Here is a 69,982-nt window from a genome sequence, read left to right on the forward strand (position 1 = left end):
GGCTTAGCTGCAGTCCAAGCACTCGCCTAAGTTATCAAAATCCTACCGAGTGTAGAGCAACCCTCTCACTCGGGGGCTTAGCTGCAGTCCAAGCACTCGCCTAAGTTATCAAAATCCTACCGAGTGTAGAGCAACCCTCTCACTCGGAGGCTTAGCTGCAGTCCAAGCACTCGCCTAAGTTATCGAAATCCTGCCGAGTGAAGAGTAAAACTCTCACTCGGGGGCTTAGCTGCAGCCCAGTGCTCGCCTAAGTGGACTGAAGAATAAGTCGATTGCAGTAAAGACGCCTTGCTTTGAACCTGCAAAAGACATTTCGAGCCAAAGGCAATCATATTCAAGCACCAAATTCAAGTTTTGAATCGATATCTATAGGAACCGAGAGTGCTCAGGCGTTAAGCCTGTTAAGGTTTATCGGTTACAATTCCACTCGGCATACCGAGGCAAATTTAAAAGCGTCGAGCCAGAAGAAGTTTTTTACCCCTCCTGTGGAGGGCTGGAAGGAGCAACGAATTCATCAAGGTCAATTCCGTCGGCGATCCGAGTGGCAGCTACAAGGAAAGTTTCCATAAAGGACCTGAATTCGTGCTTCTTGGTATTGGCCACCCGAAGGGCCGCCAGCTTCTCTTCTCGTGCATCCTTACAGTGGACTCGGGCAAGACACAGAGCAACATCTGCACCACACCGAGCCGAGGACTTCTTCCATTCCTGCACTCGACCAGGAATCGTGTTCAATCGGGCCATCAGCGATTCAAGGTCATTCTGAAGTGTCTCCTCAGGCCAAAGCGTCGAGTCGATGCGAGATGTGGCAGCCTTCAGCCTTGCGAGATAGTCCACGACAGCTGCAACACGGGACTCCAGTCGGAGAACATCCATGGCAACTTCATCGTTCATCGGAGAATTGACGGGGTCGAGGTTTGGCTCCAGCCGGCTAGTTTCTTCTTCGAAGTTTTGACAAAATTCTGCAAGGGTGATCACTAAGTCAAGGAGATGGTCGAATGGAAAATCACAATCGGAAATGTCTGCCAAGCATAGAGGTTTACCTTCAAGCATGAGAAACAGCTTCTTGGCAAGTCCACTCAGGAAGGCCTCCAGATCAGTTTTCTTCCCAGTCAATTTGGCGACTTGGTCGGTCAGGGCAGCTTTATCGGTTCTCAGTCGACTGACCTCCTTGTTGGCAATCCCAAGAGCAGCTTTCAGATTGGTATTGTCTTGTTCGAGCTTGGTGACTGAAGCTAACTTCTCGTCAGCAAGCTTGATCTTCTCAGCTAGCTCAAGGTCTTTCTTCTGTTGGGCCTCCCTTACCTTACCTGCAAGTTACAGCAAGATCAGATTTTGAAACAAGCAAGGGGAAAAGCAGTCGTCAGGGTCTCACCAAACATACCTTCGGTCTCCTCCTTTGCCTTTGTCAGCTTCTCCTGAACCAGCTTCAAGCTCAGCTCGACTTGAGTATGCTTGTGCTCCAGCTCTGAGTAGCGAGCCACAAGATCACAAGAGTTCTGCGAAGAACCAATCGACTAAATGTCAAATCTAATTCACTTCCGAGTGAAAAAGGGAAAAACTCACGTTTCTAAGACTACAGCCGAATACAAGCATTCGACCGTAGTCTCGGGGACTACACCCAGTGGGTGCACTCAGCGTGCCCCCACTAATCCTATTGAAGACAAAGTCGACCAGTCGACCTAAAAAAAAAGATGTATTCTCTAAGACTGTGATCAACTGCAAGCAGTCGACCACAGTCTCGGGGACTACACCCAGTGGGTGCACTCAGCGTGCCCCCACCGGTTTGTGAAATCCAGTCGACATAGTCGACTGACAGAAAAATTGACATCATAAAGCCTAAGGCCGACTGCCAGCAGTCGACCTTAGCCTTGGGGACTACACCCAGCGGGTGCACTCAGCGTGCCCCCGCTAATACGGAGCTCAATCGACAACACCCACTGGGTGACTACTATAAATTCTGGAAAGGAAAAGTTTTTGGGCAGCATATCCAATAGAACAAACGGTGGTCGACTGACCTGAACATTGCTTTGGAGGGCAGAACTGGCGTCATAAGCTGCCTGGCTCGCGTCCCGGATTGTCTTCAGATGCTCCATCATGAGTCCCGCCTGGCGTATCGCCTCCTTCGCTGCGCCAGCTTGGTCCTCTGGGACGTGGTGCGTCGTGAAGAGGGAGGGCTGCTGAGCACTCGTCAGTGGATTCGCGAAGGACACCGTGTGTCGAGTGGTGTTCTCTTCCTCCACAGTCAGAATCTCAGGCGCCGTCACATCCTGAGGCACCTTACTGGCGGATGCTTTCCGACTCCTCCTGTGCTTCAGCGGCTCTTCATCCTCATCATCATCAGGAAGATTGATAACAGTATCGGGTGGAGCTGCGGAGAAGAATCAGGATCAGAGATCGCGAGTCAGTCGACTAAGAACGGCGTTAAGAATACAGTACCTGGGTTCGAAGTTGCTGCGTCCTCCATCTCGTGGTCATCAGCCCGGGCCGAGGTTTCAGAAGTAGCAGCACTGCAACTCCAAAGGATCAGTCGACTAACTTCAGCATCGACCAGAGACAAAGTTCACACAGAATGAGAAGATTCAAACAACACGATTACCCTGATATGGTAGGGATGGACACCTTCATCTTCGGTAGGAGCTTGATCGGCTTCGACGAGGCCGCCCTGGGCTGCTTCGGCGCCTTTTCAGTCGGCACCGGAGAGGTGGTCCGAGGGCGCTTGGTCGACTGAGTGGCGGTCGCAACCCCCTTACCACGTTCAGTCGAAGGGTCGTGGACAAGATTCGACCGCCTTTCTGAGCGCGGTGGTACGACCTCCTCCTCCTCTTCTTCCTCGTCCTCGGCGTCATCTTCATCACCGTCATCATCATCGTCGTCGTCATCATCCTCTGCAACATCCGAGTCCCATTCCTCCTCTTCTTGGCTCTCGCCCCCGCTCGCCTCGCCCTCCTCAGTCGAAGCCTGTGCCCCATTGGGCATCGAGTACAGCTCGGTGAGGGCCTAGCAGATGTCCAGACAAGGATCAGTCGACCAGTCGGCAGGGTAAACAGAAATGAATGCGACAAGAGCGCAGTGGAGAGCAGGGCAAGTGTACCTTGTTTGGGTCGCTGTTGTGGTCGAGTGGAGGAATCCTTCTGGCTCCGCGTGGGTTATCCTTATTTCCGGTAACGGCTACCATCCATCTTTCCAGAGTGACGTCGTCGACTGCTTCTGGATGGACTCTAGTCTCGTCTTCGGTCCCACAGTACAACCACATGCAGTGGCTCCGGAACTGAAGGGGCTGGATGCGACGCCTAAGGAAGACCTCCAGGAGGTCCATGCCCGTCACTCCCTCCCGAACCAGCTGCACCACGCGCTCCATCAACATCTTCACGTCGGCTTTCTCCTCCGGAATCAGCTTCAGAGGGGAGGGCTTGTTCATTCGGTCCATGGTAAACGGAGGGAGTCCACTCGACTGCCCTGGCGTCGACTGGACCTGGCAGTAGAACCAAGTCGACGGCCAGCCTCTGACGGACTCGGGAAAGGTCATGGGCGGGAAGGTGCTCTTATTCCTCACCTGGATCCCCAGGCCCCCACACATTTGGACGACTCGGGTTCTCTCATCACCTGGGCTCGCCTTCTTCACGGTCTGAGAGCGACACGTGAATATATGTTTGAACAAACCCCAGTGCGGTCGACAGCCCAAGAAGCCCTCACACATGGACACGAATGCAGCAAGATAGGCAATGGAGTTTGGGGTAAAGTGGTGAAGCTGCGCTCCGAAGAAATTCAAGAAGCCACGGAAGAAAATACTCGGCGGCAAGGAAAACCCACGATCAACATGAGTGGCCAAAATCACACACTCACCCTCTTCTGGCTGTGGCTGCCACTCCTTCCCCGGAAGCCTCGCAGCTCCGTGAGGGATCAAGCCCTCGTTGGCCATGTCGAGGAGGTCCTTCTCTGTGATGGTCGACTGGATCCAGTCTCCTTGGACCCAGCCCTTCGGCAGACGGGATCTGGACGAGGACCCTCCACGGCTGGTGGATCTCCCCTTCGCCTTCTCCGACGCCGATGCCTTCTTTGCGCGCTCCAGCGTCGCCGTCTTCTCCTTGGCCATGGTCGCCGGCGAGATGCACGAAGGGAAGTGGTGCGGGGGCGAGAGCGAGCACGCTGGGCGGAGAAGAAGGAAGCAGAGAGAGGGAGAGAATGCTGAGGCGCAGCACAGAAATCCTCGCCGGGCACATTTATAAGGTCTCTTCCGAGTGGATGACAGGTGGGCCCGTCGATCTAATCATATCTGGGAGCAGTTACGCAGACTGGATACGTGGCGAAAAAGGCGGCGCGGAGATCGAGGCGTCTATGCCCCGTCCCATCCAAACGCCGCGGTCCGCCCCGCTTCGCGCGCGTCCCCAAATTTCGCATCCCGCGGAATCCGCGAACAACAAATCAGTCTGTCAGACGCGGTGTTTCCGGCGATCCGTCGCTCGGAGATCGTCGAAGCCCGAAAGATCACTCGACGCAAAAATAGAATGGATCGAGTCGACTGAAGGCAAATTGCTCCCTGTCGACGAAGAGATTCTTTGGTCCAGGACAACGCACGACCAGGGCACAAAGGTTAATCGGAAACGACATCAACTCCTTCCTCACTCGAAGCCTCAATCCATTCGGGGGCTAATGATGGGGTTATGTACCTAGGGTAGGGTCATGGACCTGATCTAAGTACCTTACCCAAGGACACCCTTAGAAGAAGTCGCCTTCCAGTCGACCAACGAGGGACACACTCGACTGACTTGAAGGACTCGACCACGAAGACTCACTCGACCACCAGAAGGTCAAGAGGCACTCTGCACTGCAACGGCCTGTAATCAAGTAGACTTTATGATAGTAAAGGCACTTTATGTGGGGCATTACCAGTAACGCCCCAGACTTAACTCACCTTAAACCCTCTCCTACGTGGGCTGGCTGGGGTCCTGGCACACTCTATATAAGCCACCCCCTCCATAGGCAGAGGGGTTCGGCACCTTGTAACTCATATACCATAATCCACTCGACCGCCTCCGGGCTCCGAGACGTAGGGCTGTTACTTCCTCCGAGAAGGGCCTGAACTCGTACATCCTTTGTGCTTACAACCTCTCCATAGCTAGGACCTTGCCTCTCAATACCTACCCCCACTCTACTGTCAGGCTTAGAACCACGACAGGTAGTACAAGAGTAGATCTACCACGAGATCAGAGAGGCTAAACCCTAGAAGCTAGCCTATGGTATGATTGTTCTTCGTCCTACGGACTAAAACCCTCCGGTTTATATAGGCACCGAAGAGGGTTAGGGTTACACAGAGTCGGTTACAATGGTAGGAGATCTTCATATCCGTATCGCCAAGCTTGCCTTCCACACCAAGGAAAGTCCCATCCGGACATGGGACGAAGTCTTCAATCTTGTATCTTCATAGTCCAGGTGTCCGGCCAAAGGCTATTGTCCGGCCATCCGGACACCCCCTAATCCAGGACTCCCTCAGTAGCCCCTGAACTAGGCTTCAATGATGACAAGTCCGACGCGCAGATTGTCTTCGGCATTGCAAGGCGGGTTCCTCCTCCGAATATTTCATAGAAGATTTTGAACACAAGGATAGTGTTCGGCTCTGCAAAATAAGTTCCACATACCACCGTAGAGAGAATAATATTTACACAAATTCAATTTGCTGACGTATTTCGTGGCGTGACATCACACCACGGCCAAGCCTTTATTCGAATCGTTTTTACTGTCCCACCTCAGCGCGTTTAGCGAGGCAGTTTCCTTGGCACGTCTTGTCAAAGCAGAGATCGTGTCCCCTTATTCCGGGATTCTCATCAATACGGGTGAGGGAGTCCTGGACTAGGGGGTGTCCGGATAGCCGAACTATCATCATCGGCCGGACTCCAAGACTATGAAGATACAAGATTGAAGACTTCGTCCCGTGTCCGGATGGGACTTTCCTTGGCGTGGAAGGCAAGCTTGGCAATACAGATATGTAGATCTCCTACCATTGTAACCGACTCTGTGTAACCCTATCCCTCTCCGATGTCTATATAAACCGGAGGGTTTTAGTCCGTAGGACACAACAATCACAACAGCAATCATACCATAGGCTAGCTTCTAGGGTTTAGCCTCCTTGATCTCGTGGTAGATCCACTCTTGTACTACCCATATCATCAATATCAATCAAGCAGGAGTAGGGTTTTACCTCCATCGAGAGGGCCCGAACCTAGGTAAAAACATCGTGTCCCTTGTCTCCCGTTACCATCCGCCTAGACGCACAGTTCGGGACCCCCTACCCGAGGTCCGCCAGTTTTGACACCGACATTGGTGCTTTCATTGAGAGTTCCTCTGTGTCATCACCGATAGGCTTGATGGCTCCTTCGATCATCAACAACGACGCAGTCCAGGGTGAGACTTTTCTCCCCGGACAGATCTTTGTATTCGGCGGCTTTGCACTGCGGGCCAATTCACTTGGCCATCTGGAGCAGATCGAAAGCTACGCCCTGGCCATCAGGTCAGATTTGGAAGTCTGAACTTCACGGCTGACATCCGCGGAGATTTGATCTTCGACGGATTCGAGCCACAGCCGAGCGCGCCGCACTGTCACGATGGGCATGATTTAGCTCTGCTACCGGACAGTGCCCTGGAGGCCGCACATGAGTCCGCTCCGACCCTTAATTCGGAGCCGACCACGCAGATCGAGGACGGGTGGCTAGACACCGTCTCAGGGGCTGCAACCTCTACGGCGATGGAGCCGAATACTGACTTTGTCCCTTGTGACGCTGGTGACTCCGAGGTGCCGGACTCCTCGCCGGACTCTGAACCTCCTGCGCCCCCTCCAATCGAATCCGATTGGGAGCCAATCATGGAGTTCACCGCCGCGGACATCTTTCAACACTCACCTTTTGGCAATATCCTGAATTCGCTAAAGTATGGCCGAATTGCGGTCAGGACGGTTGGGATGCGGACGACGAAAAAATTCAAAGCCCACCCACCACCCACTTTGTAGCTACTGTCGACGATCTAACCGACATGCTAGACTACAACTCCGAAGACATCGACGGTATGAACGACGATGCCGGAGACGACCAAGAACCAGCGCCTACAGGGCACTGGAAGAGCACCTCGTCATATGACATATATATGGTGGACATCCCAAAGGATGGGAATGGCGAGGAAAAAGCGGAGGCAGACTCCTCCAAGAAACAGCCCAAGCGCCGGCGTCAGCGGCGCCGCTCTAAATCCCGCCACAGCAAGAATGGAGATTCCGGCACCGGAGATAGTAACACCCCAGAGAGGGCCGAAGAGAACCCCCTCCAGCAAGATTCAGCACAGGAGGACGGAGAAGCCAGCCCTCATGAGAGAGCGGCAGACGAAGAGGTAGAGGTTGATAATTACATGCCTCCCTCCGGAGACGAGGCAAGCCTCAACAACGACGAATTCGTCGTGCCCGAGGATCCTGTCGAACAAGAGCGTTTCAAACGCAGGCTAATGGCCACGACGAACAGCTTAAAGAAAAAGCAGCAATAGCTTAGAGCTGATCAAGACCTGCTAGCCGACAGATGGACTAAAGTCCTTGCGGCCGAAGAGTATGAACTCGAACGCCCCTCCAAAAGCTACCCTAAACGCAAGTTGCTCCCCCGATTAGAGGAGGAGGCATATAAACCTACATCACCAACGCACAATACGGCTGACCGACCACCTCATGGCCGCGACAGAGAGGCCTCTAGGCCCTCCACCAGAACCGTACCCCGGCACCGCTAAAAAAGTACAAAGCCATGGGGGAATGCGCCGGACTTGCGAGACATATTGGAGGATAAGGCAAGACAATCAAGATCGATCTACGGATCGTGCGGGCGCCCCACGATGTGCGACGACGACCGTCGCGCCGGATACGGCAACTCCGGCCGGGCCGAACACAGTAGACAAAGCTCGTTGGAGCTACGTCGTGATATAGCCCAATATACAGGCGCCGCACACCCACTATGCTTCATAGATGAAGTAATGGATCATCAAATCCCCGAAGGGTTTAAACCCGTGAACATTGAATCCTACGATGGCACAACAGACCCCGCGGTTTGGATCGAAGACTATCTCCTTCATATCCACATGGCCCGCAGTGACGATGTTCACACCATCAAATATCTCCCACTCAAGCTTAAAGGACCAGCTCGGCATTGGCTTAATAGCTTGCCAGCAGAATCAATTGGGTGTTGGGAAGACCTGGAAGCCGCATTCCTTGACAACTTCCAGGGCACATATGTGCGACCACCAAAAGCCGATGACCTAAGCCACATAATTCAGCAGCCAGACGAATCGGCCAGACAGTTCTGGACACGGTTCTTAACAAAGAAAAATCAAATCCTCGACTGTCCGGATGCAGAGGCCCTCGCAGCCTTCAAACATAACATCCGCGATGAGTGGCTTGCCCGGCACCTAGGACAGGAAAAGCCGAAATCCATGGCAGCCCTCACATCACTTATGACCCGCTTCTGCGCGGGAGAGGACAGCTGGCTAGCCCACAGTAACAACCTCAGCAAAAATTCTGGCAGTCCGAATACCAAGGACCGCAATGGCAGGTCGCGTCGCAACAAAAACAAACGCCGCGTTAACGGTGATAACACTGAGGATACGGCAGTCAACGCCGGATTCAGAGGCTCTAAACCCGGTCAGCGGAAAAAGCCATTCAAAAGAACTACTCCGGGTCCGTCCAATTTGGACCGAATACTCGACCGCTCTTGCCAGATACATGGCAACCCCAAAAAACCAGCTAATCACACCAACATGGATTGTTGGGTATTCAAGCAGGCAGGCAAGTTAATTGCCGAAAACAATGACAAGGGGCTGCATAGCGATGACGAGGAAGAGACCGGGCCGCCGAACAATAGAGGACAGAAGGGTTTCCCCCCACAAGTACGGACGGTAAACATGATATACGCAACCCACATACCCAAGAGGGAGCGGAAGCGTGCACTCAGGGACGTATACGCGATGGAGCCAGTCGCCCCGAAGTTCAACCCATGGTCCTCCTGCCCGATCACTTTTGATCGAAGGGACCACCCCACCAGTATCCGCCACGGGGGATTCACCGCATTGGTTTTAGACCCAATCGTAGATGGATTTCACCTCACTAGAGTCCTGATGGACGGCGGCAGCAGCCTGAACCTGCTTTATCAGGATACAGTGCGCAAGATGGGCATAGACCCCTCAAGGATTAAACCCACAAAGACGACATTCAAAAGCGTCATTCCAGGTGTAGAGGCCAATTGCATAGGCTCAGTCACACTTGAAGTGGTCCTCGGATCCCCGGATAACTTCCGAAGCGAGGAGTTAATCTTCGATATAGTTCCGTTCCGCAGCGGCTATCATGCTCTGCTCAGACGGACCGCGTTTGCAAAGTTCAACGCGGTGCCGCACTATGCATACCTCAAGCTCAAGATGCCAGGCCCTCGAGGAGTCATTACGGTCAACGGAAACACTGAACACTCCCTCCGAACAGAGGAACACACAGCGGCTCTCGTGGCAGAAGTACAGAGCAGCCTCTTAAGGCAATTTTTGAGTCCGGCCGCTAAGCGACCGGACACGGCCAAACGCGCCAGGAGTAACCTACAACAAGACCACCTGGCATGTTACGAGCACGCGTAGCAATGCGGCCCCAACCCCAGCCCTTGCAAAATTGCAAGACTGGTCCTTCGCGTACATCATTACGCTTTGGAGATACCATAGGCATAGGGGGAGGGGCACGACCACCACAGGCCCAGAATGCGGCTTAACCGCACCAGGGGCTCCCAAGTGTGTCACTCTTTTTCCTTTTTCTTTTTTTCTTATCCACAGGACTCCATTTACTAGAGGCCCTTTCCGGCAGTAGACTTGCTGAACTCACGATGCAACAGCCAGGGAAGGAGAAAGGCTACGACGAACACTCAGGTGGTCTCCATTACGAGCATTAAATCTGTTTTATACACCACTCCGCAGCCTACCCCTGGAGGGGGACATGTTTAATAGTCCCATCCCTTGCTTACCGCACTATTTGTATCATTCTGCATTCATGGCAGTATTTCTGGAATAAACAATGCATCGCTTTTTGCTTATAATTGCATTTCTTTCTTATACATATGTTCATTTATGACATGTTGCATCCATACACTCTGGTACGGCTAAGTACACCACGGGCTTAGGTTCCCCACATTATGGTGTGATAAGTCCGAAAACTTTCACAAGTGCGGCACCCCGAACTTATAGCATTATATGCATCGGCTCCGAATCATGTCTTGGGTCAGTAGTTGGGTTTGCCCGGATCCCATGTTTTGGTACCTTACGTTCCGTTGTATCGGCTAAGGTAGCACTGGGAGAACCACTGCGATTGCGCCCCGGTTGAGCTGGGCGAGCGCCTCAGTGGAGAAAGCTAAAACTGATCGTCATGATAAGGCGAGAGCTGGTCGCTGTTCGAGAGGTTTTTTCGAGTCCCTAAAGACTTATGCCGCTTAGAGCGAGGAACCGGCCTTGTCCGGCCCAGGAGTGGATAGCGCCCCGAACTCGGTCTTCCGAACACTAGGGGCTTCGCCGAAATTTAAAATTATAGAATTCTATGGCTAAGTGAGAGTGTTCAAGCATTATAAGTCCGGTTGCCTCGTTCGTCGTGTTGAGCGCCTCCCTAGATGGACCCAAACATGGGAACAAGAGCGCTCAAGTTTATCCCGAACACCCCAGCACTCGTGGCATGGGGGCTGAAGCCGACGACTTGCCATCTCTCAGATTTGATAAACGGCCGCACATAAGGTAATATTTTAAATTAACAAGCGTTGCTTAGCGCATATGAACAAAGTCTTCAGCGCACAGGATAACAAAATGCGAGTCTACTCAAATATTACATCTTTAGAGCACTCACCCGCAATCATGCGGGCACCCTTCAGGACACTCTTATAATACATTTCGGGCGTACGATACTCGTTGCCAGCCGGCGGCGCGTCCGTCAGAAGCTTCTCAGCGTCCATCCTACCCCAGTGCACTTTTGCACGGGCAAGGGCCCGACGGGCACCTTCAATGCAGGCGGAGTGCTTGACGACCTCAACCCAGGGACACGTGTCCACCAGCCGCCGCACCAGGCCGAAGTAGCTCCTAGGCATGGCCTCCTTGGGCCACAGCCAAACTATGAGGCCCTTCATGGCCTGTTCGGCTACCTTGTGGAGCTCGACCAGCTGCTTCAGCTGGTCGCTAAGGGGCACCGGATGTCCGGCCTCAGCATACTGAGACCAGAAGACCTTCTCCGTCGAGCTCCCCTCCTCGGCCCGGTAGAAAGCGGCAGCATCGGACACGCTGTGGGGCAGATCTGCGAACGCTCCTGGAGAGCTCCGAATTCGGGTAAGTAATAGGTAATTCACATTCACATGCTTGCTTTGCATGAAAAATGCCTTACCCGCCGCTATTTTCTTCAAATCCTCGACTTCCCGGAGGGCCTTGTGGGCTTCGGCCTTAGCGGCTTTGGCACTCTCAAGAGCCGACGCAAGCTCGGACTCTCGAGTCTTCGAGTCACGCTCCAAACTCTCGTGCTTTTCCACGAGAGCCTGGAGCTCTTGCTGTACCGCCGCCACCCGCGCCTCCTGCTTCTCTCGCTCGGCTCGTTCCACGGCCGCATTGCGTTCGGCCGCGGACACCGCCTCCTTCAGGGTCGCCACCTCATTTGTGGCCCCTGTAGTACCCACGTTATCCTTGTTATTTCTCTTGCAACCAAATCCTTTTCTGTAGGGTACAACTTTAATACGGTGTTACTCACCTTCCTTGTCCTCGAGCTGCTTCTTGGCATGGCCGAGCTCGCTCTCGGACCGCTCGAGGCTCTGCTTCAAAGCATTGACCTCCGCAGTCAATGCGGTAGAGGTCAGCAGCGCGACCTGCAATCCCATATTGACACATTTTTTTAGCAATCCTACGTATATCTTTTTAGATCCTCAGTCCGGCTTTTCTTTCTGAACACTGAACCGAGCATCAGGGGCTACTGTCTATGCGGTATTATATTACATATCTTAAAAATCTTATCTCAAAGCTTGTTAGAAGGCTGCTGCAGGCTTCGGTCAGCCCGCTCTTGGCGAGCTGAACCTTCTGAATCACCGCACTCATAACAGTGCGGTGTTCTTCTTCGATGGAAGCGCCGTTGAGCGCCTCCAGCAAGTTATCCGGCGCCTCCAGTTGGACAGAGGCCGCCGGTGTCACAGTCTTGCCCTTCTTACGAAGGGGCCGTTTGCCGGACTCCGGAACCACTACAGGTTCCGGTGCGGAGTCCGGTGCAGAGTACGGGAGGTTGCCTTGCGGCACCTCCGGGGCCTCCTCCTCCTGGCGGGTCCCTTCCCGGGATCCCACCTCAGCATCGTCAGCGTCACGGGGGGTGGAGGCGGTCGGAAGAGAATCCATATCCGACGTGTCCAAGGACCCGCTCGACGAAGCGGGAAGATCGTCCTTGGCCGGACTACAGGTTGTATGCGATATTAGAAAGACACCGTGTGGCAAAAAGAAAAATTATAAATTATCTAGGAGTCCGGATACTTACTATCTCGCCAGGGGCTTGGCCCTTGAGGGCCACTCCTCGTTGCCATCGCCAGCGTTGGCGGAGCAGTCCGGGGGAAGGGTCCTTCCCTTCTTGGACCCTTCGGCCTCCCTCGTTGGGGAGGCCTTCCTCTTCTTCTCTCCCCCCGCTGGGGGAGAGGCCTCTTTCTTCTCCTCCTCGTCTTCGTGGGAGGAGTCCGCCTCGGAGTCATCGGACGATGAGTCTGATATCACCTGGCACCGGGAACTCCTCCGGGTTCCCATGGCCTTCTTCTTGGCCTTCTTCTCCGGCACCACGTAAAGTGCCGGGACCAGCAGCCTTGTCAAACGAGCGTCCGCTGGGTCTTCCGGAAGGGGAGCCGGAGAGTTAACCTGTCCGGACGTCTTCTGCCAGTCCTGTTAAAGGTATTGGGAGTTTAGATCCCACATAGAGTCAAACTATGGAAAAAAATGAGTGTCCCATAAAGGATAACATAGCTTACCTCGGCGGCCGGGCGCTGCGTGCTGAATCCGCGATCTTCGGTTGCGGATGCGGGAGCTTTGGCGCCCTTGAACAGCACCCTCCAGGCAGCTTCGTACGTCGTGTCAAAGAGCCTGCTCAAGGTCTGGTGCTGCGCCGGATCAAACTCCCACAAATTGAAGGCCCGTTGCTGGCAGGGGAGAATCCGGCGGACGAGCATGACCTGGATCACATTAACAAGCTTAAGCTTCTTGTTCACCAGGGTCTGGAGACAGGGCTGGAGTCCGGTCAGCTCCTCCGAACTACCCCATAGCAAGCCCTTCTCTTTCTAGGAGATGAGCTGCATGGGGATGCCAGATCTGAACTCGGGGGCCGCTGCCCATTTAGGGTCACACGGCTCGGTGATGTAGAACCACCCCGATTGCCACCCTTTGATGGATTCCACGAAGGCACCCTCAAGCCAAGTAACGTTGGGCATTTTGCCCACCATGGCGCCTCCGCACTCCTCTTGGCTGCCCTTCACAACCTTCGGCTTGACATTGAAGGTCTTTAGCCACAAGCCGAAGTGGGGCTGGATGCAGAGGAAGGCCTCGCACACGACGATAAACGCCGAGATGTTGAGGATGAAGTTTGGGGCCAGATCGTGGAAGTCCAGGCCGTAGTAGTAAATGAGCCCCCGGACAAAGGGGTGAAGTGGGAAGCCCAGTCCGCGGAGGAAGTGGGGAAGAAATACGACCCTCTCATGGGGCCTGGGGGTGGGGATGAGCTGCCCCTCATCGGGCAGCCGGTGCGCGATGTCGCTGGATAGGTATTCGGCGCTGCGCAGCTTCTCGGTGTGCCCCTCCGTAACGGAGGAGGCCATCCACTTGCCTCCCGCTCCGGACATGGCTGGAAAGGGTCGAGGTGAGATGTGCGGACTTGGGCGCTGGAGCTCGAGTGCGCGGAGATGGATGAGCAAAGGAGGAAGAAGGCGTAGGTAAAGGAGGTGGATCCTTATCCCCTTATATATGGGCGGATGAAACTATGTGTCCCTACTAGCCTGGTAAAACTCGCTTATCTCCCAAGCGCCACAATCAATGGCGCGGTTGGGTTACCCACGTCCGTATTGATAGGAATCCCGGAATAAGGGGAACACGATCTTTGCTTTGACAAGACGTGCCAAGGAAACCGCTTCGCTAAACACGCTGAGGTGGTATAATAAAAACGATTCAAGTAAAGGCTTGGTAGTGGTATGACGTCATGCCACAAAATACGTCAGCAGATTGAACTTGTGTGAATATTATTCTCTCTACGGTGGTACGTGGAATTTGTTTTGCAGAGCCGGACACTATCCTGGGGTTCACAATCTTCTATGAAGTATTCGGAGGAGGAACCCACCTTGCAATGCCGAAGACAATATGCACGCCGGACTCGTCGTCATTGAAGCCTGGTTCAGGGGCTACTGAGGGAGTCCTGGACTAGGGGGTGTCCGGATAACCGAACTATCATCGTCGGCCGGACTCCAAGACTATGAAGATACAAGATTGAAGACTTCGTCCCGTGTCCGGATGGGACTTTCCTTGGTGTGGAAGGCAAGCTTGGCAATACGGATATGTAGATCTCCTACCATTGTAACCGACTCTGTGTAACCCTAGCCCTCTCCGGTGTCTATATAAACCGGAGGGTTTTAGTCCGTAGGACACAACAATCACAACAACAATCATACCATAGGCTAGCTTCTAGGGTTTAGCCTCCTTGATCTCGTGGTAGATCCACTCTTGTACTACCCATATCATCAATATCAATCAAGCAGGAGTAGGGTTTTACCTCCATCGAGAGGGCCCGAACCTGGGTAAAAACATTGTGTCCCTTGTCTCCTATTACCATCCGCCTAGACGCACAGTTCGGGACCCCCTACTCGAGATCCGCCGGTTTTGACACCGACAACGGGCGTGGGTAACCCAACCACGCCATTGATTACGGCGCTTGGGAGATAAGCGAGTTTTACCAGGCTGGTGGGGACGCATAGCTTCGTCCGTTCATATAAGGGGATAAGGATCCAGCTTTTTACCTACGCCTTCTTCCTCCTTTGCTCATCCATTTCCGTGCACTCGAGCTCCAGCGCCCAAGTCCGCACATCTCGCCTCAACCTTCCCCAGCCATGTCCGGAGCAAGAGGAATGTGGATGGTCTCCTCCGTCACGGAGGGGCACATCAAAAAGCTGCGGAAGGCCGGATACTTGTCCAGCGACATTGCGCATCGGCTCCCCGACAAGGGGCAGCTTATCCCCACCCCCAGGCCCCATGAGAGGGTGGTATTCCTCACCCACTTCCTCCGCAGACTAGGTTTTCCACTTCACCCATTTTTCTGGGGGCTCATGTTCAACTACGGCATGGATTTCCACGATCTGGCCCCGAATTTCATCCTCAACATCTCGGCATTCATCGTCGTGTGCGAGGCCTTCCTCCGCATCCAGCCCCACTTCGGCTTATGGCTGAAGACCTTCAATGTCAAGCTGAAGGTAGTGGGCGGCCGCCAAGCGGAGTGCGGAGGTGCCATGGTGGGCAAGATGGCCAACGTCCTATGGCTTGAGGGCTGCTTCGTGGAGACCATAAAGGGGTGGCAATCGGGGTGGTTCTACATCACCGAGCCGCGTGACCCTAAATGGGCAGCGGCCCCCGAATTCCGATCTGGCTTCCCTACATGGCTCACCTCTTGGAAAGAGACAGGCCTGACATGGGGTAATTCGGAAGAGCTGACCGGACTCCAAACCTGCGTCAAAAACCTGGTGAACAAGAAGCTTAAGCTTGTCAACGTAGTCCAGGTCATGCTCATCCGCCGGATCCTCCTGTGCCAACAACGGGCCTTCAACTTGTGGGAGTTTGATCCGGCACAGCACCAAACCTTGAGCAGGCTCTTCGACACTACGTACGAAGATGCCTGGAAGGTGCTGTTCAAGGGCGTCGAGGCTCCTGCATCCGCTACCGAAGATTGCGGATTCAGCTCGCAGCGCCAAGCCAGTGAGGTAAGCTATTTTACCCTTTACAGGACACTTGTTTTTCATAGTTTGACTCTATGCGGGATCTAAACTCCCTTACCTTTGAAAGGACTGGCAAAAGACGTCCGGGCAGGTTAACTGTCCGGCTCCCTTGCCAGAAGACCCAGTGGACGCCCGATTAACGGGGCTGCTGGTTCTGGCACCTCACGTGGTGCCGGAGAAGAAGGCCAAGAAGAAGGCCACGGGAACTCGAAGGAGTTCCCGGCGCCAAGTGTTGTCGGACTCATCGTCCGATGACTCTAAGGCGGACTCCTCCCGCGAAGACGAGGAGGAGGAAAAAGAGGCCTCTCCCCCAGCGGGGGGAGAGAAGAAAAGGAAGGCCGCCCCAACTGGGGAGGCCAGAGGGTCCAAGAAGGGAAGGACCCTTCCTCCGGACTACTCCACCAACGCCGACGACAGCGAAGAGGAGTGGCCACCGAGGGATAAGCCCCTGGCGACATCGTAAGTGTCCGGATACCAGAATAACTCATGGCGTTTCGTTTGTCGCACAGAATCTCCTAACGCCGAATATAACCCTGCAGCCCGCCCAAGGACGGGCTCGACGCTTCAACGAGCGGCTCCCTGGATTCGCCGAACGTGAATAGCACCTCACTTTAGGCTGCCTCCTCTCCTTGAACTGCGGATGACGCCGAGGTGGGGTCCCAAAAGGGGCCCAGCCAGGAGGAGGTGGTCCAGGAGGCGCCGCAAGGCAACCTCCCGGACCCCAGGCGCAAGGGGGATGCACCGGAACCTTCAGTGGTTCTAGAGTCCGGCAGGCGACCCCTTCGTGAGAAGGATAAGACTGCGACACCGGTGACCTCCGTCCAACCGGAGGCACCGAATAATTTGCTGGAGGCGCTTAACGGTGCCTCCATCGATGAGGAGCACCGCACTGTTATGAGTGTGGTGATCCAGAAAGTTCAGTCCGCCAAGAGCGGGCTGACTGAAGCCTGTGCCAGCCTTCTAGCAGGCTTTGAGGTATGTATTTAAGATATGTAAAAATGTTACCACATAGACAGTAGCCCCTGATGCTCAGTTTGGTGTTCGGAAAGAAAAGCCAAACTGAGGATCTAAAAAGATGTACGTAGGAGTCTAACATAAGTATGTCAATATGGGGAATGCAGGCTGCGCTGCTGACCTCTGCCGCACTGACTGCGGAGGTCAATGCATTGAAGCAGAGTCTCGAGCGGTCCGAGAACGAGCTCGGCCTTGCCAAAAAGCAGCTCGAGGACAAGGAAGGTAAGTAATACCTTATGGAAGTATATAAAAGATGTGGTTGCAAAAAATGACAGGAATAACGTGAGTATTGCAGGGGCCACGAACGAGGTGGCGACCCTGAAGGAAGCGGTGTCCAAGGCCGAAAGCAATGCGGTCGCGGAGCTCATGGAGCGAGAGAAGTAGGAGGCACGGGTGGCGGAGGTGCGGCAAGAGCTCCAGACTCTCGTGGAAAAACACGAGAGTTTGGAGCATGACTCAAAGACTCGAGAGTCCGAGCTCGCCTTGGCCCTTGAGAGCGCCAAAGCCGCTAAGGCCGAAGCCCAAAAAGCCCTCCAGGAAATTGAAGCGATGAAGAAGATAGCGGCGGGTAAGGCATTTTTTATGCAAAGCAGGAACGTGAAAGTGAATTACTTGTTACTTACCCGAATCCGGAGCTCTCCAGGAGCATTCGCAGATCTGCCCCGCAGTGTGTCCGATGCTGCCGCGTTCTACCGAGCCGAGGAGGGGAGATCGACGGAGAAGGTGTCCTGGTCTCAGTATGCTGAGGCCGGACACCCGGTGCCCTTGAGCGACCAGCTGAAGCAGCTGGTCGAGCTCCATAAGGTGGCCGAACAGGCCATGAAGGGCCTCATAGTTCAGCTGTGGCCTAACGAAGCCATGCATGGGAGCTACTTCGGGCTGGTGAGGCGGCTGGTGGACGCCTGTCCATGGATTGAAGTCGTCAAGCGCTCCGTATGCATCGAAGGTGCCCGTAGGTCCCTTGCCCGTGCTAAAGTGCAATGGGGCAAGATGGACGCTGAGAAGCTTGTGACGGACAGACCACTGCCAGGCAGGGAGTATCGCAAGCCCGAGATGTATTATGAGGGCGTCCTGAAGGGTGCCCGCCTTATAGCGGGTGAATGCTCCAAAGATGTAATTTTTGAGTAAACTCTCATTTGTTATCCTGTACGTTGAAAACTTGTTCATATGCGCTAAGCAACGCTTGTGAATTTAAAATATTACCTTCTGTGCGGTCGTTTATTAAATTTGAGAGATGGCGAGTCGTCGGCTTCTGCCTCCATGCCACGAGTGCTGGGGTGTTCGGGATAAACTTGAGCGCTCTTTTTCCCATTCTTGGGTCCTTCGAGGGAGGCGCTCCATGAAACGAACGAGGCAACCAGACTATAATGCTTGAACACTCTCACTTAGCCATAGAATTCTATAATTTTAAATTTCGGCGAAGCCCCTAGTATTCGGAAGACCGAGTTCGGGGCGCTATCCACGCCTGGGCCGGACAAAGCCGACTCCTCGCTCTAAGCGGCATAAGTCTTTAGGGACTCGAAAACCTCTCGAACAGCGACCGGCTCTCGCCCTATCATGACTGTCAGTTTTAGCTTTCTCCACTGAGGTGCTTAACCCAGCTCAACCGGGGCACAATCGCAGTGGTTCTCCCAGCGCTACCTTAGCTGATATAACGGAACGTAAGGTACCAAAACATGGGAGCCGGGCAAACCCAACTATTGACCCAAGACATGATTCGGAGCCGATGCATATAATGCTATAAGTTCGGGGTGCCACACTTGTGAAAGTGTTCGGACTTATCACACCATATTTTGGGGTACTTTAGCCCCTGGTGTATTTGGCTGTACCAAAGTGTACGGATGCAACATGTCATAAGTGAACATATATAGATTAAAAAAAAGGAATGCAATAATAGGCAGAAGCTATGTATTGTTTATTCATAAGGGCTGCGGTAAAAGCAGAACGATACAAATAGTGCGATAAGCAATGGATGGGACTATTTGACATGTCCCCCTCCAGGGGCGAGCTGCGGGATGATATGTGAAACAAGTATACTGCTCGTTATAGAGACCACCTGGACACTTGACGTAGCTTTCTGCTTCCCTGGCTGTTGCATCATGTGTTCGGTAATTCTACTGTCGGACATGGCTTCTTGAGAATGGAGTCCTGAAAGTAAGAAAAAGAATGACACAATCTGGAGCCCCTGGTGTGGTTGAGCCACATTCTGGGCCTGCCGTGGTCGTGCCCCTCCCCCTATGCCCATGGTATTTCCAGAGCGTAATTATGTACGCGTAGTACTGGTTTCGCAATTTCGCGAGGGCTGGGGTTGGGGCCGCATTGTTACGCGTGCTCGGAACGTGCCAGGTGGTCTTGTTGTAGGTTACTCCGGGCGCGCTTGACGGTGTCCGGACATTGAATAGCCGGACTCGAGAATTGCCTTGAGAGGCTGCTTTTTACTTCTGCCGCGAGGGCCGCCATATGCTCCTCCGTTCGGAGAGAGCGTTCGGTGTTTCCATTGACCGTAATGACTCCTCGTGGGCCTGGCATCTTGAGATTTAGGTATGCATAGTGCGGCACCGCATTGAACTTTGCAAATGCGGTTCGTCCGAGCAGTGCGTGATAGCCGCTGCGGAACGGGACTATGTCGAAGATTAATTCCTCGCTTCAGAAGTTATCCGGGGATCCGAAGACCACTTCAAGTGTAACTGAGCCTGTACAGTTGGCCTCTACACCTGGTATGACGCCTTTAAAGGTCGTTTTTGTGGGTTTAATCCTTGAGGGGTCTATGCCCATTTTGCGCACTGTATCCTGATAAAGCAGGTTTAGGCTGCTGCCGCCGTCCATCAGGACTCTGATGAGGTGAAATCCATCAATGATTGGGTCTAGAACCAATGCAGCGAATCCGCCATGGTGGATGCTAGTGGGGTGGTCCCTTCCATCAAAAGTGATCGGGTAGGAGGACTACGGATTGAACTTTGGGGCGACTGGCTCCATCGCATATACGTCCCTTAGTGCACGCTTCCGCTCCCTTTTGGGTATGTGGGTTGCGTATATCATGTTCACCGTCCGCACTTGTGGGGGGAAGCCTCGGCGGGCGGGGCTCCTCCTCGTCATCGCTATGCAGCCCCTTGTCATTGTTTTCGGCATTTAACTTGCCTGCCTGCTTGAACACCCAACAATCCCTGTTGGTGTGGTTGGCTGGTTTTTCGGGGGTGCCGTGTATCTGGCACAAGCGATCGAGTATTCGGTCCAAATTGGACGGGCCCGGATTATTCCTTTTGAATGGATTTTTCCGCTGACCGAGTTTAGAGCCTCTGAATCCGGCATTGACTGCCGTATCCTCAGAATTATTGCCATTAATGCGGCGCTGGTGCTTGTTGCGACGCGACCTGCCGTTGCTGTCCTTGGTATCCGAATTACCAGGGCTCTTGGTCATGTTGTTACTACGAGCTAGCCAGCTGTCCTCTCCTACGCAAAAGCGGGTCATGAGTGTTGTGAGGGCTACCATGGATTTCGGGTTTTCCCGTCCTAGGTGCCGGGCAAGCCACTCGTCGCGGATGTTATGTCTGAAAGCTGCAAGGGCCTCTGCATCCGGACAGTCGACGATTTGATTTTTCTTGGTTAGGAACCGTGTCCAGAATTGTCTGGCCGATTCCTCTGGCTGCTGAATTATGTGGCTTAGGTCATCAGCGTCTGGTGGTCGCACATAGGTTCCCTGGAAGTTGTCGAGGAATGCGGCTTCCAGGTCTTCCCAACAACCAATTGACTCCGCTGGCAAGCTGTTAAGCCAATGCCAAGCTGGTCCTTTAAGATTGAGTGGGAGGTATTTGATGGCGTGTAGATCATCACCGCGGGTCATGTGGATATGAAGGAGGTAGTACTCGATCCATACCGCAGGATCTGTTGTGCCATCGTACGATTCGGTGTTTATAGGTTTGAAACCCTCGGGGATTTGATGATCCATTACTTCATCTGTGAAGCATAGTGGGTGTGCGGCGCCCCTGTACTGGGCTATATCACGACGTAGCTCAAATGAGCTTTGTCTGCTGTGTTCGGCTTGGCCGGATTTGCTGTATCCAGCATGACGGTTATCGTCACATGTAGTGAGGCGCCCACGCAATCCGTAGATCGATCTTGTTTGCCTTGCCTTCTCCTCCAATATATCTCGCAGGTCTGGCGCATTTCCCCGTGCCTTGGTACTTTTTGAGCAGTGCCGGGGTGCGGCTTGAGTGGAGGGCCGAGAGGCCTCTCTGTCGCGGCCATGAGGTGGCCGGTCGGCCGTATCATGCGTTGGTGATGTAGGTTTAGGTGCTTCCTCCTCTAATCGGGGTAGCAGCCTGCGTTTTGGGTAGCTCTTGGAGGGGCTTTCGAGTTCATACTCTTCGGCCGCAAGGACTTCAGTCCATCTGTCAGCTAGCAAGTCTTGGTCAGCTCTATGCTATTGCTGCTTTTTCTTGAGGCTGCTTGCCGTGGCCATAAGCCTGTGTTTGAAACGCTCTTGTTCGACGGGATCCTCAGGCACGACAAATTCGTCGTCGTCGAGGCTTGCCTCGTCTTCGGAGGGAGGCAGGTAATTATCGTCCTCTACCTCTCTGTCTGCCGCTCTCTCATGAGGGCTGGCTTCTCCATCCTCCTGCACTGAATCCTGATGGAGGGGGTTGTCTTCGGCACTGTCCGGGGTGTTATTGTCTCCCGTGCCGGAATCGCCGTTTTTGCTCTGGCGGGATTTAGAGTGGCGCCATTGACGCCGGCGCTTAGGCTGTTTCTTGGAGGGGTCATCCTCCGTTGTTCCATCGCCATTCCCATCTTTTGGGATGTCCACCATGTATATGTCGCATGACGAGGTGGCCTTCCAGTGCCCTGTAGGCGCTGGTTCTTGGTCGTCTCCTGCATCGTCGTCCATGCCGTCGATGTCTTCGGAGTCGAAGTCGAGCATGTCGGTTAAATCATCGACAGTGGCTACGAAGTGGGTGGTGGGTGGGCTTTGAATTTCTTCGTCGTCCGCATCCCAACCTTCCTGACCATAGTCCGGCCAGGGCTCTCCTGATAAAGAGAGAAACTTTAGTGAATTCAGGATGTCACCAAAGGGCGAGTGCTGAAAGATGTCCGCGGCAGTGAACTCCATGATTGGCACCCAATCGGATTTGATTGGCAGGGGCGCGGAAGGTTCGGAGTCCGGAGAGGAGTCCGGCACCTTGGAGTCACGAGCTTCGCAAAGGACATGGTTGGTGTTCGGCTCAATCGCCGTAGAGATAGCAGCCCCCGAGGCGGTGTCCAGCCACCCGTCCTCGATTGGTGCAGTCGGCTCCGAGCTAAGAGTCGGAGCAGACACTGGTGCGGCCTCCAGGGCACTGTCCGGCGGCAGAGCTAGATCATGCCCGTCGTGACAGTGCGGCGTGCTCGGCTGTGGCTCGAACCCGTCAAATATCAAGTCTCCGCGGATGTCAGCCGTATAGTTTAAACTTCCAAATCTGACTTGATGGCCAGGGGCGTAGCTTTCAATCTGGTCCAGATGGCCAAGCGAATTGGCCCGCAGTGCAAAGCCGCCGAATACGAAGATCTGTCCGGGGAGAAAAGTCTCACCCTGGACCGCATCGTTGGTGATGATCGGAGGAGCCATCGGGCCTAAAGATGACGACACAGAGGAACTCTCAATGAAAGCACCAATGTCGGTGAAAAAACCGGCGGATCTCGGGTAGGGGGTCCCGAACTGTGCGTCTAGGCGGATGGTAACAAGAGACAAGGGACATGATGTTTTTACCCAGGTTCAGGCCATCTCGATGGAGGTAAAACCCTACTCCTGCTTGATTAATATTGATGATATGGGTAGTGCAAGAGTAGATCTACCACGAGATCAGAGAGGCTAAACCCTAAAAGCTAGCCTATGGTATCATTGTTCTTCGTCCTACGGACTAAAACCCTCAGGTTTATATAGGCATCGAAGAGGGTTAGGGTTACACAGAGTCGGTTACAATGGTAGGAGATCTACATATCCGTATCGCCAAGCTTGCCTTCCACGCCAAGGAAAGTCCCATCCGGACACGGGACAAAGTCTTCAATCTTGTATCTTCATAGTCCAGGAGTCCGGCCAAAGGCTATAGTCCGGCCATCCAGACACCCCCTAATCCAGGACTCCCTCAGCGGTCCTCAGATGGGTCTTGCACTCCTCTAGCTCTCAAGACAAATGGGTATTCTTCTCTACAAGAACATGTGCATACAATGATCCTTAAATCAGTTGTTCCAACTGTTTCAAGTCTCAGGGGCTACTGATATACATGCTTATCAAATTTTCTTACCCGTATATCTTTTGCATACTGGTCTGTCGCTTGGGCGAGTCCATCTTGGGCAACTCGGATGTATGCGTCTCCTGAATTGAAGGCATTGAATGCCTCTTCGGAAAAGATACCATTGCGAAGTACGGTTCGTCGGCGCCGGTGATTCATGGCGCTCTCTACTTTGGAATTTGTGTCGGAGAGCCTATCCGCATCCTCTGTCGGAGAACAATTCGGCATCGCCCTGCATTGGCCTCCTCTCTTGAAGCCGGTTCTGGAATCCGGCTGGTGGAGGCGTGACCGGCAGGATCTTCGAATATAGTCCGATGACTACTCTTTCTGCCAGGACACGATGGACGCTGTTACATTTCAAACATGATAATCATAGAGCAGATTTTAACTATACCTCTGCAACGGCATTTCAACCCTAACCGCCTTCCTCTTGAGCCTGCGTGGCCCAGATGCCCTTTGCTGACAAGCTTCCAGGGGCTCGGCACCGCATTCTGATGGTCGTCTCTGTAAAAATATGATATTTGTGCATAAGGCATGGTATAAGGAAGGAATCCTCTTCAGAGGTTAAGGCTTCAGCTTTGCTTACACGCGACGCAGGGAGCAGTCTGGGATAATTGGCGATAATAGCCACCAAGGTGCCATCGCAGCTTGCTTGATAAAATGTCCTATCGACAAGCTCCACAGATATATCCGGATCTTCTTCAAGTCCGGGGTCGAGGGCCCGGTCAGGATCCTCTGGCTGCGGAGAGGAGCTGTTGAACTCTTTCACGGCCTTCCTCAGTTCCTGCTTAGAAATATCAAGGTAAATGATCGTGATGAAGGGCAAAAGAATGGATAGATTTGAGTAAAGAGTAACGGCTTACCCAGCTTGGGGAGTTGTACATGGAAAATCCATCCCGTGGTTTGATACGGAGGAACTCCTCTTCTTCTCCTTTATATAAATCGAACAGTATTCTCGCCAGAGCAGTGGCGGAGTCTGGACCTTTACGACCGCAGCGGTTGGCATCGTCTTCCCCGTTGAAGTGCCACATGGGCTTCCCCCGATATTGAAGTGGCTGCACCCCCCGCATTATGCATATTGAGATAACCTAGACTATTGTCAGTCCTGATTGGGCTAGTGTCTTTATCCTGCCCATCAGGAAGTGGACTTCTCTGGCATCTTCCTCCTGGGTGCTCTGAGGGCACCAACTTTGGCGTTTCTTCAGTGGAGCATTATTAAACTCAGGAAGGCCCGTCCGGATTGGGTTCGGAAGGGGAATGTCATCTACATAAAACCACTCTGAGGGCCAGTCTTGAGATGCCTTCTTTGGAGTGCCGGACAGGTATCCGGTCTGGGCGACGCGCCATATTTCGGCTCCGCCCACTTGATATATAGATCCCCCTGATTATGAGGGACGAGGCAGAATAACTTCTTCCATAACTCGAAGTGAGCCTCGCAGCCCAGGAATAATTCACAAAGGGCAACGTATCCTGCGACGTGCAGCATGGAGGCGGGGTAAAGTTATGCAACTGGAGGCCGTAGAACTCCAGGAGCCCGCGGAGGAATGGGTGGATTGGAAACCTGATGCCTCTTAGCAAATATGGGACGAGGCATACCCGCTCCCCCTAAGATGGGTTAGGAGATCTCTTCGCTTGCGCCCCGCCATTGTAGGTGGCTAGTCCGGCTCGGACGGGGACCATGTACGCTGGTGGAAGAAACCCTTGGGTCTGCAACTCTACTAAATGGCTGTGGGGGACAGAACATTTTTCCCAATCACCTGGCTTAGAGCTAAGGGAGCGAGAAGAGGAGCTGCGGCGACCGGCCATGATGGAATGGTTTTTTCCGGATGCACTCTGTTGAATGCTTGCTTGAGGGAAGAAGGTGAGATTTGAATCTGAGGATCCCCATCTCTTCAAATAGACGGTTTGCCTGCAGGGTCGGGGTGGCAAATGTAAAAATGCTCCGGCTCCTCGTATTCGCTCGACACGTGGAGATGGCCATTATTGAAGCACAGAAACCGAGGAATACAACATTGATGGGAAGCCGGACACTGTTCGCTACAACAGGTACTCTGTATTTGGAGAAGAACCCGCCTTGCAATGCCGAAGACGATCTGAATGCTGGGCTCATCGTCATTGAAGCCTGGTTTGGGGGCTACTGAGGGAGTCCTGGATAAGGGGGTATCCGGACAGCCGGACTATATACTTTGGCTGGACTGTTGGACCGTGAAGATACAAGACTCAAGACTTCGTCCCGTGTCCGGATGGGACTCTCCTTCGCGTGGAAGACAAGCTTGGAGATTCGGATGTTAGATCTCCTTCTTTGTAACTGACTCTGTGTAACCCTAGCCCCCTCCGGTGTCTATATAAACCGGAGGGTTTAGTCCGTGGGACAAGGACAATCATAATCATAGGCTAGCTCCTAGGGTTTAGCCTCTACGATCTCGTGGTAGATCAACTCTTGTAATACTCATATCATCAAGATCAATCAAGCAGGAAGTAGAGTATTACCTCCATCGAGAGGGCCCGAACCTGTGTAAAACATTGTGTCCCCTGCCTCTTGTTACCATTAGCCTTAGACACACAGTTCCGGACCCCCTACCCGAGATCTGCCGGTTTTGACACCGACAGTGGGCTCGGGCTCCAATACACTATTCTGGCTGGACAGATGGTCGGGAACCAGATCGTTCACGGAAAGGTTGTATGCCTTATTCTCGATTTGCTCCCACCCACGTCTTATGGTGGGAGCCGCCCTTCATGACATAGGCGCCATCACCTTTCGTCTCACCTTTAGGGAGCTTGAGCGCGAACAATGGGACGAGCTTTTGGAGTGCGTGGCACTACACACCCCCTGGCTCGAACTGGGTTCTGTTGTGTGGCACCTCGAGCCAAATGGGGCATTCTCCACTAAATCCCTATACCACACGATCTTACCGACTCCGGGTCCCAATGAGCTTATGGTACTATGGGAAATTAAGTTACCACTGATGATACGTATCTTCTTGTGGCAATTGGTTCGTGGCCGCTTGCCCTCGGGCACAGAGGTCCGGAAGCGTAATGGCCCGGGTCATGGCCTTTGCCCCTTATGTGGAGTTCCGGAAGACTCCAACCATATCTTCTTCCGGTGCCTGGCTGCGTGATTCCTATGGAGTTGCTTCCGAGATGTCATGGGCGGGACGTGGTGCCATGATAATCTCCCAGACTTATTCCGGGAGATCCTAGATTCCCCCTATTAGTAGGCCCTCCCTTTGGGTGGCAGTGGGTACCCCGACCCTCTAGAATTGTCGCAATAAACTGGTGATCGAGCACGTGATTCCTTGTCGTGTGACTGATGCCATCTTTAAAATGTGCGGTTTTCTACATCTCTGGAGACCGCTTAGCAAGCGGCGTGATCGTGGCTTCATCGACTCCATCGTAGCAGGTCTTCGCTCCTCTGAAGCCGCAATGGCCCCGCCATCACCACCCCTACCCCTAGAGCCTGATTGGAGTCGCTTTTTCCTTGTGTTTGGGGCTTGTTTGGCTGTGCCCCCAGCCAGACCTTGTTTATTTGCTATTCATGCCCTAAACTTGTACTTCTTGTTGTTGGATGCTTGGCGGTTGTGCTTTATAATATAAAGCAGGGGGAAACACCTTTTCGTCTTTTGCTTTTTCACTTTCTTCTTTCCTCCTCTCCAAGTTGTATTTCAAGAAATCTTCCACTACCTGCGATGTGTATCTGAAACTGAAAATGAGATTGAGTGCCTAACAACATGGTATCAGACTAGCCACACACTTCCCTTCTGCCGCCATCGCTTTCTCCACCGCTGCCCTCTCTACTCTGCAGCGTTGCCACCATGTTGGAGACCCTTCGTCGACTCCAAGCACGGGAAGCCCGCCTACCTCAATAGAATCGAATCCAATGCCAACGAGCGCGCCGCCACCGTTGATGCTTGATCTGAAGGAAATATGCCCTAGAGGCAATAATAAAGTTTCTATTTTATATTTCCTTATTTCATGATAAATGTTTATTATTCATGCTAGAATTGTATTAGCCGGAAACTTGATACATGTGTGGATACATAGGCAAAATACCGTGTCCCTAGTAAGCCTCTATTAGACTAGCTCGTTGATCAAAGATGGTTAAGTTTCCTAACCATAGACATGTGTTGTCATTTGATAAACAGGATCACATCATTAGGAGAATGATGTGATGGACAAGACCCATTTGTTAGCTTAGCATTATGATCATTCAGTTTTATTGCTATTGCTTTCTTCATGTCAAATACATATTCCTTCGACTATGAGATTATGCAACTCCCGGATACCGGAGGTATGCCTTGTGTGCTATCAAACATCACAACATAACTGGTTGATTATAAATATGCTCTACAGGTATCTCCATAGGTGTTTGTTGGGTTGGCATAGATTGATATTAGGATTTTTCACTCCGAGTATCAGAGAGGTATCTCTGGGCCCTCTCGGTAATACACATCATAAGAAGCCTTGCAAGCAAAGTGACTAATGAGTTAGTTGCAGGATGATGTATTACGGAATGAGTAAAGAGACTTGCCTATAATGAGATTGAACTAGGTATGCAGATATCGACGATCGAATCTCGGGCAAGTAACATACCGATGACAAAGGGAATAACGTATGTTGTCATAACGGTTCGACCGATAAAGATCTTCGTAGAATATGTGGGAGCCCATATGAGCATCCAGGTTCCGCTATTGGTTATTGATCGGAGAGGTGTCTCGGTCATGTCAACATAGTTCTCGAACCCGTAGGGTCCGCACGCTTAACGTTCAATGACGATATTGTATTATATGAGTTATGTGATTTGGTGACGAAATGCTGTTTGGAGTACTGGATGAGATCACGGACATGACGTGGAGTCTCAAAATGGTCGAGAGGTAAAGATTGATATATAGGACGATAGTATTCGGACAACGGAAGTGCTTCGGAGGGTACCGGGTACATATCGGGTCAGCGGAAGGGGTTCCGGGTACCCCCGGCAAAAGATATGGGCCTATTGGGCCAAGGGAAATGCAGCAGCCACTAGGGCTGGTGTGCCCCCATATGGGCCGAACCTGGAGGAGAAACAAAGAGGAGAAGGTAAAAGGAAAGGGGGGGGTGCTTCGGCCTCCCCCTTCCTTCCCTCCTCCCTCCTCTTTCCTTCCTCTCCAATAAATAGGGGAAGGGGGAGCCGAATTGGGGAGGAACCCCAAGTAGGATTCGGCCTACTTGGGCGCCCCTGGCTGCCTCCCCTCTCCCCCAACCTATATATATGTGGGGGCGCCCCTAGAACACAAAAAACATCAATTGTTAGCCGTGTGCGGCACCCCCTTCCACAGTTTACACCCCGGTCATATTCTCGCGGTGCTTAGGCGAAACCCTGCGCGGATCACTTAACCATCACCGTCACCATGCCGTCATGCTAACGAAACTCATCTACTTTCTCGACACCTTGCTGGATCAAGAGGGCGAGGGACGTCATCGAGCTGAACATGTGCAGAACTCGGAGGTGTCGTACGTTCGGTACTTGATCGGTCGGAGCTAGAAGAAGTTCGACTACATCAACCGCGTTGTCAAACTCTTCTGCTTATGGTCTACGAGGGTACATAGACACACTCTCCCCCTCTCGTTGCTATGCATCTCCTAGATAGATCTTGCGTGAGTGTAGGAATTTTTTTGAAATTGCATGCTACGTTCCCCAACAGTGGCATCCGAGCCAGGTCTATGCATAGATGATATGCATGAGTAGAACACAAAGAGTTGTGGGCGGTGATCGTCATACTGCTTACCACCAATGTCTTATTTTGATTTGGTGATATTGTTGGATGAAGTGGCCCGGACCAACCTTACATGACCACGTTCATGAGACCGGTTCCACCGACAGACATGCAACTAGTTTTTCATAAAGGTGGCTGGCGGGTGTCTGTTTCTCCTACTTTAGTTGAATTGAATTTGACTGCGGCCGGTCCTTGTTGAAAGTTAAAACAACAAACTTGATAAATCACCGTTGTGGTTTTGTGCCATAGGTAAGAACGGTTCTTGCTAGAAGCCCGTAGCAACCACGTAAAACTTGCAACAACAAAGTAGAGGATGTCTACTTGTGTTTACAGGGCATGTTGTGATGTGATTTGGTCAAGACATGATGTGATATACATTATTGTATGAAATGATCATGTTTTATAAAAGTTATCGGCAACCGGCAGGAGCCTTATGATTGTCTCTTTATTGTATGAAATGCAAATGCCATGTAATTGCTTACTTTATCACTATGCGTTAGCGATAGTTGTAGAAGAAATAGGTTGCGGGACGACCACGACGCAACGATGGAGATCAAGGAGTCGAGCCGGTGACAATGGAGATCATGATGATGCTTTGGAGATGGAGATCAAAAGCACAAGATGATGATGGCCATATCATGGCACATATTTTGATTGCATGTGATGTTTATCTTTATGCATCTTATTTTTCTTAGTACGGCGGTAGCATTATAAGATGATCCCTTAACTAAAATTTCAAGGTATAAGTGTTCTCCCTGAGTATGCATAGCGACAGTTCGTCGTGCTGAGACACCACGTGATGATCGGTTGTGATAGGCTCTATGTTCTCACATACAACGGGTGCAAGATAGGTTTGCAAATGCAGAATACTCGAGTTAAATTTGAAGAGCCTAGCATGTACAGACATGGCCTTGGGACACTGGAGACCGAAAGGTCGAATGTGAATCATATAGTAGATATGATCAACATAGAGATGTTCACCATTGATGACTACTCCATCTCACGTGATGATCGGACATGGTTTAGTTGATTTGGATCACGTATTATTTAGATGACTTGTGGAATGTCTATCTAAGTGGGAGTTCTTAAGTAATTTGATTAATTGAACTTAATTTATCATGAACTTAGTCTTGATAGTATTTGCATATCTATGTTGTAGATCAATGGCCCGTGCTACCGTTCCCCTGAATTTTAATGCGTTCCTAGATAAAGCTAAGTTGAAAGATGATGGTAGCAACTACACGGACTGGGTCCTTAACTTGAGGATTATCCTCATTGCTGCACAAAAGAATTATGTCCTTGATGCACTGCTAGGTGAAAGGCCTACTGCAGGAGCAGATGCTGATGTTTTGAATGTCTAGAAAGCTTGATCTAATGACTACTCAATAGTTTAGTGTGCCATGCTTTACGGCTTAGAATCGGGACTTCAAAGACATTTTGAACGTCATGGAGCATATGAGATGTCCCAATAGTTGAAGTTAATATTTCAAGCAAATGCCCGAGTTGAGAGATATGAAGTCTCCAACAAGTTCTATAGCTGCAAGATGGAGGAGAACAGTTCTGTCAGTGAACACATACTCAGAATGTCTAGATATCATAATCACTTGACTCAGCTGGGAATTAATCTTCCAGATGATAGTGTTATTGAAAGAGTTCTCCAATCACTGCCACCAAGCTACAAAGGCTTCATGATGAACTATAATATGCAATGGATGGAGAAAACAATTCCCAGGCTCTTTACAATGCTCAAAGCTGCGGAGGTAGAAATCAAGAAGGAGCATCAAGTGTTGATGGTTAACAAGACCACTTGTTTCAAGAAAAAAGGCAAGGGAAAGAAAGGGAACTTCAAGAAGAATGGCAAGCAAGTTGCCACTCCCGGGAAGAAGCCCAAAGTTGTACCCAAGCCTGAAACTGAATGCTTCTACTGCAAAGGGACTAGTCACTGGAAGTGGAACTGCCCCAAGTATTTGGCGGATAAGAAGGATGGTAAAGTGAACAAAGGTATATTTGATATACATGTTATTGATGTGTACCTTACTAATGCTCGTAGTAGCGCTTGGGCATTTGATACTAGTTCGGTTGCTCATATTTGTAACTCGAAACAGGAGCTACTGATTAAACGAAGATTGGCTAAGGACAAGGTGACGATGCGCGTCGGGAATGGTTCCAAGGTCGATGTGATCGCCGTCGGCATGCTACCTCTACAGCTACCTTCGGGATTAGTTTTAGACCTGAATAATTGTTATTTGGTGCCAGCGTTGAGCATGAACATTATATCTGGTAGTGCGAGATGGGGGCCACCCGATTGCATACATGAGAAAGCCGTTGGGACCCAAAAACAGAGGGCCCTCCACATATGAAAAGGAATGCCTCGCTATTCTGATGGTTGTTGAGCAATGACGTCCATACATGCACACGAAGGAGTTCCTGATTCGAACAGATCAACTTAGCCTGGTCCATCTTGACGATTAGCGTCTATTGACAGTCTGGCAGCAGAAAGCCTTTACGAAATTGCTCGGCTTACGCTACAATCTGTTACAGGCAGGGAACTACCAATAGTGCTGCTGATGCTCTCTCAAGTCGCCTCCACTCTGACGAGCAACTAGCAGCTATTTCTATCTCCCAACCTGCTTGGATCAATGACATTCCAGCCAGTTATGACAGCAATGAACAAGTCCAGAAAATCCGTGAACAACTACGTCTCCGTCCGGACCCCAAGGGCAGATTCATTTGGCCGAATGAGCTGCTCTACTTTCGCAACAGATTGTGGTTGGGAGGATCCACTGCTTTGCAACAGAAGGTACTGAAAGCATCCATGACAGTACAGTCGGGGGCCACTCTGGCTTTCCTATAACTTATCGTCGCTTACGACGATTGTTTGCCTGGCCTAAGATGAAGTAGTGCATTAGAGACTATGTGAGAACCTGCTCCATCTACCAACAATCAAAACCAGAACGAGTCAAGTACCCAGGTCTACTCAAACCAATTCCCCTGCCAGAAGGAGCCTAGCAACTGATCACGATGGATTTTATAGATGGTCTTCCCCAGTCGGGCAAAGCAAATTGCATATTGGTGGTCGTGGATAAATTCACACGCCCATTTCCTACCAATTAATCATCCCTTCACAACGGCCGACCAAGGTGTATCTGGATAATGTGTACAAACTGCACGGATTGCCCAAGGCTATTATTTCAGATAGGGACCCGGTCTTCACAAGAAAGCTTTGGCAGGAATTGTTCCATGTGATTGGGTCTGAACTGAATATGAGCACACCTTACCACCATAGACTGACGGCAGATAGAACGGGTCAATCAGTGTTTGGAAATTTCTCTGTGATGTTTCATACATGCTTGTTCGGGCCGCCATAGTCAATACTTGTCACTCGCGGAATTCTGATACAATTCCAGTTATCATTCAGCATTGGATACGTCTCCTTTCCAAGCAGTGTATGGCCATGAACCGAGACACTGAGGCATTGAAGCGGCGTCTACTTGCAAAATACCAGATCTGAAAGAATGGCTCAAAGAGTGCCAGATGATCTAGATCATCTTGAAGCAACATTTGCACCGAGCAAGGCACATTATGAAGGTCCAAGCTGACAAGAAGCACACTGATCGCTTGTTCAAACCAGGGGATTCAGTCTTTGTCAAGTTGCAACCATATGTCCAAACGTTAGTGGCAAAAAAGGCTAACCATAAATTGGCATTCAGATATTTTGGACCATTTTCAGACAAACGAGCTATCAATCCAGTGGCTTACGAGCTGAACTTGCCAAACGACTCCAAGATTCACCCTGTTTTTCATGTTTCACAACTGAAGAAAGCTTTGGCTCCAGGTACGGCTGTCTCTTCAAACTTGCCAGTTCCTTCTGACAGTTCTCTTGTTCCAGTGGAAATCTTGAACAGCCGATGGCGCCACACACCCTTCGGCCGTCGTGAGCTAATACTAGTCCGTTGGTCTGATCCTGACATTCTCGATGCCACTTGGGAGGACGCCCTTTCCCTCCACCACCGCTTTCCTCATCTACCGGCTTAGGGGCAAGCCACAAGTCAATGAGGAGGGGATGTCAGCACACTAAGTAAGCCTGGAGAGGGAAGTGGCAATAACGCTGCCGCAACAGCTGACTAGGCCACGCCAGCAGAAGGGAATGCCAAGTGGACCAATCAAGGAGAGGGGTGCATCATCGCCAAGCCAGCCATGATCAGGCATCCCAACCGAAGATTCGTGGGCCGTGAATGGGTGAGCTCTACTTAAGCCACGCGACCCAGAGAGAAAGACATCCAAGTAGGATCAGGCAAACGGCACCGGCGACCTTTCTTTTGCTTTTTCACTTTCTTCTTTTCCTCCTCTCCACGTTGTATATAAAAAAACCTACTGCTATCTGTGATTTGTATCTGAAACTGAAAATGAGATCGAGTGCCTAACACTCCCCCTTCTCCCCGCCCATCAGCTCCTTCACCACCTTGGCCACCTCCTCCCATGGCACCAGGCCGTCCCGCTCCCTTGCCTTCGGCCGCAATGCCATCCCGCTCCTCTCCTCCATCATCATCGTGTTCATCCTCCGCTCCGCGAATAGCGGCCACGCTACCATCGGCACGCCGAACGCCATGCTCTCCAGCGTCGAGTTCCACCCGCAGTGCGACACGAGACCTCCCATGGCGTGGTGGTTCAGGATCTCCACCTACGGGGCCCGGAGCGGCACGGCAAGCCCTATGCTAGTGCCGCTCGTACTCTCCACGAACCCTTTTGGTAGGTAGCTCAAAGGGTCCTCGCCGTCATTCTCCGACGACCCGCCGAGGTACCCCGCACTATTATCCTTGTCGCTGGGTAAACGCACCACCCACAGGAACCTGTGCCCGCTCGCCTCCAGCCCGGCTGCCAGCTCGGCGGTCTGCTCCACAGACAGCGAGCCGCCGCTGCCGAAGCAAACATACATTACCAACCCGGCGGGGTGGCCCTCTAGCCAGCGTAAGCAAGCGTGGTCGGCAAACTTGTCGAAGCACTACCGGGAAAAGGGACCCACTGGGTAAACTGGAGGATACACACCTTTGTCGGATAACTCGTGGAACGTGCGTATGGTCTCCATCTCCATGCCGTCGAACATGTTGACGATGAAGCTGTCGGCAAGGAGAGGTATTGGCACCCCAGATCCACGATGAGGGGGTACACCGGATTGGCGCAGTCCTGGATGGGATCGACGGATTGGCGCTGCGCAGCGGCACGCACCCCGGGAGGAGGTCGTGGTACTCGCAGGTGGTGGTCCTGTCCTGCTCGAGGAGGTGGAGCAGCGAGCGACAAACATGCGGTTGGTACTGAAGATGACATAGCACGGGATACCGAGCTTGGCTACGACCTCGAGCCCCCATGGGAAGAGCACGTCTACCAAGAAGGCGGCTGTCGGTGTACTAGAGTAGGGGTACCCTAGTATCCCGAACTTGTGCACGGGCAGTCGCAGCACCCCGCGGCAAGGCTTGCCGGGTGACCGCCAAGGACCTCCGTGGTTCCTTTGGAGCCATTCAAGAACAAAGTGTTTAAGCCAAGGAGACAAGACCCCGGCAAGAGGAGCTTGCCGGGAAGGCCAACCAAGGCATTTCAAGGAACTTGCCGCGACGCGCCTCGCGCGCCGGCAAGGCCCGGTGAGCAACAAGCTTCCGAGCGCGACAAGACAACGATCGCGGCAAGGCGCTTGCCGCAGCAGGCTACCACTCTGTACCCACGCTCCAGCACATCCACCAACGTGTCGCCCTGGGGCCGTTCCAGGCGCACATGGCAAAAGGCTGTGCAGCCAGCTGTGCGAGGTGGCAAGCGGCGCTGACAAGATTACCATCGTGGCAAGCGGTGGCGCCCCTAACGGTCACTTTTCTGCACTGTTTGGGCGACGCAGACGGGCATTTAATGCCTTTGTCCCCTGCCGTCAGGGTTAGGTATGATACACTGTACAAGTAGGTGTACCAACCGCACCTCTTTTCCATTTTTACCCTTGCATGCGTTGCCACCTGTCGGTGACCCCTTGAGCATATAAAAGGAGGCCCATGCGCAACGTAGGGGGGGTTCGAAACCAGAAAGCACTCACGCTCGGTCTCGTTAGCAGCTGAGGTGTACTGTAGCACTCCGCGCTCCCGAGCAAGAACGCAATACAATCAGACAAGCAGCAGTAGGAGTATTATCTCTCCGGAGAGCTCCGAAGCTGGGTAAATCGCTCGTGTGCTTCGCCTCGATCTGCTCTTTGTGCGATCTCTGCTCCCCGCCAAACCGAAAGGGGCCCGGTCCGCCGGCCCCATAGGTGTCCGTGTTCTCCCACGACATCTATGGCGCGCCAGGTAGGGGGCGTCGAGGTTGTGTGAACCTGATCCGGCGTTCACGCAAGCTAGCTCTTCATCATCTTCATCAACATGCCACCGAAGAAGAAGGCTTCGGAGGTGGCTGCTCCATCCACGTCGATCCCACCACCACTGGAGCAAACGGGTGGTGGGGTAGACGCCGGCGGAAGAGCGGGCATCGACGAGGGAGCCCACGGTGCGGCCAGGTCCAAGGACAAGGCTGCGCAGACCTCGGCGTCCGTGCATGCACCGCGCCCATCCCAGGAGGCGCGGGACCAATAACGTCATGGTACTCGCGGTACCATACGTTCGTTGGATCAAGATCGAGCTGGTCGATCTCGGGGCGCTCAAGACCAGCATGCACGCCAACATGCTGGCACGAGCAAGACACGGTCGCCAGGACGGGATGCTGCTCCTTCCAATCCAGTTGGAAGTCCGAGCATATCCCGCTCCTCGCACCGTTCGCCACCGCCACCGAAGACTCCAGAAGAAGCGTTGGCCCGAGCTCAACTGCTCCTGGATTACCCTCCAACGGCGGACAAGATCGACGATTGGAGGGCCACCATTCAGAGTCTCATCGGCTTCGCCAACGGCGACACCCCATGGCAACCGAGTACATCGAAGCCGCGGCAAGATTGCCAGGCGCGAGCCGATGGCGACAAGACCGGTGGGGGTGCAACCACCGTGCACTCTTCACCCCAAAGGCCAAGATCACCGACTCGCCGGGTCAACCTCGACACTGATTCCACCGCGTCATCTGACCCTCGAGCTCGTCGCGATCAGCGCCAAGTTCTTCAGGAACGGCAGCAAGAAGACGCTCGTACTCGCATCGAGCGCCGAAGAGAAGCGCGGTGTCAATCCGACCAGCGCGCTGGGCCCGCTGTCGACATGCATGCGCCAGGGGAACCAGGCGACTTGCCGTACGCAGTAGGTTGCCCTGCGTTCACTTGTGAGCTGCGGCAAGTCCAGTGGCCCAGCACGAAGAATTTCAAGGCAGACGTACCAGAGAAGTACGACGGCAAGACGCATCCGTCGGAGTTCCTCAGCACCTACACCATCGCGGTGCAAGCTGCCGGGGGACGGGACGACAAGATCCTTGCCAATTACTTCCCGCTGGTGCTCAAGCCCAACGTCAGATCCTGGCTCATGCACTTGCCGGACAACTCCATATCCTCATGGGCAGATCTATGTCATCAGTTTGTCGGCGCCTTTACAGGCGGCCACAAACCTCATGGCCAAGAGAGCGACCTTCATATACTCGTCCAGAAGGAAGGAGAGTCCCTGCGCAAGTACACTCAGAGATTCAGCCGTGTACAGCACAACATCCCAGATGTCCACCCTGCCGCGGTCATCAGCGCGTTCCATCAGAACGTGCGTAACCGCAGGATGCGGGAGGAGATGGCGATGTGCAAGATCAGAGACGTCAGTGAGCTATATGCCCTGGCCGACAAGTGTGCACGTGCTGAGGAAGGGAGGAGACTCCCCGGAGAGAATGCAGGAGCAGGAGGATCTGACAGCAAGGATGTCGCCCCGGCAAAGAGAAACCGACAGCGGAACAACAGGAAGAGGAAAGGCAAAGACGTGCTAGTTGTTGAGCAGTCCGGCAACGGAGGTGGCGCCGAGAAAGCCAAAGCTGGTACCCTCGGCGAGGCTGTGACGGTCGCCGACAAGCAGGGCAGCACCGACAAGCAGTATTGCAAGATCCACCGCACCAAGGGCCATGACCTCCAGAGCTGCAAGAAGGTCGAGCAGCTTGTCGAGCAGCAGAAGGCTGAGTACGAGCGACGCGACAAGGAGAAAGCCCAAGAAGGTGCTGGAGGATCCGGCAAGAAACGTCCCGGCCGAGGAGGACGCCGCGGCAAGAGCAGCGGCAAGGAGACAGGCCTCCCCACGGCCGCGACAAGGATGAAGATGACGACAAAGATGAAGATATGGATGATGACGAGGCCGATGAGCAGGAGTTTCAGAAAGCCACAGAGGTCCCGTGTGTTGACGACTGTGCTTCTCTGCATACTTCACACCGCCAGCTCAAGCAGTGGGTGCGAGAAGTCAATGCGGCAGAACCACCCGTCGAGTCACACAAGCCTCTGAAATGGTCCGGCACGCCTATCATCTTTGATATTGAGGACCACCCTGATCGCATAACTGCGGTCGGGTGCTTGCCGATGTTGGTTTCACCAACTATCCGCAACCTCAAGGTCACTAAGATGCTAGTTGACGGCGGGGCCGGCTTGAACCTGATCTCCTCCGCGGTACTTTAGAAACTCTAGATCCCTAACAGCGAGCTCGAAGAGACCGGCACATTCCAAGGAATCAATCCGGGAAGGAGCAAGCCGAAGGGAAAGATCACGTTGCCGGTGACATTTGGCAGCGAACTGAACTTCAGGACTGAGAGGGTCACTTTTGACGTTGCTGACTTTCCGTTGCCTTACAATGGGATACTCGGCCGTCCAGCACTCGCCAAATTCATGGCGGCCTCTCACTATGCATACAACGTGCTGAAGATGCCCGACCCAATAAGTGTCATCTCTGTCCCTGGCGACAAGAAGGATGCCCTTATCTGTGCCGACAAGATCTACCGGGAAGTAGCAGCCGCAACAGAACGCAAGTCACTTGCCGCTGAAGCTCCCGGGGGGAAGAAGAAGGCCAAGTCCGGCAAGAGTTCTGATTCCCACTCCGGCAAGCGCACCTCTTCGGAGTGCTGCGCTACCATCAAGGACGCACCATCGAGCTCCACCGGCAAGTGCAAGAAGACAAAGGCAGCTCCACCAGAGACCAAGAAGGTGTCCGCCAAGGAGGACGTCACTGGTGGTACCTTCACCATCAGTGCCACGCTCGAGCCTAAATAGGAAAGCGCGCTCGTTGCTTTCCTGCGGGCAAACGTCGACGTGTTTGCATGGCAACCGTCTGACATCCCCGGTGTTCCCAGGAAAGTAATCGAGCACCATCTTGTCGTCTGTCCTCATGCGCGGCCCGTCAAGCAGAAAGTCAGGAAACAAGCAGTGGAGCGCCAAGAATTCATTGCAGAAGAAATCAAGAAGTTGGAAGCAGCAGGCCTTGTCAGAGGAGTGCTCCATCCTACGTGGTTGGCCAATCCTGTAGTCGTGCGCAAGGAAAACGGGAAATGGAGGCTTTGTATCGACTTTACCGATGTTAATAAAGCTTATCCCAAAGACCCATTTCCCTTGCCGCGCATTGACCAGATTGTTGACTCCACGGCCGGATGTGACCTGCTTTCATTTCTTGACGCATACTCAGGATACCATCAGATCTTCATGGCAGAAGAGGATGAGGAGAAGACCGCATTCATCACTCCATGTGGCACATACTGTTTCGTACGAATGCCTTTCGGTTTGAAGAATGCTGGTTCAACATTTGCAAGGGTAGTCCATGACGCTTTTGAGCCACAAATACACAGAAATGTGGAAGCCTACATGGATGACATAGTGGTCAACAGCAAGGACAAAGCAACTCTGATTCAAGATTTAGATGAAACTTTTGCAAATCTGCGCAAGATCAACCTCAAGCTTAACCCCGAGAAGTGTGTGTTTGGAGTCCCCTCCGGCAAGCTTCTCGGGTTCTTCGTGTCTCAGCGGGGAATTGAAGCCAATCCTGATAAGATCAAGGCCATTGAGCGAATTGAAGCACCAAAGCGCGTCAAGGATGTACGAAGGCTTGCCGGTTGCGTGGCTGCTCTCAGCAGGTTTATCTCTAAGTCTGCTGAGCGCGCCCTGCCATATTTCAAAATATTGAAAAAGGCAGGTCCAATGAAATGGACTCCGGAAGCGGAGGCTGCGCTGCAGGACTCGAAGAGATACCTGTCCTCCACTCCAACACTTGTCGCACCTAAGCCACAAGAGAAGTTGCTGCTGTACATAGCGGCAACCAATCAAGTGGTTAGTGCTGCGTTAGTGGCGGAGAGGGAGGCGGATGATGAGCCGACAACCACGGCAGATGCATCTAGCGACAAGTAGGGGGCTTCGCCGACAAGCTCTGGTCCCGACAAGGATGGATCTGCGCAGGCGCATGAGGAGGTGCAGAAGAAAATGGTGCAGCGCCCAGTTTACTTTGTCAGTTCCCTTCTGCAGGGGGCTAGGTCGAGGTACTCTGGTGTGCAGAAATTGCTTTTCGGCCTTCTCATGGCCTCGAGAAAGCTGCGCCATTACTTCCAAGCACATGAGATCACAGTTGTCACTCGTTTTCTGCTGCAGAGGATACTGCAGAATCCAGAAGCAACAGGCAGGATTGTCGAGTGGGCACTAGAACTGTCAAGCTTTGGCCTCAAGTTTGAGAGCACTTCAACTATCCAAAGCAGAGCATTGGCAGAATTCATAGCAGAGTGGATGCCAACACCAGATGAAGAAACTCCAGAAACGAGCATCCCCGTCAAGGAAGCAAACAAAGAGTGGCTCATGTACTTTGATGGTGCCTTTTCGCTGCAAGGCGCCGGTGCGGGCGTGCTGCTTGTCGCGCCCACCAGAGAGCACCTCAAGTACGTAGTCCAGATGCACTTTCCCAAGGAGCAACCAACAAACAATACTGCAGAGTATGAAGGTTTGCTTGCCGGTCTCAGGATCGCGGCAGACCTTGGGATCAAGAAGCTCATTGTCAGGGGTGACTCGCAGCTTGTCGTCCGCCAAGTGAACAAGAATTACCAAAGTCCGTTGATGGAAGCTTACGTTGATGAGGTGAGAAAGTTAGAAGAGCACTTTGACGGCCTATAGATGGAACATGTCCCAAGAGCTCAGAACGACATTGCCGATGGCCTGTCAAAGTGCGCCGCACTTAAGTTACCTGTGGAACCAGGGATCTTTGTGCTCAAACTGACTCAACCATCTGTGACGCCATCAACTGGACAGAGCAAGAAGAGGAAGTTGATTTCTGGTGACTATTTTCCGACAGAGCTCCCCGAAGCCGCCGCCAAGAAGGTCCCCAAGATCAACACCAAAGGTGCTGAGGAGCAGTCTGCTCCGGCAAGCCCTAGGGTTTGTTCCTTTGAAGCAGATGCTCCCGACAAGTTTTGCTCCGGCAAGCTTGCCGGGGAACATCAAGCTCCGGCTGAACCGCAGGATCTCGCCGTAGAAGCGGATGTTCCCGCAGCAGCATATGTGCCTTTAGTCCTTGTTGTCGAGCCGCAAGCTCCAGCATGGGCACAGCAGATTGTCCGTTTCTTTCAGACAGGAGAACTTCCCGAAGAGCAAGAAGAAGCGGAAAGAGTAGCCCGACAGTCAAGTATATACCAGTTTGTCGAAAGCATACTGTACAGAAGGAGATTCAACAGTGTGAAATTGAAGTGTATTCCCCGGGAAGACGGACAGAATTTGTTGGCGGAGATACATGGAGGCATATGTGGTCACCACATTGGCGCAAGAGCACTTGCCGGCAAAGCATTCCGGCAAGGTTTCTTTTGGCCGACAGCCCTCCAGGATGCAACTGCACAAGTAACCAAGTGTGAAGCGTGCCAGTTCCATTCCAAGCAGATACACCAGCCAGCTCAAGCTCTCCAGACGATCCCTTTATCCTGGCCATTTTCGGTCTGGGGGCTCAACATCCTCGGCCCCTTTCCCCGAGCTGTCAGGGGCTTTGAGTACTTGTACGTTGCAATCGACAAGTTCACAAAGTGGCCGCAAGTGGAAGCAGTGAGGAAGGTGACAGCACAGTCAGCAGTCAAGTTCTTCAGGTCGATTGTTTGCCGTTTCGGGGTCCCTAACAGGATCATCACCGACAACGGCACGCAATTCACGAGCCACACCTTCATGTAGTACGTCCAAGATCTTGGCGCCAAGGTCTTCTTCGCTTCTGTTGCTCATCCGAGAAGCAACGGTCAAGCGGAGAGGGCAAATGCTGAAGTGCTGCGCGGGCTCAAGACCAGGACTTTCGACAGGCTGCACAAGTGCGGAAAGAACTGGATCGAGGAGCTGCCGGTGGTTCTTTGGTCGATCAGGACGACGCCAAATCGAGCCACTGTCCAGACACCTTTCGCTCTCGTCTATGGAGCAGAGGCAGTTCTCCCCACGGAACTCGTATACGGGTCGCCTCGAGTGCTCGCTTATGATGAGCTCGAGCAGGAACAGCTGCGACAAGATGACGCGCTGCTCCTTGAGGAAGACCATCTTCAGGCTGCTGTACGAGCTGCTCGCTACCAGCAAGCTTTGCGCCGCTACCATAGCCGCAAAGTTAATGCCAGAAGTCTCGAGGAAGGCGACCTTGTTCTTCGGCGCGTTCAGTCCGCCAAGAATTCCAACAAGTTGACGCCGAAGTGGGAAGGCCCTTACCGGGTGAAACGAGTCACTAGGCCCGGCGCTGTCCGCCTTGAGACCGAAGATGGCTTTCCGGTGAGCAACTCCTGGAACATTGAGCATCTTCGTAAGTTTTACCCGTAAGGCGCGGTTGCCGGAACCTATTCCGGCAACCACCTTTTGTACAAGTCTTGCCGCTGTTGCATGTAATCCTTTGTACAAAGCCGGGCGAAGACCCCGTGCATAAATAAAGCTCATATGCTCCGCACATCTTGTCAATTTCATGCTTTTTATTTTTTGCATGTGTTATCTGACACTTTGTGCAGCACCTACCCCCGGTAAGCAATAACGAGCCGTAAGGCTCCATAATGTTATTTTCTCTTCTTTCTTTTTCTCAAAGAAAGGGAAGGTTCCCTCGCCCACAAGTTTGCCGGGGGGAAAGGAGAAGATAATGGTGTGGACCAGGCGTCGTTCAAGAAAGTTTCGCCTTACCGGGAAGCAAACGACAGAAAAGCTAAGTTGCCAAAGTTTGAGCAATCAGTTTTAAAATTTTGAGTTATCTTCCTTGAACGACCGTGCTTTGTATGGAAAACCTGTGCGTGGAGGAACCAACTCGTAGCTAGTTGCACCCTTACTTTGTTTCGAGTCCGCTCAACAATTTAAGTGTGTTGCGACTAGTTGCAACAAGGTTTCTTGTCGGTAGCGGCACCGCCAGCAGGCTGCTGACATTCCGCACTCAGCGCTCGTGGCTAAGGTGCCTGCGCCGGCAAGTTCCCTAAAAGCGTAGGGCAAAAACATACAAAGGAAAGAATCAAGTAAAGAAAATAACATAGCAGTCGATACCCAAAATAAAGTTATATTACAAGATAACTTGTCGCAGCTCTAATAGATTGTTCCCGTAACATGACCAACAGCGACAAGAAAAGGAGGGAACGGGCGGCCTAATCTACGCGATCGCCATCAACCCTCTTGACCTCATTCACCTTGTCCACAATGGGTGCGACAAGGGCCTTGAGCGCTTCCAGATCAGCATCCGCCGACAGCTTCTTGAGGACGTTGGTGAGGTTGAGGCCTATGTTGCGGAAGGCCACCTTCACCAACATCTTTTACAGAACTCTTGCGCAGATCGTGCGCGACTCGTCGGCCAGCTGCTTTGGGATCCTTTCCCGGAGTCGCTGGAGGGCCGTCGCCACGCCTTTGAAGAACAGAGTGAGCTTGGCACTGGGTTGGAGGTTCTCATCGGAGGAGTACCCGAAATCCTCCATCCCCAGCTGCGCCAGCTCACTGTCGATGACTGCGGCGATGTTCACGAGGCCTTCTATCCAGAGCTCCACCGTCTCCCTAAAAATGTTCTGGGTTTCGGCGGCCCTCGTCAGCAGCGCTTCGTTGGCCTTGATCTCCTCTTTTAAGGCCACCTCCCGCTCCTTGGTGCCATCCAGCGTCTGGGTCAAAGTAGCCAGCTTCAACTCAAGATCAGCGTTGGAGTCCTTGGTGGCGCTCAGCTCCTTGCCCTTCTCGACGAGACGACCCTGCAGCTCGCCGTGAGCGTGGGCGTCCTTCTCGCGCTCACGCTTGAGTGCGGCAAGCTCTTCGCCGCTCGCCTTGAGATCAGCCTCCAACTGCGCCACCTTCGTCTCCAGCTCCTTCTTGGCGACCTCGGCAGCTGCGGCCGCGTCCTTTGCTTCCTTGAGAACCCCTCCAAACGTTTGCTCGCGCGCGGCGAGCTCCTCCTCGTGGCTGTCAAGATTAACCTTCCGCTGCGCCAACTCGCCTTCCAGCGCAAACAGCTCCTCTGCGGCAAGCCGCTGTTGCTCTTCGGCTTCGGCCTTCTCGAGGAGGAAAGCTTTCCGCTCCTCGGCGAGTTGCTCCCGCTCCTCTGCCAAAGGCCGGAGAGCTTCCTGGTTGCGACTCCGGAGCTCCTCCGCACGCTTCTCGATGTCTACTCCCGCCTGTGCGACAAGCGCTTCCCGGGATTCCACCTTGGCTTGTCGGGCGCGGTAGAGCGACACCAGCTTCCGCAGCAGCTGCTCCTCCTCAGACTCGCCGCTGCTGCTGCTCGGCGCGTCAACCAGCATCAGCCCGGCGGAGGCAAGCACCTCTCCATCAAAAGCTTATCCTTCGACCGGCACCATGGAGCTTGATGCCCAGGGGAGCTTGATGAAGACGCCATCGCCGGCCTTCAAGTAGGCGCCGGGCTGGGGCTCCTCGGAGCCTGGCGCTGCGCCGACGGCAGAGGGATCGGCGGTCGGTGTAGCACCTTGCGCTCCTGCGGCCTCAGGGTCGTCAGTGCGATCGCCGAACCCCTCGCCAGCTCCTGCGGCAGCAGCCTTGGCGGCCTCTTCGCCGGCAGGATCATCGGCGCCGGCTTCCTCCTCAGTGGCGGCAGCGGCGTTGGTGTTGCCGCACGCGTTCTCCTCGCCGGTGGCCTCGGTCTCCATCGGCTCCGTGGAAGATGGATCTGACGGCCGGGAAAAGAGAGAAAAAGTCAAGCAAATATCCAAAAAGAAGATCGGAAGAAGAAGAACACAAGGGAAGTTTTCAAGCAAGAAAGGTTACCTGTACTGGGCTCCATAGTCATGGGCTCCACCACCTGAGGGTCACTGGTGCTGTCCCTTGCCGGAGAACCGCCCCTTGCCGGAGAACTGTCCCTTGCCGGAGACTTCTCCCTTGCTGGAGAACGCTCCCTTGCCGGGGAATCCTACCTTGGCGGTGTAGTCGAAGCAGATAGCATCTCGGGGGCGGCTTCCGGATGCTCCTGGTGAGGCTGCTCTGCTCCTACACAAACCAAGAATCAGATATCAGCAAAGAAAGAACACCCATGCGCGCCTAACAGCGAGAGGTAAACTGTATACTTACGCTGAGGGCTGCGCTGGGGGCTGCTTTGGAGAATGATTGCCGGGTCCGGCAAGGTGGTCTCGGGCGCGCCCCCTGCTGTCGCGGTGGGCTCGCCCTCGACGACAATCACCGGAGCCTTGGCCCTCTTCGCCGCTCTCTGGGCCAGGGTCCTGAAAAGGAATGAGTTCAGAGTAAAGCAAATCAGATACAAGACAAAAACAGCAAGAATTGAAGAACTACAAGTACGAGCAGAGAATCTTACTCTTCTTCTTCCTCGTCGGAGCTGAGTGCGGAGAGGTCGAAGTCTGGCCCACCTTCGGCGCGACGAGACGGAGGAGTAGGTTCCCTTGGCCGCTTGGCGGGGGCAGCGGCGGTGGTCCGGGACGACCCCGCTCCAGTTGCCGCAGCGGCGTGAGGCGCTCCCGCGGCAACAGTGCTTGTCGCGGTGGAGCGTGTCGCGCGGCGCGACGGCTGCTGACTCGTCTGCCGCCCTGCTACATCCCCGGCCCTGCGGAGACGCCTTCTTGGTGGAGCTGGGGGCTGCGCTAGGGGCTCCGCTTGCGGCAAGCTGCCTGGAGATGGCGGGCCGCTCGCACCCTCGGCGGGTTCGCTCGACTCGGCGTCAGGCCCGGCAAGCTCTTCCTCGCCGTCAAGCCACTCTCGCTTGGCAAGGCTTGCCGCCTCTGCTGCCTCTGCCTCCTCCACGGTGAACCCAAACTCGCCCGCGGCAGCGGCTGCCGCCGCCTCTTTCGCCCTGGTGGCGATGCGCCGCATCTCCGCGTCAGTGGTGTCGCGGGTGAGGCTCTTCTGTTCGTCGGAGCGGACCGCCACCTCCACCAAGCCGTCAAAGAACGCCTGCACGACGTCGTCTGCAGGCTCCTGCCAAGTGGGAACAATTCCATGCGAGTCGCACAACGGCATCATTGCACGGATGTGGTCGAGCGAGGAATTGTTGCACAGCGGAACGACACCCGCCGGCAACCTGAACCATTCGGGATACTGAGGGTCGTGCTTGAACAGCTCCTTGAGCATCACGTCCAGTTCCAGGACAGTGAAATTGAAGTTGGGGCCCAGGCGCAGCCTCATGATATCCGCCGGACCCCCGAACTCCCAGGCGGGCCTCCTCCTCTCTTGCAGGGGGGCGATGCGGCGGCGAAGAAAATCTGCGCCAACGGCGCCTACAGTGAGCCCAGCAAGCCTTAGGCGCAAAATCCGGGTGACGGCGATCTTCAGCCTATCGTCTTCCGGGGCCATACTGCTCCAATCGCCGCCGCGCACTACTGGGGCTTGGTGCTGGGCGGTGAATGGCTGCGGGTTCTCCTCGACGACCCAGCACCAGTCTGCTCTCCACTCCTCCCATTTGCTGTGGAGCTCCCCCTCCAGATAAGCTTCCTTCTTGCTGGCCCTCGAGATCCAGGCGATCCCGCCGGATAGAGGCTCTCCTCTCTTGACCCGGGGCATAAAGAAGTGGCGGAAAAGAGCTACGTTTGGGTGGACTTCGACAAAGTTTTCGCAGAGATGTGCAAAAACTGCCATGGTCAGAACAGCATTGGGGGTGAAGTCAAGGAGGTGGAACCCGTAGGTGTTCATGATATCGCAGAAGAATTCAGAGAAGGGCGGGCAGAGCCCGCAGTAGAAGAACAACATGAAGAAGGGATATCCGTTCGGAGCCCGTTTAAAAGCGGCGGCGGAGAGTACCTTCGTGCGCGGATGCGCTCGCGTCTCCGTCGACCAGAAGAGGTAGTACCACTCCCTCAGCTCCTTCGCGGCGAGCTAAGGGGGGGGGGGGAGTTGCCCGCTCCTTTCGCAGTGCCTCGAGCCGCAGCGCCTCGGCCGACTTCACAGCCTTCCCGGCTTTCGGAGCCATGGCGGAGGTAGTGGGGGAGATCGAAGGTGTTGGTGGCGACGGCGGCGATGGGGGGCGGAGTGCTGCTCTCTTTCTGCTCTGGGAAGGAAGGGGGGAGCGGCGAAGATTTCTGAGGTTGGAACAGCAACTGGCGAGATGGGGGAACTGCCCCTGTTTCCCCTGCTTATAAAGAGGGAGGAGGCGAACCTTACGCTTTTTCTGAATAAAGAACCACCCACGATCTCTCCCACGACGCCGCATTCGACGCGTGCCGTTAAGGGAGGGCGCAGTGGATACGGAGTAAGATACGGCGTGGCCCAGGCCGCGCGTGCCCGTGCCCTGTTTTGGGCCTGGTCCAACAGCACTCGGCACCGTGTGTGGCCCAGGCCCGGGGGCTCCTGTCGGTGTACTAGAGTAGGGGTACCCTAGTATCCCGAACTTGTGCACGGGCAGTCGCAGCACCCCGCGGCAAGGCTTGCCGGGTGACCGCCAAGGACCTCCGTGGTTCCTTTGGAGCCATTCAAGAACAAAGTGTTTAAGCCAAGGAGACAAGACCCCGGCAAGAGGAGCTTGCCAGGAAGGCCAACAAAGGCATTTCAAGGAACTTGCCGTGACGCGCCTCGCGCCCCGGCAAGGCCCGGTGAGCGACAAGCTTCCGGGCGCGACAAGACAACAATCGCGGCAAGGCGCTTGCCGCGGCAGGCTACCACTCTGTACCCACACTCCAGCACATCCACCAATGTGTCTCCCTGGGGCCGTTCCAGGTGCACGTGGCAAAAGGCTGTGCAGCCAGCGGTGCGAGGTGGCAAGCGGCGCTGACAAGATTACCATCATGGCAAGTGGTGGCGCCCCTAACGGTCACTTTTCTGCACTGTTTGGGCGACGCAGACGGGCATTTAATGCCTTTGTCCCCTGCCGTCAGGGTTAGGTATGATACACTGTGCAAGTAGGTGTACCAACCGCACCTCTTTTCCATTTTTACCCTTGCATGCGTTGCCACCTGTCGGTGACCCCTTGAGCATATAAAAGGAGGCCCATGCGCAACGTAGGGGGGGGTTCGAAACCAGAAAGCACTCACGCTCGGTCTCGTTAGCAGCTGAGGTGTACTGTAGCACTCCGCGCTCCCGAGCAAGAACGCAATACAATCAGACAAGCAGCAGTAGGAGTATTATCTCTCCGGAGAGCTCCGAAGCTGGGTAAATCGCTCGTGTGCTTCGCCTCGATCTGCTCTTCATGCGATCTCCGCTCCCCGCCGAACCGAAACGGGCCCGGTCCGCCGGCCCCATAGGTGTCCGTGTTCTCCCACGACAGCGGCGAGACCCGCGGGGGAGTCACGGAGGTGGAGCAGGAGGTCGCGCAAGTGAGGCAAGGCGTAGCGGACGGCGGTGATGAGGCGGTTCTCGATGCGGGTGTCGCCCGGGAGGTCGTTAGTGGGCACCTCAGGGAGCGCGGCGGTGGTGACGGACGAGGCTAGGGAGGTGAGAATGGAGGAGTGTTGGGTGGGCAAGGAGTGGTTGGTATAGGTGACTATCATGGCAGTGAAGCCGTGGTCCGTGGCGAGGCGCCTCGCGAGGTCGGCCACTGTGTGGACGTGCCTAGCCCCGGGGCTCATCAGAAGGACTATATGCAGTGCTGCCATGATCCACAGAGGTGAGAGGTGTATCTATGCTCGTCCTATCATTGTGCCCTTTACATGCATTTGAAAGCACAAGTGCTCCCTAGGTGTTTTTGGTAATTAATGTCAACATATCTCTTGTTGGACTGACACTTTTATCTAGCATGTTTCAGATAAGTTCAACAATGGAGTGGCATGGACTAAAGGATGTGGGAACTCCTTCAAGATGCTAAGGACAAAGGATTGGCTCAAGCTTAAAGCTCAAGACTCTTCATTTTACATTTTAGTGATCCAAGATCACATTGAGTCTATAGGAAAAGCCAATATTATCAAGAAGGGATGAGGTGTTGCTTAATGAGTTTCTTGCTCCACAGTGCTTAGTGATATGCTCCAAAGCCCTCAACTACTTTCCCACTTCCACACATTTGTCCTAAACCTAAAGTCAAACTCGGCCCCACCGATTCTTTCTATCCGGCGCCACCGAGTTCAAATGTCTTGGCCACTGCCACAAACCACTAGGCAAATCGGTCTCACCGATAGGGGTCTCGGTCTCACCGAGATGGAATTGTAATCTCTCTGTGTATGTCCATTACCAAAATCGGTCCAACCGAGTTTGAGCAATTGGTACTACCGAGATTACAATGCAAACTTCCTGGTTGACTCATTACCAAAATCGGTCCTACCGAGTTTGTATAATCGGTCCAACCGAGTTTGCCTGACCAACTCTCTGGAAAACTTATTACCTAAATCGGTCCTACCGAGTTTGTGTAATTGGTCTCACCGAGATTACATTATGCCCTAACCCTAACCATATCAGTCCTACCGAGTTCCATATTGGTCCCACCGAAAATCCTAACGGTCACTAGATTTGCTAAATCGGTCCGACCGAGTTTGTTGATTCGGTCCCACCGAGTTTGGTAGATTGTGTGTAACGGTTAGATTTTGTGTGGAGGCTATATATACCCCTCCACCTCCTCTTCATTCGTGGAGAGAGCCATTAGAACGAACCTACACTTCCAGCATACATTTTCTGAGAGAGAACTACCTACTCATGTGTTGAGGCCAAGATATTCCATTCCTACCATATGAATCTTGATCTCTAGCCTTCCTCAAGTTGCTTTCCACTCAAATCTTCTTTCCACCAGATCCAAATCCCATGAGAGAGAGTTGAGTGTTGGGGAGACTATCATTTGAAGCACAAGAGCAAGGAGTTCATCATCAATGCACCATTTGTTACTTCTTGGAGAGTGGTGTCTCCTAGATTGGCTAGGTGTCACTTGGGAGCCTCCGACAAGATTGTGGAGTTGAACCAAGGAGTTTGTAAGGGCAAGGAGATCGCCTACTTCGTGAAGATCTACCGCTAGTGAGGCAAGTCCTTCGTGGGCGACGACCATGGTGGGATAGACAAGGTTGCTTCTTCGTGGACCCTTCGTGGGTGGAGCCCTCCGTGGACTCGCGCAACCGTTACCCTTCGTGGGTTGAAGTCTCCATCAAAGTGGATGTACGATAGCACCACCTATCGGAACCACGCAAAAAACATCCGTGTCTCCAATTGCGTTTGAATCCTCCAAAACCCTTCCCTTTACATCCTTGCAAGTTGCATGCTTTACTTTCCGCTGCTCATACACTCTTTGCATGCTTGCTTGTTATGTATTGTGAATGTTAAACTTGTGCCTAAACTCCACTTAAACTTAAAGAAGTTAAAAACTGCAACTTTGGTACTTAGTGTCTAATCACCCCCCCCCCCTCTAGACACCTCTTCTCAAGGTCCTACAAGTGGTATCAGAGCATTGGTCTCCATTGCCTTGGTTTAATCACCATTGGAGGAAGATGGATGAGTCTACTTTGGGGAGTCTTAGATATAGAGTGCCTATACTTGATGGAGATTATTTTCATGAGTGGAAAAATGAGATGCTTGTAATTTTCAATCAATATCATTTGAACAAGTACATTGCTAGCCCCTGTGCACCTCATGTTGACCCTATGCATCCTACTCTTGATGAGTCAATTGACATGATTAGGAATCTTAGAACTGCCGAACTTATCATTAGAGGATTTCCTAGAAACTTGATTGGATGTTTGCCTACTCTTTGGTGTGCCTACACTATGTGGAAATTTCTTGAGTAACGCTTTCTGAATTATACCTTGAAAAATCTTGATTAAATTCTCCATAAGTCTATTGCTTTGAGTAAGATGAATACTAGTGATCCTATGTTTGGTGATCGTCTATTTGAGCTTACAAACCTTATGCGTGCCAAAGGAGATGTTGGAATTATTAGTGATATTATTTCCGAAGCTATAAAAATTCATAGGCAAGATCATTGTCAAACTCACTCTAACGAATCACCCTCTCTAGGATTTGATCCACCACATGAGGATGTTGAACATGGATACTAGGATGAGGATGATGATAGTGACTTTGATCTTGATGATGCAATGAGACACTTTGGTCTTATGGCAAATCTTCGGGGATATATGTCAGGAGGAAAGGCATGGGTTCTTGATAGTGGATGTATCGATCACATGACCGGAGATAAAGACATGTTTCATGAGCTTGCTGAAAATGATAGTCCTCGAAAGTATGTCATTTTCGGTGACAACTCAAAGGGTAAGGTGGTTGGCCTCGGTAAGGTGGCCATATCACATGATAGCTCCATACAAAATGTCATGCTCGTTGAATCTCTTGGATACAACTTACTTTCAGTATCTAGACTTGCAGATTTTGGTTTCAATGTCCTATTTACTGAAGTAGATTGCCAAGTGTTTCGTCAAGATAATCATAAAATGGTCTTTACCGGTGTGCGTAGAGGTGATCTATACATTGTTGATTTCACTAAAAAGGCTCAACCTAAAACTTGCTTCATTGCTAAATCCTCAAAAGGTTGGTTATGGCATAGACGATTAGGTCATGTTGGTATGCGAAACCTTGACAAGCTTATTAAAGGAAATCATATTCTTGGTGTTAACGATGTCATATTTGATAAGGATAGACTTTGCAGCGCTTGTCAGGCAGGTAAACAGGTTGGAGGAAGGCATCCCGTGAAGAACATCATGACCACAAGGAGGCCACTCGAGCTACTTCACATGGATCTCTTTGGTCCCAACTCTTACAAGATTCTCGGTGGAAATTCTTTTGGTCTAGTTATAGTTGATGATTTTTCAAGATTTACATGGGTGTTCTTTCTCGATGATAAATCGCAGGTCCAAAAGATCTTCAAAAACTTCGCTAGGAAGGCCCAAAATCAATTTGAAGTGAAGATCAAGAAGGTTCGCGGCGACAACGGAATGGAGTTCAAGAACGCAAACGTGGACACCTTTCTTGACGAAGAAGGGATTTCACACGAGTTCGCGGCTACGTACACACCTCAACAAAATGGAGTTGTTGAGAGGAAGAACCAGACGCTCATCAAAATGGCGAGAACGATGCTTGATGAATACAAGACACCGAAGCACTTTTGGGCAGAAGCGGTTGAGACAGCTTGTCATGCAACAAATCACTTGTATCTTCACAAGCTACTCGGCAAGACGACATACGAGCTCCTTACCAGTAACAAACCCCAAGTTGGATACTTTCGAGTATTCGGCTCAAAGTGCTACATTCTTGATAAGCATCGTTGTTCTAAATTTTCTCCTAAGTATCGTGAAGGTTTCCTACTAGGTTATGGCTCAAACTCTCACACTTACCGTGTCTACAACAATTTCACCCGAAAGGTTGAAGAGATGGTAGATTTGAAGTTTGATGAATCTAACGGCTCACAAGTAGAGCAATTGCCAATTGATGTAGGAGACAAAGATCCTTCGGAAGCAATCCAAGACTTCTCTATTGGCAAGGTCCGTCCAACGGAAGTGAAGGAGAGTACCTCATCCGTCCAAGTGGAAGCTTCTACCTCACGACAAGGTGAACCAAGAGTTGATACGGAAGCATCCACAAGTGGGACACACCAAGATGAAGAAAACCAGGAAGTGCATCAAGATGAACATCAACAACCTCCTTCTCCACCACGACAAGAGAACGACAACGCCAACAATGAAGAAGGCCAAGAAGAAGAACAAGATGAAGAAGAAGTTCAACCAAGGACCAAGCAAAAGCTTTCACGAGTTCGAGCAAGAATTGCTAAAGATCATCCCGTTGAGAAAATCTACAATGATATTCAAACCGGGAGAATCACTCGCTCTAAAACTCGTTTAGCTAACTTTTGTGAAAACTATTCTTTCATCTCTAGCATTGAACCTATGAAGGTCGAAGAAGCATTGGAAGATCCGGATTGGATAAATGCTATGCATGAAGAGCTATACAACTTTGAGAGGAATCAAGTTTGGACATTGGTTGAGAAGCCCGACAACAACCACAACATCATCGGTACCAAATGGGTGTTTCACAACAAGCAAGATGAAGATGGAAAAGTAGTTCGCAACAAAGCACGTCTCATCACCCAAGGCTACACACAAGTCGAAGGTATGGACTATGGTGAGACTTATGCTCCTGTTGCTAGACTTGAGTCCATTCGCATCTTACTTGCCTATGCTAATCATCATGATATCACCATGTACCAAATGGACATTAAAAGTGCTTTTCTAAATGGTGAAATAGAGGAGGAAGTTTATGTTAAGCAACCTCCCGGCTTTGTCAATCCTAAGAAACCCAATCATGTTTACAAACTTCACAAAGCCCTTTATGGTCTTAAAGAAGCTCCTAGAGCGTGGTATAAATGCTTGACCAAGTTCCTTATTGAAAAATGCTTTGAAATTAGGAAAATTGATTCCACACTTTTTACTAAAAGGGTTATTGGAGAACTATTTGTGTGCCAAATCTATGTTGATGATATTATATTTGGTTCAACTAACCCTCATTTTAGTGAAAAGTTTGGGAAGCTAATGTCGGAGAAGTTTGAGATGTCTATGATGTGTGAACTCAAATTCTTTCTTGGATTGCAAATCAAGAAAACTAAGGAAGGTACCTTTGTTTCTCAAACGAAGTACACCAAGGACTTATTCAAGAAGTTCAATATGCAAGAATGCAAAGGTATGTCTACACCCATGCCTACTAGTGGACATCTTGACTTGACCAAAGATGGTGAACCGGTTGATCAAAAGGTTTATTGCTCTATGATTGGTTCATTGTTATATCTATGTGCTTCACGTCCCGATATCATGCTAAGTGTGTGCATGTGTGCACGATATCAAGCTGCTCCTAAAGGATGTCATCTTAAGGCCGTGAAAAGGATAGTGAGATACTTAATCCATACACCAAATTTTGGCATTTGGTATCCTAAGAGGGCCTCTTTCGATCTTGTTGGCTACTCCGACTCGGACTATGCCGGAGACAAGGTTGATAGAAAGTCCACTTCGGGTACTTGTCAATTTCTTGGTAGATCTCTTGTGTCTTGGTCCTCCAAGAAACAAAACTCGGTATCCTTATCCACCGCCGAAGCGGAATACATTGCCGCTGGTTCATGTTGTGCTCAATTACTTTGGATGAACCAAACTCTTAAAGATTATGGGATATATGTGAAACATGTTCCATTGCTTTGTGACAATGAAAGTGCTATCAAAATTGGTCATAATCTCGTACAACATTCTCGAATGAAGCATATTGAAGTTTGTCATCATTTCATTCGAGATCATGTTGCTAAGGGAGACATTGATCTTAAGCATGTTCGCACCAAAAAGCAATTAGCGGATATATTCACTAAACCTCTTGATGAGAAAGTGTTTTGCAGGTTAAGAGGAGAATTGAACATCATTGATGCTTCAAACTTGGAGTAGAAACTCCATTGGATACATGCAAGACATGAGCTTATGACTAATCCTTGATATTTCTCTTATGATGAAAATCTTATGTCTTGGATATATTTGCATCTTGCATGTTATCTAACCCATGTAGGAACTTGATTGAATCAAATTCCATGAGATTGTAATAAACTCACATCTTGATCAATCTCTACATCACCAAGTCTCTACACCATGGTGGTTGAAGACAAGGAAGCATGAAACCATTCAAACATATCCTTTGAAAAATTCTATGTTGAGCTTCATGATTGTCATTTTTGGATACACAAGTGCTCTTCCTTGCAAGAACTAACCCATGCAGGTAGATGGACTCAAATTCCAAGTGGTGCTCCCAACTCTTGATGAACTACATCAACCTTGAGCAACCCACACATGCTCAACTACATGGACAACAACACCAACCAAGGTATGTTATTCCATCTTAGAGAAGCTTTACTCCAAGTCATGAGCAAAAGCGACTCGACAAGATGTGAATACATCAAGATGCTTAAACGAAAAATGGCAACCCCATTTTGAGCTTAAACGATTAGTATGACCAATGATCAAGTGATCTCACTTGACTCCTAAGTCAATATACTCTAACATAAGTGACTTTGTCGCCGACCATTTCTAGATGAAGTTCTCTTGTGTTCTTTTCTGTGCTTTTGCATTTGTCTCATGCATATTTGTTTCCCCTTTCAAAAAAACTTCATCTAGATTTCTTTCTGTTTGCTCTGCATTTTTCTGCATCAAATTTATTGCATATCATTCAGTAAATTCCTTGCAAATCCTTGTGAGATCTTACTAGTCTAGTGAGCTGAGATGACAAGTGTTTTCTCTGCGCTGAACTCGGTTTCACCGATTTGATGTTTTTGGTCCAACTGAATCCTTCCGGTACAACCGAAGCATACCGCTCGGTGCCACCGATTTCATAACAGGAAAAATAGTTTGCCACTTATTCTGTGTTTCTTCTGATCCAGCTCCACTCAATGAATCTTGTCCTCTACAAGCATCACATTTTTAACATTGCTTTGTGCTGTTCCTCAAGGACCAAACCCATTCATGACAAATTCCAGAAGACCTTTCTTGGAAATTGATGTCAAAGGGGAGAGAGAGATCACATCAAAGCTTATCACTTAGAGAGATCACCTCCTCAAGGGGAGAAAGAGATCTCTAGGGGGAGAGAATGCTCAAGTAGAAAGTCTTTCTCAAAGATCCCAGATGCTTGGTGTTCAAGAGGAGAGATGCCACATGTCTAATTGAGGGGAAAGACATGTTCATATGTGCTTACTTGCATTAGCTCTGTTCATTTATATCTCTCAGCTCTGATTTTCTGTTCCCTATCTTCTCCCAGTATCCCATGCTAGATTTAGGGGGAGCAAGACATCTAAGGGAAAGAAATCATTTAAATTCATTGCATATCTTTACTCTTGGGGACATGTCTAATCCAATGTGGTACTTAGTACTCACTCTCTACATGTCATCCCAGTCTTGGTATTCTTGTGGTTTCTTCTGTTTGCTCTGGCTGGTAGATGTACCTGTGTTATCTAACCTTGTTTACGCAGGTTCATTCCATCCTAAGCCAACTCAAGACTACAAGGTAAGTATATGCATCACAATCATGTGTATGAGGAATTCTTGCTGATATACATACTGTTTGCAAGAAGGACTCATGGGCATGAAGGTATTTTCTTTAATATTCTTTGCTCTGATGCATATGGTCAAGATACATGTAACACATTGCCTGCTCAATCATGGTTATGCTCTCACATGCTTCTATATTCCATATTCATATGATTGCATACATGTAGGGGGAGCCTATGCTTGTTACATGTCTTTCTGAAGCTTTACTTGCTATTCTTTATATCTTTATCTAAAGCTTTGATGTATGTTGTCATCAATTACCAAAAAGGGGGAGATTGAAAGCACAAGTGCTTCCTAGGTGGTTTTAGTAATTAATGTCAACATATCTCTTGTTGGACTAACACTTTTATCTAGCATGTTTCAGATAAGTTCAACACTGGAGTGGCATGGACTAAAGGATGTGGGAACTCCTTCAAGATGCTAAGGACAAAGGATTGGCTCAAGCTTAAAGCTCAAGACTCTTCATTTTACATTTTAGTGATCCAAGATCACATTGAGTCTATAGGAAAAGCCAATACTATCAAGAAGGGATGAGGTGTTGCTTAATGAGTTTCTTGCTCCACAGTGCTTAGTGATATGCTCCAAAGCCCTCAACTACTTTCCCACTTCCACACATTTGTCCTAAACCTAAAGTCAAACTCGGCCCCACCGATTCTTTCTATCCGGCGCCACCGAGTTCAAATGTCTTAGCCACTGCCACAAACCCTAGGCAAATTGGTCTCACCGATAGGGATCTCGGTCTCACCGAGATGGGATTGTAATCTCTCTGTGTATGTCCATTACCAAAATCGGTCTAACCGAGTTTGAGCAATCGGTACTACCGAGATTACAATGCAAACTTCCTGGTTGACTCATTACCAAAATCGGTCCTACCGAGTTTGTATAATCGGTCCAACCGAGTTTGCCTGACCAACTCTCTGCAAAACTTATTACCAAAATCGGCCCTATCAAGTTTGTGTAATCGGTCTCACCAAGATTACGTTATGCCCTAACCCTAACCATATCGGTCCTACCAAGTTCCATATCGGTCCCACCGAAAATCCTAACGGTCACTAGATTTGCTAAATCGGTCCGACCGAGTTTGTTGATTCGGTCCCACCGAGTTTGGTAAATTGTGTGTAATGGTTAGATTTTGTGTGGAGGCTATATATACCCCTCCACCTCCTCTTCATTCATGGAGAGAGCCATCAGAACGAACATACACTTCCAGCATACATTTTCTGAGAGAGAACTACCTACTCATGTGTTGGGGCCAAGATATTCCATTCCTACCATATGAATGTCAGGACACCGACTCAATGCCACATCGATCTAGCATGTAACACCACATATCACTTTGCGGCCTCACGCACGGTATCCCCACGGGTGTTGCCTTACCTTTGCCCGGGACCGTTTGCGCCTTTTAGCACACGTATATGATAGTGTTGCTAGCATCCATATGATAAGGAGCCCGGGCTGACCTGGCTAGTCGTAAACCCAAAGTGGCACAAACTTACAGGGACAGGCATCCATGACCCAGCATCGAACGTGTCGGTCATCAGCGAGTGAATCCAGGCTGTAGCACTGGGCTAGCAGGACTCCAGTGAACCGGGTTGTAGCGGGCTAACAGGACTCCGGTATTCATCGCGTGACATTTCCCCGAAGGGACAGACATAGGAACGAAGAAGGACACACGCCGGCCAGCCTAAGTGTTCCGGAGCAGTAGCAAGCTACCATGGCTCAGTGGAAGCACTAGGAGACATTTCCCGGTAAGAGAGGCTACTAAGGATAAACAACTAGATAGTCAGATCCCACACATACCAAGCATTTCAATAACATACACACAATATGCTCGATATGTGCAAATACAACATGGCATCACAACATGACTCTACAACTCAAGTATTTTATTCAATAGGCTCCGAAGAGCGAGATATTACAAACATGGGTCTCACGACCCAACATTCAGAGCATACAAGTCAAAGCACAAGCGGAAGCTTAACATGTCTGAGTACAAACATCTACAAAAGAAAAGGCTGAGAAGCCTGACTATATACCAGATCCTGCCGAGGGCACAAGATCGTAGCTGAGGTAACAAGCTAAACGTCGAAGTCCACGCGGAACTACTAGCGAGACCGAAGTCTCTCTGCAAAAACATAAAATAGGCAAACGTGAGTAAAAATGTACCCAACAAGACTTACATCAGAACTAACTACATATGCATCATTATCAACAAAGGGGGTGGTGGGGTTTAACTGCAGCAAGCCAGCTTTGACTCAGTGGCTATCCTGGACTACGACTGCAAATAACTCTTTGAGGTGGCGCACACGAGTCCACATATTCACCATATCAATACACCACTATGGATCCGCCCCCGTCTCCCTACGAGGACGCCATCCATAGCACTCACGCTTATCTTGCGTATTTTAGAGTATCCACTTTCACTTGTCTATGAACTGTACAGGCAACCCAGAAGTCCTTTTCCGCGGACATGGCTATTCGAATAGATGATGTTAACCCTGCAGGGGTGTACTTCTTCACACACGCTCTCACCACTTATCGCCGTTTACACGACATGTACTCGACAACCTTCAAGCGGAAGCCCAGCGAGGGTGTCGGCCACGACCTAACTAACCACACAAGTCTCTCATCCAGGTTTATCGCCTATTCAGGTTCCATCCGCAAGGACATCCGGTCGGGGTGTCGCTCACGGCTCCAAACGATGTGTGCAGGGTTCCCAAGCCCACCTCGACGGGTGGATCTACGCTTGGTACACCGTGCCATGGTGCCTAGTCTGTCCCAAGCCCACCTGTACCGGGTGCCACTTGGTAGACTACTAACACTACCTACAAACACCAGAAACTAGTTGCAACTCCTGGACAAAGATCATGTTGATTAATAAGTCAAGAGAGCTTGGAGTGCCCGGAGCCCAATGTGTGGTAGTAACTGTTCATGGATCACAAACACAGAACTCCGTTCTTGAGGACGGTTTCAATGAGACAACCCACCATGTACTCCTACATGGCCTCTCACCGCTACCTTTACCAAATCGTGTTCACACACTTAGCTCACACATAGTTGGACATGTTTACACACCTCCGATTCATCCCCGATGAATCGGACCTGACTCAACTCTAAGCAATAGCAGGCATGACAAACAAGCATGAATGAGTAGGCACAACAGGGCTCAAACAACTCCTACTCATGCTAGTGGGTTTCATCTATTTACTGTGGCAATGACAGGTCATGCAGAGGATAAAGGGGTTCAGCTACCGCAGCAAGTAACAGATGAATCGTTGTTGTCCTAATGCAGTAAAAGAGAGCAGGAGCGAGAGAGTAGGATTGTATGGGAATGAAGAAGGGGGTTTTGCTTGCCTGGCACTTCTGAAGATAGCATTGAGTCTTCATCAGTGTCAACGATCACAACATCGGTGCAACCTCTACCGAGGGGGAACAACATCGGCAAACAGAGAAGAAACACGATCAATGCAATGCACAATATGATGCATGCTATGACATGGCAATATGAATGTGTTTTGGGCTAATGCAAGCTAGAACAGACTGGGATGAGTCCATTTGAACCAAAGATTCAAATGCAAACCCATTTTAAGAGGTTATATTAGTGCATTAACTTGTTTCACCTAAACAGCAAGGTTAATGTGTTCTAACATGCATGAAACTAGTGCAGATGGATAGATTGGATTTTTCTGATCATTTTTCATATATAATTTATTTCATTTGGAGTTACGGTTGATTTTCTATGATTTTTAGAAGTTTGTACTATTTTTTGGAATTTCCTGTATAAGAATAATTCCAGTAATTGAATTAATGCATCAGCATTGCGTCAGGGTGACGTCAGCAGGTCAAAGGCGCCAGCCCAGGTCAAACCTGACGGCTGGGACTCACAAGTCAGTGTAACAACTAACTAACAGAGTTAGTTAGCGTTATGTTAGCACTAACCTAGGTTAATTAGAGCGTGGGCCCACTTGTCAGTGAGTCAACTAATTAACTAAGTTAATTAGTGCTAATTAAACTCACACCTAAACTAAATAGGGGCATGGCCCACACGTCAGTGACCCTGGGGGGGTCAAACCCCAGGTCAACCGAGTCAACCTCGCCGGACTTGGTCCACGGCTCGTCGCCGGTGAAACCCGAGATGGTGGAGGGGGTCAGAATTTGCCCACGGTCGACCAAATCGACCGCGGTTTGGTCCTACGCGTAGCTGGGGCTCGCGCGCATCTGGTAGGCCAAGCAGGAGGAGCTGGGGTGGTCTGAGTCGACGGCGGCGAGCACGAATGCGGCGGCCAGAGTTCGGACGGGGTTGGGTTCAACGCTACGGTGCACGGGAGGAGGAGCTGGTGGTGGCTACGGAGGCCAAACGAGCACGGGATCTAGGGGGAGAGGAAGAGGAGCTCACAGCGGGGTCGGAGAGGGGATCAGCGAGCTCGGGGAGGCGTCAGGGAGGGCACACGATCGCCGGCGATCTCGGCGGCTGAAGCTTGAAGAAGAGGTCAGGGAAGCCGCTGCAGGGCGCGTCCGCTCGTGTGGCTTGGCGGGGACGGTGTAGAGGTCAACGGCGGAGCTTCTGGACCTGGCGGCAAGGCGAGGGAGGGCTGGTGGCTGCAGCTATGGCGAACGGCGGCGACGGCGCGTTCGGGTGGCTGTGCGCGAGAGAAACAGAGGAGGGGGGGAGCACGGGAGAGAGTGAGAGAGCGGTCGGGGCTGCGTGGCGTCGCGAGGGAGGCCCAGGGCGACGAGGGGAAAGCGGCAGGAAGCAGGAGGTGGCACGGGCGGCGGTGCGCGCGCGTCGGGCACGCGCCCGTCCTCCTGGCAGGGAGGAAGACGACAGGAGAGGGGCCAGGTGGGCTGGGCTGCACAGGTGGGCCGCCAACACAGGAGTTGGGCCGGTTGCTGGCGCCAGGTAAGTCCTTCTCTCCCTCTCTTCTAATTGTTTTTGTTTTTTCTATTATTCTGTAACTTTGTGGCTTTATTAAAAATAGTTAGACACCTTCAAAAATCTTGAAAATAATCATAGTATCTGTTTAGACTAATTCCAACAGCCCACACTTATTTCCAGAATTATTTGAGCATTTAAAATATTTACTAGCATTTAAATGCCCAAATGCAAAGTACATATGATTTAATTCAGTAACCAAATATATCATGGAAAAATGTGCAACACCTTTGGTTATGGTTTCTAGCATTTTCCAGAAATGATGAACATTTTTGAAAGCCATTTGGATTTACTGAAAATATTTTTAGGTTGAACCTATTTGAATTCCATTTGGTATTAGGGTTTGGACATCCCCATTTCAAGTTTCTTCAAAGTTTAAACATGATGCACACATGAAGTTAGCCTAGTGCAATGCCAGAAGCTAGGGATGTGACAACTCACCCCTACTAAACAAGAATCTCGTCCCGAGATTCAGGCGTAGGGTAAGATGAAGGGGAAACGCAACTAACGCAATCTTCACGATCCAGGTTGCACTTCAAATGAACGTTGATTCAATCACCATCTTTGTCTTGTCGTCTTGCTCTGATAACTCCAGCCAACATGACAACAAGAGGAGAACGAGACTCTAGAAGGATCAATCTTCTCGAAGATCGAACAACTTAGGATCAGCTCACGGAATGAGACATAGCAACATCACTCGAGCTGAGACACGAAACACACATCTAGAGGGATGGAGTGGAACAAATGACGAGGGTTCACTAGGTAGACAACAATTCCACGCTTAAAAAGGTGGTGAACGGCTGCCAACGTAGCGAGGAGTTGAGTTGCCATGATGCCACAACGGGACATCCTGGACGAGGGTGATTCGTAGATTATTACCTTAAGTGGCAAAAATAATTACCTTTGATGTAGAGATCATTGAGACTCTCTATACCAGCCTAGGGCAAATCTCGAGCGATCGTTTGGAGGGATTCGGTAGAATGGCATACCCGGATTAGAATGGATGATGTGGATTACCTTGTTGAAATCAACACAAAGGACAATTTTAGTAAATGGGCAAAAGCTCAACAGTAGAGAGTGAGTCCACTGTTTGAAAAGTTTTAGCATAACCGAAGAAACTGAGAGTAATCCCAGTTAGTGCCGATGATAACACCTAGCGCTTGTGCGTGCTCTCAAGAACTTGAGCATTTCCATATTCATCAAGGTTTTACCAATATCCATGTCAAGGATCCTGGCAACATAACATACTACCATAATGAATAGTGATGGACAATGCAGATGCAAAGGAAGATAACATCTTCTCAGATTTCACCTTAGCGAGGCCAAGGGGACAAAATCTGGATAATCGGCCGAGAGACATTTAGCACTCCGCTTCTAATGTTCTCCTTGATGTGCTAACGTAACCCATTTATTGATATGGTTTGATATCTAGAACATCAAGTAAAAGGTCAGACTTCGGGGACACGAAAATCCATAAGGGACAACTAGGGAGTAAATCCTATGAAATCCTTATGGGGAGGTGGCCAACTTCCTCAATCAAAATACTACAATAATAGGTCTTCCGGCTGGGTGTGTTGGCCACGACATCCACTTTACCGGTTACAGAGAGACCAATATTATAATTCTTGGGAAACATTCCAACCATCATATCTGCCTGAGATTCAGATCCGGTTGGTGTCAGAATATTCTAGACTCATCAAGTCTAGAAAGAAGAATGAAAGTTTGCAAGACAAATCGACGAGATGACGTTGCGAGATTCTCGGGAAATGGACTACGGTAGTAAGCTCCAAAACATGAGTTGGTTCTGCTACAACATGTGAACACGTTGTCCGAGACAAGCATGACCACGTAGTAGTCTTATAATAAAACACTACCGAGTTCAGGTGGGGAACCACCATCGAGGACATCGAAGTCCTTGTGCACTTATCGACGAACTTCTTATCCTTGAACAAATCAATCAGTGGCTTAGTGTGCTAGGGACACATATAGAATGAAGGTTGCAAGTCTCCAAACCACAGAGTACTTCGCACATATGCATGACTGATTTGGAGTGATTCCAAAGGAGGCAAAACAAACTTTCTCGAATTCATGGCGGCAACTTTCACCAAATACACGTGAATCAGAGGTAGTCACTTCTTTCATCCGAACATATGCTTCATGAACAAAACACGAATAAATGTTTGCACAAGTTTCCAACACTAGCTGGATGTTCAACATGGATCATGGAGAAGATAACAGTGTTGTTGATGGGCTCAACAACAATTCATCTATGTTTTTATATAAATGGAGTTCCACAATTATGTGAACAATGTGATAGCATTGGTCAGACCCAAAAGATATAATGGTGTATGCTCAATGGATCAACCACGAGTAAGACAACATTACGAATATCGTTGGTTCTGATTTGATTTGACAATGGCCCACACTCAAATCCAGGTTTGGGCAAGGCGATAGGTTCAGCAACTTATCACGAGGATCAATCGATGAAGAAATCGTCTTTCTACAACAAACACACAAACACAAGATATCCCTTTGGAAATGAACTAAGTTGGGCAAGCTTTTATCTTCCAACTCTCCAAGTTGCTGTTCAGCTTAACCAACTAGCTCAGGGGTATCCAACACAAATTCTTGGAGAAGGGGTGGTTTACAAGAAACCCACTTGATCACGGGCTCAACATAGTAGTCAGGAGACAACCTGGTGATACTTCCGAGAAGATATTCAGAATATCACGAACCACCGATATGTTATTAAGCTTAGGAGCATTCTTGCTTTTCAGGGCAAGACGATATGATCAACAGAGCGAGGGATTGATACAATCCTAACTCATTGATCGGAGGGTGCACCGGAAATATGGACTAGGTAGCACGATCAATCTTAGAATGATGATTCCATAACCAACACACTAAGAATGAGATTTTCGTCCATTAACCACTAAGAAACATGGTTGCTAGAGGTATTAATTTCACACATCATGATCCACTTGTCGGCGTGCCGGTTACAATAACACGGGGATCGAGAAATGAATAATGATGGCGAGAAGTATCACTGCATCAAGAGTTCATAGGATGGTGTGCAAATCTCACGTTACTCTTGCTATGAAAGAGGGTGATACTCCGAGGTAGAACAGAACAAAAGCTGGATTGGCATTTTGATCTGCGGAATACAACTGCTTTGACCAAATCCTAGAAATGGACAGGGTACTGGAGTTTGTTTCTCCTAGTCATTCCGGAATAGAATGGTTTGACGGACCACAAGGGTAATAAGCATCGATGAGCGAATGCATACATACTCTTGACTATCAATTGATAGACGAAGGTCAGAAGACAAGTAAAGAGGGACAATTCAAAGGAACATATGATTTTTTGAGTTGTGGATGCATGGACTAGCATGTCGAACAAATTCAACATATTTGTTCCGGATAACCCATGCAGAAAGGTAGAACTGGCAGAGTCACAATATAGAATCGAGAACTCATCAAGAGCACTCTGGTTGTGATCTTTTGATCAGCGAGGAACTTCTGCCATAAGCAGTTCATAGTATTTGGAAGAAGGAAATACCACGGACCTCGAGGACTATCACAAAGGTTACTAATATCCTAAAGGAACTAGCAAACACTATCAACAAGAGGTAAGTAGGGTGATTCTCGGGTTCAAAACCCAGGGAGTAGAATACCTACTAGCTAAATTGCATCACGGGATGCTTTCGAGAATGATGGCCAGAATCATCACACTGGGAACACAAAACATGGCTAGATTACCTGGCGATCCTCTAAGACACCTAGGGTCATAATACTAGCTCCAACATATATGTCGAGGCAATAGAGTACCTCAACTCACCGATTAGTGTGCTAAATCTGGCCCAAAAGGACATCAGGAACGGGAGGAAGGGATTTGCAAATGCATCAGACTGTTTAGAAACCTGGGATGACTCGGACAGCATAACGGCTATAAATGCTCAAAAAAGATTTGAGACATTCACAAGGATTTGCATAGTCACTCAATAACATCATATCAAGGTTCTGGTTCAATTGATAACAGACCAAAGTAGTAGAAACTGAACTGAGGCCTGGAACCAACAATCCTAAGATTCTACGGATTAGTAACACGTGATCCTGATAGAGAGAAGAGAAAGCCTAATTCCTTAACCCCGTAGGAAAGATAGGTTGACTCGGATCAGAAGGGCATAAAATATAAGGAGTAAAAAGAGTCTTATGTTCCATCCCACAATCAATTCCCCTACATATAACTAGAGCATCTCTATACTCAACTTCGACCAGTTTGGCTTGGTAATCCTACAAGCAGTCAAGCTCTGATACCAAAGCTGTCAGGACCCCGACTCAATGCCACATCAATCTAGCATGTAACACCACATATCACTTTGCGGCCTCACGCACGGTATCCCCACGGGTGTCGCCTTACCTTTGCCTGGGACCGTTTGCGCCTTTTGGCACACGTATATGATAGTGTCGCTAGCATCCATATGATAAGGAGCCCGGGCTGACATGGCTAGTCGTAAACCCAAAGTGGCAAAACTTACAGGGACATGCATCCATGACCCAGCATCAAACGTGTCGGTCATCAGCGAGTGAATCCAGGCTGTAGCACTGGGCTAGCAGGACTCCGGTGAACCGGGCTGTAGCGGGCTAACAGGACTCCGGTATTCATCGCGTGACATTTCCCCGAAGGGACAGACAGAGGAACGAAGAAGGACACATGCCGGCCAGCCTAAGTGTTCCGAAGCAGAAGCAAGCTACCATGGCTCAGTGGAAGCACTAGGAGACATTTCCCGGTAAGAGAGGCTACTAAGGATAAACAACTAGATAGTTAGATCCCACACATACCAAGCATTTCAATAACATACACACAATATGCTCGATATGTGCAAATACAACATGGCATCACAACATGACTCTACAACTCAAGTATTTTATTCAATAGGCTCCGAGGAGCGAGATATTACAAACATGGGTCTCACGACCCAACATTCAGAGCATACAAGTCAAAGCACAAGCGGAAGCTTAACATGTCTGAGTACAGACATCTACAAAAGAAAAGGCTGAGAAGCCTGACTATCTACCAGATCCTGCCGAGGGCACAAGATCGTAGCTGAGGTAACAAGCTAAACTTCGAAGTCCACGCGGAACTACTAGCGAGACCGAAGTCTCTCTGCAAAAACATAAAATAGGCAAACGTGAGTACAAATGTACCGAGCAAGACTTACATCAGAACTAACTACATATGCATCATTATCAACAAAGGGGGTGGTGGGGTTTAACTGCAGCAAGCCAGCTTTGACTCCGTGGCTATCCTGGACTATGACTGCAAATAACTCTTTGAGGTGGCGCACACGAGTCCACATATTCACCATATCAATACACCACTATGGATCCGCCCCCGTCTTCCTACAAGATAGCCATCCATAGCACTCATGCTTATCTTGCGTATTTTAGAGTATCCACTTTCACTTGTCTATGAACTGTACAGGCAACCCAGACGTCCTTTTCCGCGAACACGGCTATTCAAATAGATGATGTTAACCCTGCAGGGGTGTACTTCTTCACACACTCTCACCACTTATCACCGTTTACACGACATGTACTCGGCAACCTTCAAGCGGAAGCCCAGCGAGGGTGTCGGCCACGACCTGACTAACCACACAAGTCTCTCATCCAGGTTTATCGCCTATTCGGGTTCCATCCGCAAGGAGATCCGGCCGGGGTGTTGCTCACGGCCCCAAACGATGTGTGCAGGGTTCCCAAGCCCACCTCGATGGGTGGATCTATGCTTGGTATACCGTGCCACGGTGCCTAGTCTGTTCCAAGCCCACCTGTACCGGGTGCCACTTGGTAGACTACTAACACTACCTACAAACACCAGAAACTAGTTGCAACTCCTGGACAGAGATCATGTTCATTAATAAGTCGAGAGAGCTTGGAGTGCCCAGAGCCCATGTGGTAGTAACTATTCATGGATCACAAACACAGAACTCAGTTTGAGGACGATTTCAATGAGACAACCCGCCATGTACTCCTACATGGCCTCTCACCGCTACCTTTACCAAATCGTGTTCACACACTTAGCTCACACACAGTTGGACATGTTTACACACCTCCGATTCATCCCCGATGAATCGGACCTGACTCAAGTCTAAGCAGTAGCAGGCATGACAAACAAGCATGAATGAGTAGGCACAACAAGGCTCAAACAACTCCTACTCATGCTAGTGGGTTTCATCTATTTACTGTGGCAATGACAGGTCATGCAGAGGATAAAGGGGTTCAGCTACCGCAGCAAGTAACAGATGAATCGTTGTTGTCCTAATGCAGTAAAAGAGAGCAGGAGCGAGAGAGTAGGATTGTATCAGAATAAACAAGGGGGTTTTGCTTGCCTGGCACTTCTGAAGATAGCATTGAGTCTTCATCAGTGTCAATGATCACAACATCGATGCAACCTCTACCGAGGGGAAACAACACTGGCAAATAGAGAAGAAACACGATCAATGCAATGCACAATATGATGCATGCTATGACATGGCAATATGAATGTGTTTTGGGCTAATGCAAGCTAGAACAGACTGGGATGAGTCCATTTGAACCAAAGATTCAAATGCAAACCCATTTTAAGAGGTTATATTAGTGCATTAACTTGTTTCACCTAGACAGCAAGGTTAATGTGTTCTAACATGCATGAAACCAGTGCAGATGGATAGATTGGATTTTTCTGATCATTTTTCATATATAATTTGTTTCATTTGGAGTTACGGTTGATTTTCTATGATTTTTAGAAGTTTGTACTATTTTCTGGAATTTCCTGTATAAGAATAATTCCAGTAATTGAATTAATGCGTTAGCATTGCGTCAGGGTGACGTCAGCAAGTCAAAGGCGCCAGCCCAAGTCAAACCTGACGGCTGGGACCCACAAGTCAGTGTAACAACTAACTAACAGAGTTAGTTAGCGTTAGGTTAGCACTAACCTAGGTTAATTAGAGCGTGGGCCCACTTGTCAGTGAGTCAACTAATTAACTAAGTTAATTAGTGCTAATTAAACTCACACCTAAACTAAATAGGGGCATGGCCCACACGTCAGTGACCCTGGGGGGGGTCAAACCCCAGGTCAAACGAGTCAACCTCACCGGACTTGGTCCACGGCTCGTCGCCGGTGAAACCCGAGACAGCGGAGGGGGTCGGAATTTGTCCACGGTCGACCAAATCGACCGCGGTTTGGTCCTACGCGTAGCTGGGGCTCGCGCGCATCTAGTAGGCCAAGCGGGAGGAGCTGGGGTGGTCTGAGTCGACGGCGGCGAGCACGAATGCGGCGGCCGGAGTTCGGACGGGGTTGGGTTCAACGCTACGGTGCACGGGAGGAGGAGCTGGTGGTGGCTACGGAGGCCAAACGAGCACGGGAGCTAGGGGGAGAGGAAGAGGAGCTCGCAGCGGGGGCGGAGAGGGGGTCAGCGAGCTCGGGGAGGCGTCAGGGAGGGCACACGGTCGCCAGCAATCTCGGCGGCTGAAGCTTGAAGAAGAGGTCGGGGAAGCCACTACAGGGCGCGTCCGCTCGTGTGGCTTGGCGGGGACGGTGTAGAGGTCAGCGGTGGAGCTTCTGGACCTGGCGGCAGGGCGAGGGAGGGCTGGTGGCTGCAGCTATGGCGAACGGCGGCGACGGCGCGTTCGGGTGGCTGTGGGCGAGAGAAACAGAGGAGGGGGGAGCACGGGAGAGAGTGAGAGAGCGGTTGGGGCTGCGTGGCGTCGCGAGGGAGGACCAGGGCGACGAGGGGAAAGCGGCAGGAAGCAGGAGGTGGCACGGGCGGCGGTGCGCGCGCGTCGGGCACGCGCCCGTCCTCCTGGCAGGGAGGAAGACGACAGGAGAGGGGCCAGGTGGGCTGGGCCGCACAGGTGGGCTGCCAGCACAGGAGCTGGGCCGGTTGCTGGCGCCAGGTAAGTCCTTCTCTCCCTCTCTTCTAATTGTTTTTGTTTTTTCTATTATTCTGTAACTTTGTGGCTTTATTAAAAACAGTTAGACACCTTCAAAAATCCTGAAAATAATCATAGGATCTGTTTAGACTAATTCCAATAGCCCACACTTATTTCCAGAATTATTTGAGCATTTAAAATATTTAATAGCATTTAAATGCCCAAATGCAAAGCACATATGATTTAATTCAGTGACCAAATATATCATGGAAAAATGTGCAACACCTCTGGTTATGGTTTCTAGCATTTTCCAGAAATGATGAACATTTTTGAAAGCCATTTGGATTTACTGAAAATATTTTTAGGTTGAACCTATTTGAATTCCATTTGGTACTAGGGTTTGGACATCCCCATTTCAAGTTTCTTCAAAGTTTAAACATGATGCACACATGAAGTTAGCCTAGTGCAATGCCAGAAGCTAGGGATGTGACAATGAATCTTGATCTCTAGCCTTCCCCATGTTGCTTTCCACTCAAATCTTCTTTCCACCAGATCCAAATCCCATGAAAGAGAGTTGAGTGTTGGGGAGACTATCATTTGAAGCACAAGAGCAAGGAGTTCATCATCAACGCACCATTTGTTACTTCTTGGAGAGTGGTGTCTCCTAGATTGGCTAGGTGTCACTTGGGAGCCTCTGACAAGATTGTGGAGTTGAACCAAGGAGTTTGTAAGGGCAAGGAGATCGCCTACTTCGTGAAGATCTACCGCTAGTGAGGCAAGTCCTTCGTGGGCGACGGCCATGGTGGGATAGACAAGGTTGCTTCTTCGTGGACCCTTCGTGGGTGGAGCCCTCCGTGGACTCGCGCAACTATTACCCTTCGTGGGTTGAAGTCTCCATCAACGTGGATGTATGATAGCACCACCTATCGGAACCACGCCAAAAACATCCGTGTCTCCAATTGCGTTTGAATCCTCCAAAACCCTTCCCTTTACATTCTTGCAAGTTGCATGCTTTACTTTCCGCTGCTCATACACTCTTTGCATGCTTGCTTGTTATGTATTGTGAATGTTAAACTTGTGCCTAAACTCCACTTAAACTTAAAGAAGTGAAAAACTGCAACTTTGGTACTTAGTGTCTAATCACCCCCCTCTAGACACCTCGTCTCAAGGTCCTACAACATGTCTGGATGTGCAACTCGCCAAACTACGTGTGTGTATGTGTAATAATTATATATATATATATACACACATGAAGGGGTTACAATGATGAAAGCACGTCCAAGATACTTGGACAACATTTTGAGATGGATGAAGTCTATATACACATAGTAGTTGATGAAAACATCTTCTCCCACTAAACAAACATTGCCGGAAAGTCTGAAATCCAGAAAAATGCGAGCAGCAATGCCAAGTCTAGAACTTGAACCCTGGGTGTGTTTAGTTTCTGTCACCAAGTGGAGCGGCACGGGTCGGTTCAGTCCCCAAAACCCCTTCCTGCATTTGGATCGTCAAAGGAACATGAACCACTCGATTCAAGGGAATGGCATATTCCCTGTTTATGATGTTCTGAGCGGTCTCTCCAAATCGAGCGGACCACGCGGAACCGCCCGCTCTGTTAGAAGGGTGAGAGGGACTGGTGGAATATTTCGTTGTATTGCTTGATCCTTGTGGGCATATATATAGGAGTACATGATCTATTTGGAGTACAAGGCAAACCAGAATAGTTCCTAGTCTAACCTATGTTTCCAATCTAATCAATATACTCAACATCCCCTCGCGGTCACAACAGTAGCAACGCAGACGGTGAGATGGGAGAAGAATCCGAAGGCACGCC

The 69,982-nt window shown here is 50.8% G+C and overlaps 1 pseudogene; it reads right to left on the reverse strand.

Moving 5' to 3' along the window:
* Nucleotides 1-33,457: 33,457 nt before the first annotated feature.
* LOC119279562 lies at nt 33,458-47,916 on the reverse strand (annotated as a pseudogene).
* Nucleotides 47,917-69,982: the final 22,066 nt, after the last annotated feature.

This window comes from Triticum dicoccoides, chromosome 3B, assembly GCF_002162155.2.
Source record: "Triticum dicoccoides isolate Atlit2015 ecotype Zavitan chromosome 3B, WEW_v2.0, whole genome shotgun sequence".
Taxonomy (NCBI): domain Eukaryota; kingdom Viridiplantae; phylum Streptophyta; class Magnoliopsida; order Poales; family Poaceae; genus Triticum; species Triticum dicoccoides.